Source organism: Cornus florida, unplaced genomic scaffold (assembly GCF_030987335.1).
Source record: "Cornus florida cultivar Cherokee Brave unplaced genomic scaffold, ASM3098733v1 CherokeeBrave_3.0.0_Hap2_Chr11, whole genome shotgun sequence".
NCBI classification, from domain to species: domain Eukaryota; kingdom Viridiplantae; phylum Streptophyta; class Magnoliopsida; order Cornales; family Cornaceae; genus Cornus; species Cornus florida.
The window spans coordinates 1,495,351-1,567,439 of NW_026775581.1; the positions used below are offsets into that span (position 1 = coordinate 1,495,351).

General features: G+C 35.9%; 2 protein-coding genes across 2 annotated transcripts; one reads left to right on the forward strand and one right to left on the reverse strand.

Annotated features, from left to right (window-relative positions):
* The first annotated feature begins 26,707 nt into the window (after positions 1–26,707).
* LOC132283838 (NAC domain-containing protein 43-like) lies at positions 26,708–28,728 on the forward strand. The gene is made up of 3 exons (XM_059785865.1): positions 26,708–27,056; positions 27,202–27,479; positions 27,597–28,728. The coding sequence occupies exons 1-3, from the start codon at positions 26,885–26,887 to the stop codon at positions 28,431–28,433; spliced, it is 1,287 nt and encodes a 428-aa protein (XP_059641848.1). The 5' UTR covers positions 26,708–26,884; the 3' UTR covers positions 28,434–28,728.
* Positions 28,729–30,707: 1,979 nt separating this feature from the next.
* On the reverse strand, positions 30,708–40,135 carry LOC132285226 (uncharacterized protein At3g28850-like). The gene is made up of 2 exons (XM_059787394.1): positions 38,841–40,135; positions 30,708–31,024 (listed from the first exon to the last, which is right to left on the reverse strand). Exon 1 carries the CDS (start codon positions 39,922–39,924, stop codon positions 38,884–38,886), a length of 1,041 nt encoding a protein of 346 aa, XP_059643377.1. The 5' UTR covers positions 39,925–40,135; the 3' UTR covers positions 30,708–31,024; positions 38,841–38,883.
* Positions 40,136–72,089: the final 31,954 nt, after the last annotated feature.

The following is a 72,089-nucleotide window of genomic DNA, read 5'->3' on the forward strand; positions in this document are numbered from 1 at the left end:
TATGCGTCGAATGGTCCAAAAAGTTATTTTTACCATTTTTAGCCCTAAAGCGGATGACTTCAATCCAAATTGTTTCCCTTCAATTTTAAGTGTTTCCAAATGACCATTTATGACTTAGAAAGCAGTTATAAGGCTTCCGATGCGTTGCATGGTCCAAAATGACCAAAATACCCATGTGACCATAATTGGACTGGTTTATGGATTTAGTTGATTCTTTCAACTATAAGTAAACCGAATTGATTAGTAAGGAGTGTTAAGACATTATTATGGTCTTTAGTACGCGGTATTAGTCAATTATGTTGAGTGTGCGCAGTGGAATGGTTGTGGAATATAATATACATAGATAACCTAAAGGATGGTAAATATATTTAACTTACTCTTTTGTCCAATTTTTACTTATTTTAATTTTACCGAAATAAAACTAAAATTAAACCACAAAGCAAAAATAAAGTGCAAATAAAGTAAATAGAGTTTGAGAGATGACACCAGGATTTTATCAAGGAAACCCCAATTGGTAGAATAGACCAATTGTAATAGGAAAAACTTCATTGGACTCTCCGATCCTAAGATAAACGTCCACTATGTTTGAAGCAAAGTATACCAAACTTTGACTCAGTCTCACACCCTATCGTTCTACCAAAAACCAATTGCTGACAATCCCTGGCTTTGCGACTCCCCCGTCCAACAGCTCTCGACCTTAGGCTTACTCTTGATCTCTGTAGAAGGGTTGCAAGCAGATCAAACAACACTCCACGAATGCTCTGATCCCTTCAAAGTGTGATCGCTTCACCCATTTTCTTCTAGATCTGAATTTGATGAAGAATGAATGAATTCTGCTTTTCTGGAATTTTTGAATCTTCGATTATGCTTCAATTCCGATGAGATAGAGAACAACACTCCTAAATCACTCTTGTGTTTATGTGTGTGCTCTCAAAAATAAAATCAGAAAAATCAGATTGATTTTCTGAATAAAAATATCTCTCAAAGATGGCTCTCAATTGAATCTGAATTTTCTATACAAAAGTCGTGTATCAACCTGTGTGTATAACAAGGTTTATATAGAGTTTATAATGTCCTAATCCCACTAAAAATATAGAAAATTTCGTGCATAGGATTTGGTACAGTTCTAAACCAAATAGGAAAGAAATCAAAAACAAGAAACTATAATTGTAACCTGAACAGGACTTCTTGAACAGGTTCAAGGGTGTTGAACCCATTCAAGATTGGCAGAAAGAATTCAAAGCCAATCTTGAAGGCCTTGAACCGGTTCAATGGGGCTAAACTGGTTCAAGTCTAGCAGACTTGAATTTTCAGTTCTAAAAGGCTAAAAACACTATTTTAGTAAGTTTCTAAAAATATGGAATATGTCCTAACCTTTTTAGATTCCTTTCTAAAATGTTGTTCTTACCTTTTTCTCAAATGATCTCAATCGTGGTAACTTTAAACAACTTTCCAATTCCATAGTCATTGTCGATCCTGATATAGTAACTTCAATTACAACTCGACTAGGACTTATTTTGACACCGAAAGTTACCAATTACAGAATATGTATTTTTCACAATCTTCCCAAAATATATATATCTCACATTCTCCCCCTTTGGTAATTTCGTGACAAAACCCTAAAAGTAACATGTAATCTACCTAAGCAGAAAAAACAAATTACAATGAATTGTCAAAGAAATACATCGGAACTCTTCTTGAACATCAGGAAGCTTTAACACGTGTAGCAACCTGTAATCTGCACATTAGCTCAACAAAACTACCCGTGAAGCTTAATCAGGAAACATAAACAATCAACAAATATCAATATGTGTGAATTTCAATATATATATATATATCCCCCTCAATTCTAGAAACTCTCCCCCTCAAATACGCACACTTCTCCCCCTTTTTGTTACAAATTGACAAATATGCACACTTTTCCACATTCACCGCACCAAAGAAGGAAAAGACAAAAATGTGGGAGAATTAACAAGAAGAGAGATCAAAACTATCATCCATACATAAGAAATTGTTATAAGCACAAAAACATAATGATATATAGTAGCAATGGAACTAAAGACAACTATTCAAGATAACACATGTTCCATCCACTAGATAAATAGAACTAATCAAGTTCAAAATCACACACATAATATCTCCATCTAATCAAAAATAAAAATTCCTAATAAAAACTAAAAGGAAAATTTTTTTAGATTTTTTTTATTTTTCAATTTTTTTCATTTTTCTGTTATTCGAACAAAAATAAGAGATAGTATATGTGAGATCTAAAAATTTCTGAAGAATTCAAGAGAATTTTAAAACACAATTTCTAGACCCCACAAATTATTCAATGAGATCAATTCTCAAGCATGCAATCACAACATGAAATTCAACTTGCAATTTTTATAAAAATTTAGAAATTTGTCTAGTAAGTTCACATGTGTGTGTGTGCAATCCAATCTCATCAAATTTTAATCAAATCACATTGACCAACTGTCTAAATCATATTGATCAAAAAGTATCAAGATAAGATTGTTTTGAGCAAACTTTTCTAAGAAAGGCGGTTTTCACTCTAAAGAGTAGACAGCAATTCCCTATTTCAACTTGTCTCCTTCTTTCTTTTTGCTCAAATAGCTTCTCTTCAAAGTCTAATAGGAGCTTTCGAACTAGTCTCAATAGGTAGCCTTTTCCTTAGCAAAGAGTTTCAGCATTCTTTTTATTTTTCTTTTCTTTTTATGTTGAAATTTTTCATTTTTTTTTTCTCAAACACATGCTCTATATTTTTTTAGAAAAAACAAAAACCTTTATAACTTTTATGAGCAATATGACCTAGTCAACTTCACAATGATTTCCAATTAAATTTCTCAGAGTTGGACTAGTGTACATGAAAAATATAGACTCATCTCTAAAAAGAAATAAACAAAGCAAATTGTCTTTCAACATATAGATTACACATCAAGAACCCTTTCAACAAATAATCATGTGTCCCCAATTTGCATTGAAAAATAATTAATTCAAGAGAGATAATCATCACTCATACATTGACAAGAAAAACATGATCATCACTTTCTCATGAAAGAAAAAATAACCTAAATCCTAAACTACAAGATATGGTCCAATGGAAACAAGATATTCATCAAAGTATAGTCCATGACCATAAAAACTCTTTAGGACTTAGTTAGGGGGGTTTGCACCCATAGACCTAATAGGAATAAGTCCCATAGCATCAACAGACACATAATTAACCAAGTCTTCCTTTTTGATCCATACAGTCTTTACATTCAACTTTTGAAAAGACTTTTCAATTTCAACTTTTTTCTTGTTTGAGTAATTCTTAGTATGAGAACTTTTGGGTTGATTCACAAAATTTTAGCATGAACCCTATTCTTAGCATAAGAACCAAAAGCATGAAATTCAGAAAAAGATTCTCTTCGCTTCCCAAAGCAATAATATTGGTTGTGTCCATTCCTACCACAATAAGTGCAACACAAAATAGTAAACACATAAGACATATTAGCATGTGATGAATCAACAACCTTAGATTTATTTTTAGGCACATTCAAGTTATTGGGTTTCACAAAAACAGTTTTACCCTCTTTACTATATGAAGCCTCGTTAAAACCTAAGCTAGTTTTGTCATTCACATTCTTATCAACATTAATCATCTCATCAAATTTAATCTGCCCATAAATAAATCTAATCAATTTTTCTTGTGACTTTTTCAATTCAATTGCAAGAAATTCCAATTTAAAAACAAGAGATTCAGTTACAGAATTAACTTGACTTAGCTCACCTTCGAGGAATCTCCTTCTTTTTATGTTCACTTTCCTTCTTCAAAGCATCTCTTTGCTTCTCAACTTCTTTCAATTCTGTAGCTTACTTATTGAAGCCTTTCTTCATTTGAACATATGTAACATACAATTCATTGAAGGCTTTATCATAATTCTCCTTTGTTGCTTCCTTGTAACAATCTTCATTATTAGATTTTGCTATGTCCTCAAAATCTGAGTCATCTGTGTCAGACAAAGACAATCTTTTAGAAGCATCATTATTCACAAAAGCAACAAAAGCAAGAGGATTATCATCATCATTAGAAGAATCATCAGAAAAAGAAGCATTTTTATCTTTAGAAACTGAAACATTCATTGCTTTATCCTTTTATTTTTTTTTATCTTTGGACTCTTTTCTAGCAACAAAGCTATTTTTGGACTTGGACACACTGTTGATGTATAACCTATACCACCACATGTCCAAAATTTAATCCCAGTTCCTTTAGACTCCTCTTCTCTCTTTTTATCTTGTCTCTCACTTCCCCTAGATGAAAACTCTCTATTCCTAAACCTTGACTCTCCCCCTTTCTTAAATGTATTCATCTTTTCAGACTTGATCAAATTTCTAAACTTCCTAGTGATAAGAGCAATTTCTTCATCAAACTCACTATCATACCTAACCTCAGACTTGGAAGAATAAGACTTTAAAGCTTTTAGGGCTAAGTCTTTAGGTTTTAGGGAATTTCCATAGTTCATCATCTCATAGTTCTTAATATGACCTACAACCTCATCAACTTGCATGGTAGTGATGTTTTGAGTTGCTAGTAGTGTTTCAACTTTGATTCTGAACCTTTCAGGTAAAAACCTAAGAATTTTCTTGTTAATCTTCTTATCTGTCACTTTCTTTCCTAGGTTTCTAAGGCCAGACACAATATGGTTGAGTTTCATGTAAAACTCAGAAAAAGTTTCATCTTCTTCCATCTTAAGATTTTCAAATTAAAACACAAGCATCTCAATCTTTGAAGATTTGACTTCATCTGTACCCTCATGGGTAAGTTGAAGTATATCTCATGCCTCCTTTGCAATTTTACAATGAGCAATACGAGCTAGCCTGGCCAACCATGGCCATACCACATCCTATAAGCACAACAGAATGTTCCACATGTGAACATTTAGCCAGCTGTACCTGTTCCAGCAAGGCCACCCATAGTCATTCCTATGGCGGTTGGGGGGGCAACCTTTTCCAAGGGGGCCACTTCTTGACTAAGGAGGAAGGAACCGTATAACTCAGATTGGACAACAGATTTGAATAAAGAAAATAAAGCTTTGGTGTTTCCTTCTTGAGCATTATTCTCAGCTTGAGTCCACTCAAACTCTTCCTTTTCAATTGTAACACCATCCTTTGTGACTGTAGGTTATTTATAACCTTTTTCAATTGTAGCCTAAACATATTTTCCTTGAGTCTCATGTTAGGTTTCCAAAAAGCGTAGTTATCACCATCAAACAAAGGTGTACAATGAATAGATCCACCTTCCTTAAGAACGCTATCCATATCAAATTTTGAAAACAAAAACAGAGATTTTTTTTTTTATTCCAAAAAAAAAAAAACAATACCACAAGAAACAACTCAATGTATAGAGGATGGCTTTGATACCACTTGTTGAGTGTGCACAGCGGAATGGTTGTGTAATATAATATGGATAGATAACCTAGAGGATGGTAAATATATTTAACTTGCTCTTTTGTCCAATTTTTTCTTATTTTAATTTTACCGAAATAAAACTAAAATCAAACCATAAAGCAAAAATAAAGTGCAAGTAAAGTAAATAGAGTTTAAGAGATGACACCAAAATTTTATCGAGGAAACCTCAATTGGTAGAATAGACCAATTGCAACAGGAAAAACCTCGTTCGACTCTCCAGTCCTGAGATAAACGATCCACTATATTTGAAGCAAAGTATACCAAACTTTGACTCAGTCTCACACCCTATCGTTCTACCAAAAACTAATTGCTGACAATCCCTGGCTTTGCGACTCCCCCGTCCAACAGCTCTCGACCTCAGGCTTACTCTCGATCTCTATAGAAGGGTTGCAGGTAAATCAGATAACACTCTACGAATGCTTTGATCCATTCAAAGTGTGATCGCTTCACCCATTTTCTTCTGGATCTGAATTTGATGAAGAATGAATGAATTTTGCTTTTCCAAAATTTCTGAATCTTCGATTATGCTTCAATTCCGATGAGATAGAGAACAACACTCCTAAATCACTCTTGTGTTTATGAATGTGCTCTCAAAAATAAAATCAGAAAAATCAGATTGATTTTTTGAATAAAAATATCTCTCAAAGATGGCTCTCAATTGAATCTGAATTTTCTATGCAAAAGTCATGTATCAACCTATGTGTATGACAAGGTTTATATAGAGTTTAGAATGTCCTAATCCCTCTGAAAATATAAAAAATTTCGTGCATAGGATTTGGTACAGTTCTAAACCAAATAGGAAAGAAATCAGAAACAGGAAACTAAAATTGTAAGCTGAACAGGACTTCTTGAACCGATTCAAGGATGCTAAACTGGTTCAAGATTGGCAGAAGGAATTCAAAGCCAATCTTGAAGGCCTTGAACCGGTTCAATGGGGCTGAACCGGTTCAAGTCTAACAGACTTGAATTTTCAGTTCTAAAAGGCTGAAAACACTGTTTTGGTAAGTTTCTGAAAATATGGAATGTGTCCTAACCTTTTTAAACTCATTCCTAAATGTTATTCTTACCTTTTTCTCGAATGATCTCAGTCATGGTAACTTTGAACAACTTTCCAATTCCGCAGTCACTGTCGATCCCGATATAGTAACATGAATTACAACTCGACTAGGACTTATTTTGACACCAAAAGTTGCCAATTACAGAATATATTTTTTTCACAATCTTCCAAAAATATATATATCTCACAAAATAGACCATTTTACCCTTGGATGGTTCTGGGACTGGTCATGACCCGGTTAAGGTTTGGACCTATAATATTGCATTAACTAGGCCCTAAATTTGAAACCAGGGATGGTTAAGCAATCTCGCCTCGGTAAAATCAATTAGCGATTTTCGGTGTGAGTTATGTCGATTTAAGACTGGAATTGGGGATGGGAGTGCGTTTTGTTACATTGCTCATGCTTTTAAATCATTACATTGTGGAATAGATGCTAGTATTTCTAAGTATATGGTTGTATCCCTAAGCATGATCTTGGTTATCCTTAAATCCTATTCTTTAGTTGTTAACTCAAGAGAGTCCAAAGTAGATGCCTTAAGCATCTCCTACTGAGCCTCCGTGCTCACCCCTTCCCTTATCATTTTTCAGGTCATGGCAAGGAAGTAATGGATGATGTACCTCAATAAACGTAGACGTAGATGAGGACTTCATCTTTTGTAGTTTAATAACAATGCTTACCTTTAAGATGAATATTTTGTAAAGTGACAATGATTCATTATTTTTGTAAAAAAGCATTGTAGTTATGACCCTAAAGGGGCTCATATATATACCTCTATTCTTTTGGACAACTATGTAAATTTTGGGCAATGATGTATCTATTGATTTTAACTATGATTGTATATAGATGTAATAGGTACCTTGATTATCTTATATTACATGTTTAAAACAGGTTGGAGAGCACTATAATAACCTTCCGCGGAACCAAAATGGTAACCATAGCCATTAGTACTCAAAATAGGCTTTTCTGGGCCATTTCATGCATTCTGGCCATATTAAACCGGTTCAACCCTCTCTGAACCAGTTCAAGGGTGAATTTAGGTCCAAAAGTGAGCTACTTCCCTAGTTGAATCGGTTCAAGTGTCCCAGAACCGGTTCAAGTACTCCAGAATTGGTTGACCTTAGACACATTTTAGTTTTGGACCTCCAACTTCGAGTAGTCATAACTTCCTCATTTTAAATCTAAATTGTGTCATTCTTGAGTCTAACCTGACCAGCTCGAACTAAGATTTCCAATGATATTTATTCCATCCTCAAATTCCAACTATATGGATATTTATAGCTATTTTAGTGAGGTAGTGTCGGGAAATCTTTCAAACTGATAAAGGGGTATTTATGGAAAACCATGACTAACTCCCTTAGAATCTCTTAGAATGTCATGGAAGGACTAGAATGGATTATATACACCTCATTTGACTTATTTAGGATTGAAATTATTTTCTTTTGATGTAAAATGATCATTTTACCCTTGTGTGGCTTCAGGTCTAAGTAAGGACCTGGTTAGTGTTTCAGATCCACGGTTTTGGGTTGTTATACTTCAAGGTCAGCAATCTTCCCCCTAACTTGATCTAACTAGATTCTGGCATTGACAAGAGCCCTAGAGGGAGTTTCATCAACCATCTTCTTAGCTAAAGCAATATTTCTAGAATTGTTTTGCTCCATGGAGTCCTCATTCAATCTATTGGGATTAGAGGTTAGTCCATCCAGAAAGTCCATTTGAGCACCTTGGAAGGTCTCAATGGTGGGAGGAGGTTCAAAATGTTGGGGAAGTAGTGTAAGATATTTTCTTATATTTGTAGCCCACATGATTTGGATACATGATTTACTTCTATTATTTGGTGGTTAAATAAAATAGATATCAGATTAATATTATATTATTTAGTCAACTTATAAATTACCTTTTTGGTAATTAATTATTGGAGAAGTATTTTTCTATTTATTCTTTACTTTGATGGAAAGTGGAATTAAAGTTACTAAAAGGAAAACTGGTCCTCTCTCTACCTATAAAAGTCCATATATCCCATCAATTATGTATGCTAATGAAACAACATGATATAATTTTTATGTGTGTAAAAGGCCAAGATAGAGAAATCAATTTCCACGTTTTGCCTATTGTTCAAAGTTGCAACTTAGTTCGTTGATAAAGGATCTCGACATTGAACTTGATCTCAACAATGTTTGCTATCATGGATTGAGGTATTTATATCTAACTATATTTATTTATGCATTATAAGTATATGAGAATAATAAAGTTCTAAGATTTGGGATTCATGTTTATTTGTGATTAATGATTTGCACGAATAATTAAAGTTTACATGTGGTATCAGAGCTCATGGTTTAAAAACTCATTGTTTTTCATTAATGTTGCATAAATAATATTTTCAATTTAATTCGATTGCATGTCTAATCTTTCGTGTCTGAATGCATATAAATATATTCGAAAATGCTGCTATATTTGATCTGATCGAGACTAATAAACGTAGCCCACCGTTGATTAATTGATATGCCTTTTGAGTCTTTTTATGAATAATTATTCTATAATAATTTTATTTTGATCAGTTTGTGTGAACATGATTATATATTACTTGAAAGTTAATTACTAAGAGCATGTATGCATATGTATAATAATTCATCAAGACACATAATTAATGTGTACAGACAAACTGATGCAACATATGTTTCATGGATTGATTATTTTATTATAGAAATTTAAATTTCTAAAATAACATGAGTTTAGAAATTTAATTTAATCTTATTATTGGACAAGCAAATAAATTATTATTTTTTTACTTATACATACTTACATGATGGAAAATCAATTTTACATTGATTCAATTATGATATTCAAGTCCAAAAATAAAAATAATATATTTTATTATGTATATAAAATAAAAGGATATTTTTATTGTATTTTCGGACTATTAAGTTTCTGGAATCGAACTTACCTAAACTTGGATCGATCAGTATGAATATGTGTATAATATTAAATGGGTAAATTAATGATTAATTAGTTACTAACTAATTTAATATTCGTATTATGTGAGGGTTAGTAGCTACCAAAGTGGCCTAACCATAATGATAGATGAATATTAATTTTAGTAGTAAACATAATTATTGATGAATTAGTCACTAGCTAATTTAATATTTATATTATATAAAGGTTGGTAGCTACCAAAGTGGCCTAACCATAATGGTTGATGAATGTTGATTTTAATAGTAGACATAATTGCAATATTTCATGAATTATTGATGCTTATGGTTTGTTATAATATTCATGAATATTGAGTTTATTTAATTATGAGAAATAATTTCCCAAAGGGAATTGATTTTCAAGTGATTAAATAAAAATTAAGGGATTTTATGTATTTTTTAATTAGGTAGATATAGGATATCCAAAGGTAACTTATTTATTTAATTAACTAATGCATCACCAATGAAGGCATACATATAAATACATGTAAGCATCATTATTAGTATTTTATAGTTGTCACCCAAAGGGGTACTATAGTTATACATTGTATTTATATTTTTAAGTTATATATACGTGTTGTTAACTCAAAGCATTATTGTTGTCAGCATTTTATCTTATTATGTTTGTTTATTACATCTCTTAATGCGCATGCTACATCTGTTTTGATTCTCAATAAGACTAACTTCTCATAATGGAATGAGTAAGTTGAGTTCAAAATTTAGATGTGTTAAATCTTGATTTAGCATTTTAAATTGAGAAATCTACTATTATTACTGATAAAGACAATGAGGAAGAAAAGATTCTTCATAAAGCTTGAGACAGATCGAACAAATAAAGCATTATAGTTATGTGAATAATTGTTTCCCATAGTGATAGTGCTAAAGAATATTTGACTAAAAGAATGTTTTCATATTGTAGATAAATATCTAAAACGAAAATTATTAATTTATATCACTACTATGCAATTTTGTTAGTACTCTTACCATATATGGGTATGTTCTTAAGATAACTAATGTTACTACAAAATTGAGAACCTTAGGGATGATTGTGGATGAGAAATTTCTCATTAAATTTATTCTCAACTTCTTGTCCACTCAGTATGGGTCATTTCAAATTAAGACAAAATGGAAGTGAATGAATTGACCATAATGTTAATTTAGGAGGAGACAAGACTTAAGCAGCAGGTAATCATTATGTTCATCTCATAACTCAAGAAGGTAGAAAGAAATTTGGGAATAAGCCTGAAATGACATTAAGTGAGCAACCCTCAAAATTAAAAGATTTAGGTCAATCTACTAAAACAAAGGAATGTAATAATGTAAAACTGTCATTTATGTATTGAACACTTTTAGAAAAATTACATAAAATATAAAGAATGATTCGAAAAGAAAGATAAGTCTTTTAACTTTTGTATATTTCGAATCACTTATTGATATTTCTTCTAATACATGATAGGTTGACTTAAGTACTAATGTTTATGCTTCTAATAGATGCAAAGATTTCTTATGGCCTATACCACAAATTCAAATGAGAATTTCTTATTTATGAGAATTGGAAAAAAAAATTTATTGAAACCATTGAGACATTTTGTTTAGTCTTAAATAATGGATTTTATTTAAATTATTTTAAACTCTTTATATTTCTTCAATTCCTCTTAATTTGATTTTATTTCAAAACTTTATGTTAATGATTTTTCCTTTAAGTTTGATAATAATGTTTATTCAAGAAATTCTAATTTGTGAGTTATGGTATTATTGTTGATGATTTCTATAAATTCAAAATTGATAGTTTATTTATTAAAGATTTTTTGACCTTGCATCATGATGTTAGAATTAAGCGTAGCTCAATTAATGAAAATTCAATTATCTTGTAGCATAAAAGACCAGATAATATTCAATGAAAAGTTAGGAAAATTAGTAAAGGATGTGATTCTTCTGTATATAAACTTTACTGATTTTGGTGTGTGTGTAGAGATTGTATTAAGGGTAAACAAACCAAACACACACAGAAATAAGTCACAAGAAGTACAAAGTTTCTTGAAATTATCCATACAAACATTTGTAAACCTTCTGATGTTCCATTTTTTAGTGGAGAAAAGTATTTTATCACCTTTATAGTTGATTTTTTCACGTTATAGATATATCTATTTATTACATGAAAAATCTCAACCAGTGGGTACTCTTGAAGTATATATAAATAAGGTTGAAAATAACTAAATAGAAAAGTGCGACGACCCTGGATTTTTTAACCCAGCGTGTCCTGTGATGACCTGAACCGGATCCAAGATGCAGAAGCAAAAGAATTAGAATGGCCTCAAGAGATGTACGTCATCCCTAAGGCACTGAAGTAACTCCCCATAAAGCCACTAAACTCACATGAGCCAAACAAATGAAGCAAGAATGCCTAATCTGAAAAAGAATAAACCAATGGCAAAATGGTCATTTCTAAATTGAAATGGGTGCCACTGAGCACACCGTTGGAAAAACAACAAAAAATGAACAAGGTTAGACTCAAGAATCGCCTGATTCTGAGTTCGAATGGATAAGATATGAATTTAAAACAAGGTGGCCTTCGCCGTTTAAATGTTACCACGAACCTATCTTACTAAAACTGGAATAACTCTCACTATAGGTGGAGTTCTAGAGTATGGTTGGTACCAATGGAAAGCTAACTTCGAGCTCTCGAACTTAGAATCAAGAATGACCAGATTTGGATTAATAAGGAACAAGATATGACCTTCTGAAGTCAATGCAACAAGGCTGACCAAGGAAAAACTGAAATGGGGAGTTCCAGGGAGGATCGGTCGACCGAAATGCAACCATCAGCCAGCCGAAACTCAATCGTCGGTCAGCCGAACCCTAATCGGTAGCCGACCAAAACAAAGTTTTTCCTAAAAAAGCCTACTGGAATGGTCTCGAGGGAATCGTCAGCCAACCAATGAAGCGTCATCAGCCGACCGACACATCTGCTGCAGCTCAGAAAAGCTGCTGCAATGTGTGTGTGTGATGCTAAGATCAATTCTAAGGTTATGCATGCTTTCTAATTGATTCAAACAAGCTTCAAAACATCACTGGACCTTAAATGAACAACCTTTGCATGCCAAATCAAAAGAGAACTTTGAATGAAGCCCAATGCATGAATTTTTCATGAAAGTTCATAAAATCTTCCCAAAATAGTTCAAAAGTTGGAATTAATGTATTTTGTAAGATATGAACATGCACGCATGTGTAAAATGATGATTTAGACGCGCTAGGATGGCCTACGGCCTCATGGCATGTCATATGCAAAATATGACCCTTCAATGGATGAAATCCCTTAAACTCCACATACAAACTATTAAGATGAAATAATATACATGGCATAAAAGTATCTTTGGCCATTGGCCTCATTATATACATATCAAAGGAGTGGCAAAAGGTGCACTTAAGTGCACATTACATGACTTAAACAATAAGTACAAGTTTTGTCAAAATAAACAAAGGTAAACATGATACGCTAACATGTGCATATTCAATGTCATCAAAAATACTTCAAGACTTCTAGCATGTCTAAGAGTGTTGTGTATCCCACAACAAAGCTTCTTTACCTGCAAAACACCCAATAACTTCGGGGTGAATAAACAAGTCTACCAAGTTTATTCGTAGGGGATGAGCATGCATCGACTCGGTTTCTTTAGAGATTTTTAGGACTAACATGATATAGTTCAAAAGGGATCATGCCACCTAACGTCTATATCAAAGATTAGACTCAGGGATCATCCTAAGCTACCATGGAGTATAAGCAACAAGAATCATGATATATATACATATATAAAACAAGTCAAAGTTGGGATAATCCAAGAAACATAACAAGAAGATTACTTGAACATAGATTAACATGAATTGCATTATTAATACAATTAAGCAAGGCTTGGAATAATTCCATACAACACGACAAAAGGATACTAGAACATAGATTAACATGAATTGCATTATCAATACAATTAACATGATTGGAGCATTCCAATTAACACGAAAGGGTTAATACACGAAATCAAGAACATGGCATAATATCTATGCTATTAGACAAAGTTGGAACCATTCACATAACACGAAGAGAGTTACACATGACATCAAGGATAATGCATAATATCTACGCAATTAAACAAAGATGGGATAATCCATAAAACATGAAAAGGAAGATACATGGAGTCAGGAGCAAGGCATAATATCTTATGCATTTAAACATGGGTAGAATCCACCACATAACACGAAAAGAGTCTTAAATCTTCAAGGAATACAACACTTAGAATTTAAGGAGTTAAATCACAAATGAAACATAAAATCTATGCAATGAGACAAGATTAATGCATTTCACATATACGACAAGTTTAAATCTTCAAGGAATAGCAACTTGAAATTTAAAGAGTCAAATCAACCAATGTGGAAACTTGGATATCTTCCGGCTTAAAACCGTACTCTTGAGATCACTTTAGGGCTACTAACCCATGGGTACCTTTCCCCTAGTGCGTACTATAGTGTAGAAGGACATTCCCCTGTACTAAAACCAAGTCCTAATCTTGTCAATTCTTGATTGATATCCCAAGTCCCAAAATCAACAAGTTGTCCAAGTCAAGATTGTATCAAAATACAAGAAATGCATTAATCACATATCATGCACAACCAAGATTTTGGAACACACAAGTCATGCCCTAAGTTCTCAACTATGATGGCATGTGAAATGTCAAGAAATCAATGTGTGCATTTATATAGACCACAACCAAGATAAATAACACATGGAATCCATCGAAGCAAATATACCATAAGTATAAGATACATGATTCAATTGTATACTAAACAACACATGTGTGAATAAACCATTCCGAAACAAATGAACATGTTCATTAAGCACATTACTGAAACCAAGATACAAGAAGTCTAGATACATGATATTAAGGCATGATTAACTCGAGGGAGACATAAAAGGAAATTTAATCTACGTAAGGGATTAGATTATCAAGGTTACATGGCAAGTCCAAATGTTCTACGAACAAGTTATGTCAAGGATCATGTCAAGGCCAAGTTCAATGTCAAGTTTCAAGTTCATTTCATACACGACACAACCATGTGAGTTAAGTTCCATACAAAGGAAATGAATAAATATAAGTTTCAAAACTTATCCAATTATGCTCAATGTAATACACGTGAAGGAACTTATCAAGGAAATCATGAATACAAGGTTAGAAACTTAATCAAGTGCATAGAACCATTAAATGGATTTTAATTATTTCATTTAATTAAAATCTCTAGATTTTGAAAGTCCTCAAAATGACCTCAATTTAACATATGTTACACAACATGTCATAACTTGATTTAAGAACACAATACAAGTACATTTCATGCAAGTTACGACCTTAAGTATTAAACTTTAATACAAGAAAAATAATAAATGAAAGGTTTCAAAACCTAATCAAATATTCTAGATTTAATATATGTGAAACTATATGCCATGCACATCAAGAATTTCAAGTCGGAATTCTAATGGAGTGAATAGTACACTCAGATTAATCTAAGTTGAAGAGCATGCTAAGACCTATTATAATGTGCTATCACATATTGATTTAAAGCTAGATAAGGCCACATGATTTAATATTTTATTCAAGATAAATATTAAATAAAATCTTCATTACTTGTCCAAATAATCTAGATTTAATATATGTCAATCTACATATCAAGGGGTAATATTCTATCATGCCACATGATTAAACAAAGTTATGGACAATCGGAAAAATTAAATCCTTCACAAGAAAAATAAATAATAAAATCTCTAGATTTTACATTCAAGCATGTAATCAAGTAAAGCATCACAAGCATGTAATATGGCAAGAATTTAAATTATAACACCCCCTACCTCAATTTGAGATGAAAACCTCAAATCCCCACTGAAAAAAAAGTGTTCCGAATTCGCCGAAACCGAAGGGTTTTGTCGGGGACAACACAACCTACATGAATTCGAAGGAAGCCCCATGAAAATCACAACTTTACTTCAAACCCAAACTCAAGAAATGGTCAGAAATGAATTCTAATAAGGGGGAATGGTAGAACACGTCGAGGGGAACAATAAATGTAAAAGCCAAAGGATTTCTACCAAGGAAATCAAGTGGAGGAGAAGGAGAAAGGGTGGCAGCCAAGGAGCTCCCATGGCTGCCGGCCAAGAGGTGGAGAAGATGAGTGAAAAAGTGATTTTTTCACTTTAAGACTTTTTATTTATAGTAAGTCTCAAAAAGTGCCCCCAAAGGGTCCCGCCGGGTCCGGAAAAGTGGATTTTGAGTAAACAAGCTCAAACGGGAAAACTCCGTTAACGAAAAAGATTCAAAATGAGAAAAGATGAACAACAGAAGAAACGGCGTCATAAATCGAGCCTCGAACAGAAAGTTATGCCCCGAACAAGTTCTGCGACAACCGGGTCCAAAAACTCTGAAACTGAAAAAAAACGACCAGAAAGAAATTCCAAGAGTCTATGACTCGACGAAATATGAAAATGAAACCCATACGAGGATTCAGGCTCCAGACAAGACATTTTGCAATAATTTTCGTTAATTGCACAATGGCCTCTACAAAAAGGGTTAACTGCGAAACTGCCTCAGAATGAAAATATCTTCCAAAAGATATTTTCTTAGATACCACTGAAATAAAATATCTTCAAAAGATATTTATAAAAAACACCCCAAGAAATGAAAAATATTCTGAAGAATTGTGCATCTATGCCCCTGTAGACACCGGGAGCAACCAGAGTATTTTCTTGCAAAAGTAAAGATACGTATTTCGAGAAAACTACTGAAGATGAAGGTATGTGAAGTCAAAAACTAACTCCGAGCACGAAAAGTGAGGTTTTGCCAAACAAGTGACAAATGGAGATAAGACAGAATAGGGAAAAGGACGAAATAGAGCATAGTGTCCGAAAAGTGAAAATGCATAAATGATTCGGTCCTCAAAGGAAGTTGTCAATCCACGGAAAAGAGTCTCAGAAATCATTTCCAAGCACTCGAGACGACACTAAGCGATAAGAAACAGAGTTCAGAAAGGAAAATTAAAAGAAAAAAATTCATTCGTAAAATTTCAGGAAAAAGGAAAAGGAGATAAATGACCGGGTCGTTACAATCTACCCTCCTTAAAGGAATTTCGTCCCTGAAATTCAGAACACACCAGAAGAAGAACAGGACAAGGACTAAACAAAAGGTCAAACGAAAGACAGCTCATAAAGCACTAAAGAACAAGTACAGAAGTCTCAAGATCAACTGAAGGAACGCGAAACCAAGAACTAAGGCAACACCTCATACGAATCGGCACGTTAACTCAACGTCAACCACCGAGAGAATCCCAAGACAATGAAACGTCAAACGCGGTGAAAGAAAAGAGTGACAAGGCAGTACGAACAGTAACCAGAACCCACCCACACTTACTCGTCAGTAAGGTAGCATGACAATATAAGGCACTAGTTCATAACGTGCCCCAGAAGGGAACTTTTCGATACAAATGACATCAATGTCAGAAACGATCATTACCAAAAGCTCTACGGGAACCAAGCATCTGCGAGAGTTGGGGTAGCTAATCGCAAAACTCTGACAACAATGACACTGGCACCATACGCTTAAGGCCTTAAATCTAAAAGCCACAAGGGAAAAGGAAATGAAACGGTGCCTCCCTGGCCCACGTCTCACTCTACTAGACAAGAACTGCGATTCTACACTCATATGAGCCTTACTCGCATCAACCGTCAGACTAAGGTCACGAAACACCCAACCAAGAAAACAGACAAGAAGGTTCCCTACATGGGTCCTTACGGAATGAATTCCTCCTATCCAAGGAAGAAACTCATAAAACAAGAATGCACCCAAGGGATACGATAGATCTTAAGAGACAACGTTAAAACCTGACATAAAAGTAAACAGGTAGCATGCAATCATAGCATCGAACTATCTACTCACACAAGTAGTAAGATCACATAAAACATGTCAAGATCAATAAGTGTAAACTTCTAAACAAGTTGCCACATAAGTGAACAGATATGTTATCAAATTAGAACATGTTATCAAGAAACACGTAGGTACATGGTACGACAATACACACGAATGAAAAACGTAAGGTATGCCAACATACACCGTATACGGTCACGCTGACATAAGCACACAAACATGTTATCACAATAGGACATGATAGCCACCTAGATCATGTTATCAAGAAGCATATATACAAATAAAGTATGTTTAACAAATAATAGATGTCTCAAAACACCTAAGTATGTGAACATGTTATCATACAAGACATGTTATCAAATAAAGTATGCTATCAAGATACAAATGACATATCAAAGTAAAACACCGTGAGCATGATATGTATCCAAAACCCATCGTCCAAGGTATTCGAACCCGGACGCTCTAACACAACCTGTGACGACCCTGGATTTTTCAACCCAGTGTGTCCTTTGATGACCCAAACCGGATCCAAGATGCAGAAGCAAAAGAATTAGAATGGCCTCAAGAGATGTACGTCATCCCTAAGGCACTAAAGTGACTCCCCATAAAGCCACTAAACTCACATGAGCCAAACAAATGAAGCAAGAATGCCTAATCTGAAAAGAAATGAACCAAGGGTAAAATGGTTATTTCTAAATTAAAATGAGTTCCACTGAGCACACCGTTGGAAAGACAACGCAAAATGAACAAGGTTAGACTCAAGAATCACCTGATTCTGAGTTCGAATGGACAAGATATGAATTTAAAACAAGATGGCCTTCGCCATTTAAAGGTTACCACGAACCTATCTTACTAAAATTGGAATAACTCTCACTAAAGGTGGAGTTCTGGAGTATGGTTGGTACCAATGGAAATCTAACTTCGAGCTCTCGAACTTAGAATCAAGAATGACCAGATTTAGATTAACAACGAACAAGATATGACCTTCTAAAGTCAATGCAACAAGGCTGACCAAGGAAAAACTGAAATGGGAAGTTCCAGGAAGGATCGGTCGATCGAAATGCAACCATCAACCGGCCAAAACTCAACCGTAGGTCGGCCGAACCCCAATCATTAGCCGACCGAAACAAGATTTTCCTAAAAAAGCCTACTAGAATGGTCTCGAGGGAATCGTCAGCCAACCGATGAAGCCTCATCAGCCGACCGACACATCTGCTGCAGCTCAGAAAAGCTACTGCAATGTGTGTGTGTGATGCTAGGATCAAATCTAAGGTTATGCATGCTTTCTAATTGATTCAAACAAGCTTCAAAACATCATTGGACCTTAAATGAACAACCTTTGCATGCCAAATCAAAAGAGAACTTTTAATGAAGCCCAATGCATGATTTTTTCATAAAAGTTCATAAAATCCTCCAAAAATAGTTCAAAAGTTGGAATTAATGTATTTTGTAAGATATGAACATGCACGCATGTGTAAAATGATGATTTAGACGCGCTAGGATAGCCTACGGCCTCATGGTATGTCATATGCAAAATATGACCCTTCAATGGATGAAATCCCTTAAACTCCACATACAAACTATTAAGATGAAATAATATACATGGCATAAAAGTATCTTTGGCCATTGGCCTCATTACATACATATCAAAGGAGTGTCAAAAGGTGCACTTAAGTGCACATTACATGGCTTAAACAATAAGTACAAGTTTTGTCAAAATAAACAAAGGTAAACATGTACGCTAATATGTGCATATTCAATGTCATCAAAAATACTTCAAGACTTCTAACATGTTTAAGAGTGTTGTGTATCCCACAACAAAGCTTCTTTACCTGCAAAACACCCAGTAATTCGAGGTGAATAAAAAAGTCTAACAAGTTTATTCGTAGGGGATGAGCATGCATCGACTCGATTTCTTTGGAGATTTTTAGGACTAACATGATATAGTTCAAAAGGGATCATGCCACCTAACGTCTATGTCAAAGATTAGACTCAGGGATCATCCTAAGCTACCATGGAGTATAAGCAACAAGAATCATTATATATATACATATATAAAACAAGTCAAAGTTGGGATAATCCAAGAACATGACAAGAAAGTTACTTAAACATAGATTAACATGAATTGCATTATCAATACAATTAAGCAAGGCTTGGAATAATTCCATACAACACGACAAAAGGATACTAGAACATAGATTAATATGAATTGCATTATCAATACAATTAACATGATTGGAGCATTCCAATTAATACGAAAGGGTTAATACACGAAATCAAGAACATGGCATAATATCTATGCTATTAGACAAAATTGAAACCATTCACATAACACGAAAAGAGTTACACATGACATCAAGGATAATACATAATATCTACGCAATTAAACAAAGATGGGATATTCTATAAAACACAAAAAGGAAGATACATGGATTCAGGAGCAAGGCATAATATCTATGCATTTAAACATGGGTAGAATCTACCACATAACACGAAAAGAGTCTTCAATCATCAAGGAATACAACACTTAGAATTTAAGGAGTTAAATCACGAATGAAGCATAAAATCTATGCAATGAGACAAGATTGGTGCATTTCACATACACGACAAGTTTAAATCTTCAAGGAATAGCAACTTGAAATTTAAAGAGTGAAATCAACCAATGTGGAAACTTGGATATCACCCGGATTAAAATCGTACTCTTGAGATCACTTTAGGGCTACTAACCTGTGGGTACCTTTCCCCTAGTGCGCACTATAGTGTAGAGGGACATTCCCCCGTACTAGAACCGAGTCCTAGCCATGTCAATTCTTGATTGATATCCCAAGTCCCAAAATCAACAAGTTGTGCAAGTCAAGATTGTATCAAAATACAAGAAATGCATTAACCACATATCATGCACAACCAAGATTTTGGAACACACAAGTCATGCCCTAAGTTCTCAACTATGATGGCATGTGAAATGTCAAGAAATCAATGTGTGCATTTATATAGACCACAACCAAGATAAATAACACATGGAATCCATCGAAGCAAATATACCATAAGTATAAGATACATGATTCAATTGTATACTAAACAACACATGTGTGAATAAACCATACCGAAACAAATGAGCATGTTCATTAAGCACATTAATGAAACCAAGATACAAAAAGTCTAGATAAATGATATTAAGGCATGATTAACTCGAGGGAGACATAAAAGGAAATTTAATCCACTTAAGGGATTAAATTATCAAGGTTACATGGCAAGTCCAAATGTTCTACGAACAAGTTATGTCAAGGATCATGTCAAGGCCAAGATCAATATCAAGTTTCAAGTTCATTTCATACACGACACAACCATGTGAGTTAAGTTCCATACAAAGGAAATGAATAAATATAAGTTTCAAAACTTATCCGATTATTATCAATGTAATACACGTGAAGGAACTTATCAAGGAAATCATGAATACAAGGTTAGAAACTTAATCAAGTGCATAGAACCATTAAATGGATTTTAATTATTTCATTTAATTAAAATCTCTAGATTTTGAAAGTCCTCCAAATGACCTCAATTTAACATATGTTATACAACATGTCATAATTTGATTTAAGAACACAATACAAGTACATTTCATGCAAGTTAAGGCCTTGAGTATTAAAACTTTAATACAAGAAAAATAATAAATGAAAGGTTTCAAAACCTAATCAAATATTCTAAATTTAATATATGTGAAACTATATGCCATGCACATCAAGAATTTCAAGTCGGAATTCCAATGGAGTGAATAGTACACTCGGAGCAATTTAATTAATCTAATTAATTAAATATTACTAGATTTCAAAACTTCTCCGATTACTCTCAAATTAATCTATGTTGAAGAGCATGTTAAGACCTATTATAATGTACTATCACATGTTGATTTAAAGCTAGATAAGGCCACATGATTTAATATTTTATTCAAGATAAATATTAAATAAAATCTTCATTACTTGTCCAAATAATCTAGATTTAATATATGACAATCTACATATCAAGGGATAATATTCTATCATGCCACATGATTAAACAAAGTTATGGATAACCGAAAAAATTAAATCCTTCACAAGATAAATAAATAATAAAATTTCTAGATTTTACATCCAAGCGTGTAATCAAGTTGTATAAGCATCACAAGCATGTAATATAGCAAGAATTTAAATTATAACACCCTCTACCTCAATTTGAGATGAAAACCTCAAATCCCCACTGAAAAAGAAGTGTTCCGAATTCGCCGAAATCGAAGGGTTTTGTCGGGGACAACACGACCTACATGAATCCGAAGGAAGCCCCATGAAAATCACAACTTGACTTCAAACCCAAACTCAAGAAATGGTCAGAAATGAATTCTAATAAGGGGGAATGGTAGAACACGTCGAGGGGAACAATAAATGTAAAGGCCGAAGGATTTCTACCAAGGAAATCAAGTGGAGGAGAAGGAGAAAGGGTGGTAGCCAAGGAGCTCCCATGGCTGCCGGCCAAGAGGTGGAGAAGATGAGTGAAAATTGATTTTTTCACTTTAAGACTTTCTATTTATAGTAAGTCTCAAAAAGTGCCCCCAAAGCCCCGCCGGGTCCAGAAAAGTGGATTTTGAGCAAACATGCTCAAATAGGAAAACTCCGTGAACAAAAAAGATTCAAAATGAGAAAATATGAACAACGGAAGAAACGGCATTGTAAACCGAGACTCGAGCAGAAAGTTATGCCTTGAACAAGTTCGGTGGCAACCGGGTCCAAAAACTCTGAAACTGAAAAAAAAAAACACCCCAAGAATGAAAAATATTCTGAAGAATTGTGCATCTATGCCCTTGTGGACACCGGGAGCAACTAGAGTACTTTCTTGCAAAAGTAAAGATACGTATTTCGAGGAAACTACTGAAGATGAAGGTATTTGAAGTCAAAAACTAACTCCAAGCATGAAAAGTGAGGTTTTGCCAAACAAGTGACAAATGGAGATAAGATAGAATAGGGAAAAGGACAAAATAGCGCATAGTGTCCGAAAAGTGAAAATGCAGAAATGACTCGGTCCTCAAAGGAAGTTGTCAATCCACTGAAAAGAGTCTCAGAAATCATTTTCAAGCACTCGAGACGACACTAAGCGATAAGAAACAGAGTTCAGAAAGAAAAATTAAAAAAAATTCATTCGTAAAATTTCAGAAAAAAGGAAAGGGAGGTAAATGACCGAGTCGTTCAAAAAGTGAAAATCATAAGGTCATATAGAGGTGGTGAATATTATGGAAGTATGATGAAATGGGTTAATACTCTAACCGTTTACTGAACTATTTGAAATGTATGAAATTTGTGCTCAATACACTTTGCTATACATGCCACAGCAGAAGCGTATAGCTGAAAGGTATAATCGTACTCTTATGGATGTGGTTAGAAATATGTTAAGTAATTTCTTGTTACCCATAATCTAAAGGATACAAGTTTTACTATTCTAAATATAGTACGAGAATTGTTAAAACCGGAAATATCAGATTCATTGAGAATGGTGAAGTCAGTGGGAGTGATAAAAATAAGAATGTGATCATTCAAGAAGTTAGGGTATAAATTTCTTTACCTATAACTTCTAAGGAAATAATTGTTCCTTCAGTTGTTGAACCGTATAACAACGAAGAATAATTGAATGATCAACATCTCCATAATGAGATTGTCACTAATGAATAAATTGTAGAAGAATCATAAGGAATAACATTAAGACGATCTTAAAGAGAAATGAGATCTGCTATTCCGGATGACTATGTGATATATCTGCAAGAATCTGATTTTGATATATAGTGAGATATATACGGATCCGGTTATATATTCACAAGCCATTAACAGTAATGATTTTACTAAATGGATTAGCGCCATGAATGAAGAGATTATAAAGAAACCTTCTCTCCAGTATCTAAGAAGGATTCTTTTAAAATATAATGACATTAGTAGCTTATTATGATTTAGAGTTACATCAAATGGATGTGAATATAACTTTTATGAATGAGAGTTTTAAAAGAGGAAGTCTATATGGAATAATATGAAGGCTTTACATTAGAGAGTAAAGAATACATAGTCTGTAAACTTAAGATGTCAATATATTAATTTAAACAAGCTTCCTGACAATGGTATATTAAATTCAATTATACCATTATTTCTTTTGGTTTTAAGTAAAACACTGTTGATCAGTGTATAAACTATAAAGTTAGTGGGAGTAAGTTTATATTTATGATTCTATATATAATAATGATATTTTGTTTAATAGTAGTGATCTTATAAGTTTATTATATGAAACTAGAAGTTATCTCTAAGAACTTTGAAATGAAATATATGGATGAGGTATCTTACGTGATAGGAATAGAACAAGTGAATTTTTAGGATTATCTCATAAAGCATATATTGAAATAGTTCTAGAAAGATTTGGTATGGAACATTGTTCAACCAGTAGTGCTCCATACACAGAAGGAGATAAATTCAGCCTAATGCAATCCAAAAAAATGAGTTAGCTAAAGAAACGAAAAATATTCCTTATGCATATATTGTGAAGTTTGATGTATATACAAGTTGGTAGGGGATAAAAGATTATATGCTCAAACTAAAGAAGACATTTTTATGAATATGTTGATAATTATTAATTCACAATTAGTTATTTGTTCCTTTTGGCTGGAGGAACAATATTATGAAAACGTGTAAAGTAATTTATTAATTTTTAATTTGTAGCATGCTTTGAGGCTACAATTTCTGGTTACGGAATTTATTTCAGGACTTGGAGTTATGGGTACCATTTTTAGATTGTTGAAAATTTATGCTGCAATTGTTGATCTTCTTGTATGAAAAATGATAGGTATTTTAAAGTTAAAATACTTTATTATTAAAGAAGATGTTTAGAAACAACAAATGTCTATTAAACATATAAGTACACAACTTATGATTGCAATCCATTAACGAATGGACTATCACCAAGACATTTATGGAATATGTTGAAAGAATGGATCTTGAATGTAGTCAATGATGATTATTTTTTAATTATGAATTGTTTAATAATGCTTATATATATTTGACATTTTGGGCTGATTAAATGTGTTTCTGATATTTCCTATTAATTAATGTACATGTACGTATTGTTATAATAAATGATAATAGGAATAGTCTTGGAAAAGACATTATTGATACTTCTCATTTATAAACTATGTTGAATAGGTTACTAGTGTTGTGCTATATAGAAGAGACTGCGTCATTTAGGGACATATAACCGCCATAACTCACATTGATAGTTTATTTACCATGGTATTTATGATAACCAACTTAAATAAGTCAATCTGATTTATAGTGCACACTAATGACTATTTTACTAAACCATTACAGAAGTTATTATATGGGCCGAGTGGGAGAGTATAAGATATTTTCTTATATTTGTGGCCCACATGATTTGGACACGTAATTTACTTCTATTATTTAGTGGTTAAATAAAATAGATATCAGATTAATATTATATTATTTGGTCAACTTATAAATTACCTTTTTGATAATTAATTATTGGAGAAGTGTTTTTCTATTTATTCTTTATTTTGATGGAAAGTAGAATTAAAGTTACTAAAAGGAAAATTGGTTCTCTCTCTGCCTATAAAAGTGCATATATCCCAATAATTATGTATGCTAATGAAACAACACGATATAATTTTTATATGTGCAAAATGCCAAGAGAGATAAATCAGTTTCCACGTTTTGCCTATTGTTCAGAGTTACGACTTAGTTCGTTAATAAAAGATCTCGACATTGAACTTGATCTCAACAAGGTTTACTATCATAGATCGAGGTATTTATATCTAACTATATTTATTTATGCATTATAGGTATGTGAGAATAATGAAGTCTTAAGATTTGGGATTCATGTTTATTTGTGATTAATTATTTGACCGAATAATTAAAGTTTACAAGTAGAACACTGGAACAGGGTAAAAAGTTAGGGCCACACAGAGTTGTGAAAGGTGGTGAGTTAGCCATGGAATGAATGCTAACAGGAATCATGGTGAAAGGTAGGAAGGGATGAGGTGAAGGGGAAAGAAGGACGGTAGAGGGGAGAGCCATTGTACAAGTATTTTTCAAGATTTTTATATAGTAAGATTGGTAAAATTTATTAGATGCAATCGATTTAGGTCGTTATGGATACGAGTATTTTTGTTGTTATATAAAATGAAAATGATATTGAAGCCAACAAAACTAACCTATTTTCTTGAGCTAAGGCTTTGAAGCGCTAGATTTAGGTGAATATGGGACCCACACACGCTTGGTCCTTGTCCCATTTGAATGCATCCCATGGGTGGAATGCATCCCATGTGAGATGCATCTGTTGATATTCTTAATAGCACCTTGCCGTCGTGTAGAGAAGTGTTGATAGGTTAAGAGTTTTGTTAAAAATTTAAATTTGAGAAAATAAAATTTAGTTTTTAGTTTGGCGGATCCTATTTTTATTTTTATCTTTTATGTATTTATTTCCTGGAGATTACAGCATGCTAAGTAGTGTTGCCATCTGATGTTGTACATAGACTCATGGTAATATTTGCAGTTGCATAAAGCATGCAGTCCATTTGGTTGGGTATAGACAATTCGTTTGTAGTAGGCAACCAATCATAGTGCACCAATTCGTTTGTACTAACTAGTATTTTTTTTTTGGTGGTCATTCTTTATTTAGCTCAGAAAAATCATATGAAAAATAGGTTTTGGTACTGTGTCATGATGTGGTGCTCTAAAGTTGGTGACTGCAATGATGATCAGAAAAATGACATTATTTAGGAGATTGGATGCACAAATTATGTGTCTTCCCATGAAAGCGCAATGCCTCCGACCCCATCATATCTTTGTCTCTCTGTATTACCACCACTTGTCGTTGTGGTTTGTTGCACAAAGTTAATTAAGAGAGAGATCTTTGGAGATGGTGGTGGTTTCATAGGTGCTTTTCCAAGAGATTTTAAGGTCGAGGGTCATGGCTTAGACTGGGGCGTGCCCCGCTCACACACAGTGGGGGGTTTTCCTCTAACGTCTTTGGTGGGTGGGTCCTACTATATACTACCTTATTGTGGGACCCACAACGCTACCATTTCTCTCTCTCGCTCTGTTAATTAGGTGGTTGCCTTGGCTCTTCTCCAAACTTGGACCCCACTCCAAAAGAAAGCCAATGACTATCGTACCAAAACTTTTCATGCCCTTTGGAACCCCCTTAAATCTCAATATAAATTACAATCTACGCTTTACCCTTTAAACGCACACCATCTCTCATTTAACTTCATTTGCTAGTCTTCACTACTTCCTCTCTATTTCCTATTCAATTCTTCTGTTATCATTAATTGTTAGTTTCTACCTATTCATAACATATATATATATATACACACACACACACACTATGCATGGAACTAGATAGTAACTAGCAGGATCTTTATATATATATAAACATGAATCTATCGGTAAATGGTCAATCTCAGGTCCCTCCAGGTTTCCGATTCCATCCCACGGAAGAAGAGCTTCTGCACTATTACTTGAGGAAGAAAGTGGCCTACGAGAAGATTGATCTTGATGTCATTGGCGACATTGATCTTAATAAGCTTGAACCATGGGACATTCAAGGTAAATTAATTAACTCTATATATAAACTTGTTGTATATACATATATATGTTGAACTTATCATTGAACAATGATATATATATATATATATATATATATCGCTTAGTTGTGTTTTCTTTTGGGTTTTTTTTTTTTGTATGTACTTAGAGAAATGCAAAATAGGATCCACCCCACAAAACGATTGGTACTTCTTCAGTCACAAAGACAAGAAATACCCGACAGGGACGAGAACGAATCGTGCGACGGTGGCCGGATTCTGGAAGGCCACAGGCCGGGATAAGGTGATCTACAGCAGTTGTAGAAGAATTGGAATGAGAAAGACTCTAGTGTTCTACAAAGGACGAGCCCCACATGGACACAAATCAGATTGGATCATGCACGAATATAGGCTGCTGGAAGACAATACCACTAATATCGACTCCAGTGTACGTCTGTGTGTATGTATATATAAGCCATCTTTATATATACGGTGAAGTTATTTGTTTCTTTTATATACACTAGTCTCATAATACTGATAATTAATAAGTGTGAATCATATACAGACTTCCAACTTTGTAGTAGGTGCAGCAGATCAGTCGTTGGGAGAAGAGGGGTGGGTGGTTTGCCGTGTTTTCAGAAAGAAAAATTATCACAAGGTGCTAGAGAGTCCTCAAAGCTCATCAACCTCTACAGATTTGAGGTCCCAAATACGCAATTTAAGTAATAAAGATGGTGTACTAGATCAAATACTTGAGTACATGGGAAGTACGTCGTCGTCGAGTAGTTGCAAGCAAGAGAATGAAACTAGCATTATCAACAACAGTGACATGGATATGCAGTTTCTGAACCCAATGATGAAGACACCGACACTAGTAGTGGACGATGGATTTATGCATCTGCCAAGGTTAGATCAGAGCAGTACTCCTACCATAACCAGGTTTGATCATCATCAAGACTCTAGTTTTAGTTCTGCTTGCGGAGCCCAATCAATATCAATGTCAATGGATGAGATTGTGAGAACTGAAAGTGATCAACGAGGCAGTGGTTACACAGATGATGACCAAAGAGATAGGCTCAGTGACTGGGTTGCACTCGACAGACTTGTGGCTTCCCAACTCAATGGTCAGGCTGCTGCTGTTATAGACCCATCCAAGCAATTGGAATTGTCTTGCTGCAGCTGCTACCATGAACCCAACCAACATCATGAATTCTGCTTTTCCATGGATGATCATCATCATCATCATCTACATTCATCCCATAATTCCCACCTAAGTTCAAGTTCGAGTAGACCAAATCTATCTTCTCAAGTCTATAGCAGCGAGATTGATCTTTGGAGCTTCACACGAACAAGAACAACATCATCGTCGTCATCTGACCCACTATGCCATTTGTCGGTATGACATACAGTAGAAGTAACAAAACTATCAGATTCCATTATACATGCAGCATCCCTCAACTCAAATAATACGTGATTGATATCTGAGATGAGGCGGCATATATTGTCAACCGTTATTATGTTTACTCAATAACGATGTCTTTGATAATACATCTCATCATTATTGTCATATATATATATATATATATATCATTCTTAAATATACAATATTTCCAACACCACACAATGAAGTATTGGCAACAATCATGGTAAGGGAATTGTATTTCTTTGTTTTTTACAGGGCAAAAGGGAATTGTAATCATGACTCAACTAGAATTTAAAAGGTTAAACACTAAATTATTCATAACTTTATCTGATCAGTGCTGTCTATTTCAGTTCAGTGTGTCATTATTCATCTACTGCAGCGCTGATAACCATGTAGATTCCTCAAATGAAGAGCAATAAACAAAAGATTTGTTTATGATTGTGGGGGCTAAATCAGGCATAATTTTTTCATTACACAGTTTTACAAAGTACGCCACTGATTCAAAATCAGTGTGGGTCCTACTCACTCTACTTTTATCATAATCAGAGATGCCGGTTACATAATCTTCCTCGCTGACTTTCTTAGGTAGGTAAAGGTGTAATGGTATTAGGAAGGATGAAGACATTGAACCAGAAAAAAGATAAGGATGGTTTTCCTTTTATCAAATGCCATCATTTCTTATGCTGAAAATAAAATCAATCACCAATAGGCCTACTACTACCTGCCAACTAAATAATCTAGAAACTACCAAATCAAAATACATACAAGTTAAACAGGCTAGGTTATTAATCATCCTTTTCATTGTTAAGTGTTCCATTACTATTATTCACTTTCTTTTAGAAAAATAAGTTTAAGCCAATCAAACACAATGCCCTAATGTTTCCAATATCCCATGTAACTGAACTAGTTGTAAGAGTTGGGGTTTTCTGGTTCGTTTCGAGAAGGCATATTCATACTGTCGGCTTCACTTGATGGGTAGACCTGTCAATGGATCGGATTCGGATCGGATCGATCAAATCCATATCCTATTTGTTAAGCAAACGGATTATCGGATTCGGATCACTAACGGGTTCTCGGACTGAATGTCCCAATCCATATCCTATTTAGCTCGGACTCGGATCGAATCAGATTCGAAATCGGATTAAATTAATATTTACTAATATATATAATTATAAAGAGTACGATTTTATTAGTATGTGTAGTAAGAGATTTGTTAACATGTGGATAAGAACACCACAATATTTATATATAACATTATTATTATTTTGAATTTTTGGGTTACCTCTAATATAATTCTAATAAGAGTATTGATATATATGTGTGTAAAATTATTGATAAATAATTAAATATATATAATTTCAATCGGATCGGATCGGATTTTTATCGGATTGGATCAGCATAATCCATATCCGATTTGTTAAGCTAACCGATTATCATATTCGGATCGTAACCGGGTTATCGGATTTTTTGTTCAATCCATATCCGACTAATCGGATCAGGATCCGCTCCATTGACAGATCTGTTGATGGGATCCTAGCATTATAAATATGCGATGTTCTGTTTCTGTGATGAATCTTCCACACTAAATATTAATGAAATTTAATCCTTCCAGTCATTTGACCATAAAATGATGGAAAGTAAGGTTATATGAATGCATATTCCAAGATAATGAAAACAAAACTACAATAGCAAGTTTTTCACACCAAGCAGGCAAAATCGGAACTACTTAAGTAGGAATCATCCCCCTTACTCCAGGAGAAAGCGGATGCATCATTCTGCTGTTAAGAGAAACAATGGGGATTGAACCTCACCACCCTCATTTCTCCATTCGAGTACCACGCATTATGCATATATAGAGCCTATTGCTTAAGGAAATCACTAAGGAATTAAACATTGGAGGATAAACTAGGAAAAATGGCATCTAATGATATAAATTTATGACCATAATACTATTTTTGTAGATTCTACGCTATAGTTATTTTACTACCAACATGCTGGCAGAAAAGCAACATTAGCCCGAATGGGATTTAAGTAAAAAAAATAAAAAATAAAAAAACACCAAAACAATCTAATCTTGACTTTCACATTCTATAGAATTAAGATATTTCTCAAATCTAATTATACAAAATATTGTGTATTTGTCATGTTTCTCTGTCGGCCATCAAAATGCCCTAACGAAACACAATTTTGGTAAGCATTGTCAAACTTTATGCAAGTGGAATGACAGTTTTGTAATTTTAAAAGAATCAAATGCATTTTCATAAAACTCAGATTAAGATTTCCTGTATTATTAGACAAACATCATTTAATACACACACATATAAACAGAGGTCGTAATCAATCCGTTGGTGAAGTGATTGCATGAACCACATCCTTAAGCCTCAAGACACAAGACCCAGTTACAACATGAAATGATAATGGTTAGACGAACCACAAATGAGGGCTTTACCGATGGACCCTACATAGAAGGAATTGATTGGCTACTCTTGCACCGGAGAGGTTATCATCTCACTCCAACTTGTAGGCCCAAATGTTGTTGACTATTACTTTGGACACTGAGTAACCAATTCCTACATATAAACAAAAAATTTTAAGCAGTTAATCATGTTTTGACGGACTATTAGCCATATCTATTCTACCTATATCTATGCCTTTTGAAAAATAGAAAATGACACTCTATTATCATGACAGCAACTACTCACCCCAATTCTTGAACTAACAAAAATCTCTGTTTCCATTATTACAAAATTCTTGAACTCACACTTCCTTCATGTGCCACCCGCTGTTAATCAGGAAAAAAAAAAGAAAAAGGAGTAGATATCCCAATAATATTCTGTTACAAGTGTATATAAACTATGTACATATCTACATATTCCCATCTATAACGGAAAAGATGTCTCTAAGTCTCCTAACTGAACACACTACACTTTCGTATCCCTGGCATAAGCTTGTTCACTACATTTAAGCCTACACGGTATATGGCATGCTCTCTACAATTTGTTCTCACCAGGGGTGGGGCTAGCACAAAGAAATGGAGGCACCATACAAAAATTATGAAAAGTTGCAGATCAATAAGAGATCAAAGGGGCATAGGCCATAGAGAAAGCTAAATTCTCATCTGAAAAAACATGGTGAAGGAATCAAATATTCCAATGGATACTGATAAAATCAAATAGACCCTTTCTATTCATATTTTGAGCTTAGAGCATTTATAGTCTCCAACCTAATACTCAACAAATTGAAAGCTGAACTTCAATCAAGGATGAAGAAAGAGTCCAGCATATATATCAGAGATGATTCCTATATTCTGTTTGATGAAGCAACTCTCTAAATACCATAGAGTAGAAAACAGTTCACCCAAACAACAGATACTTCTTTGGGCAAAGTTTTACTTCTTCAAATCCAAGCACAAGTGGCCTCAAATCCTTGCTATCACATGTTAGAAATATACCCAACTTTAAAGTATATATAAATAAAAAATAAAAAATAAAAAAATTCACTATTCTAGACAGTGCATCTCAGGTAAAGCTTGGACTGCCAAAACAGTGCCTTCAACACAAGAAACTCCTCAGACAAGAATAAAATGTAAGCATGGCATCCACATCATTTTTCCAACACATTCCCTTTGTTTGCAAGGCACCAATGGAAAAAGGATTAAAATCAGGATCCTGCATGTCAGGTTGCACTGGCAACAAATGTTCAAAATTTGAGCTTAAGATATCGTTATTATTCATTCCATATTTAAAAAACCACCTAAAATTTTTCTTACAATTATGATTCATTCATGTTTTTGAGTTTAAGCCATCACAACATGAAACCCAGAAGATCAGAAAATTCCTCAAATTTCTTACAAAATTTTGAGTACTTTTAAAAAACAACTAAGGCTTTTAAACACCTTCAAGATATATGTAGCAGTTAGAAATGTTCTGACTTTATTTTTCATAAAACACTCAAACACTATATATTTCTCTTTGTTTCCTGTGTTTTTGTATTATATGAAATGTCATACAATGTGAGTTTGTGCTATGCTGCATGGGCTCTTCAAAATGCATGAAGTACCGGAGTCAGGAACATAACACTTGGGTACGAGTATAGAAGTGCAACAAGTTTGGTTGGACTTGGACATGCACCTAGCAAGTAGTGAAGTATGTTCAGTCATTCCAGTTTAACTACACAAAAATCACTGTTATCATGTTCATCATGTAATATAATTGTTTCAAAACAAGTGAGGTGACCAGATTGAATAATCTATGTTACATAAAGACATCATTTTACCCTATAATATAAAAGGAAAATATTAAATATGAATATATACGATGTCTGTCTTTGAGTTAGAGGATTTTACAAATCCAACCCTTAGACACACATCACCCTTGACAGATGTATCAAATAAATGTAACGTACGTTTTTGTGAAGGCAATTCACTAAAAAGTTGCTTCAGTCTTAGAAAGTGAAATGATACCTATACTTGTCATTTAATGAACATAGCATAGTATATATGCCTAATCACAATTTACAACAATGCCCTAGAACATACCATAACGCCCCAGTCGGTTGCTTGGCTTCAGAACCAAGCAACAAAAAATTGTTACAGGACTGTCCTTGAATAAAATCTTTAGACTTTAGCATAACTAAAACCTACAATGCTACAAATGAAACTAAAAGGACATGATCAATACAAAGAGAGAGGAACACATTTGAAGGAAGGATAAAGGAAAGATTCATTTTTCTGGTGATGAGAAGAACTCAAAATGCCTATCAAAGTGAACAAGATTTCACAAATTGTATGAGTGCATAATTGTTGGAATAGGACAACAACTATTATAAGCATCACAACTAGAGTGTTATCTTTGTCGTATATTAGCTATGTGAAGGGAGGAACGTAATGTGAGGCTCTAATATGTCAAACTATGCTAAGATCCTGCTAAACCTAGAAAGATATGAACAGATATTACAGGAACCCCAACTAATAACAGCTGAAACTAAATTTTGATAAATCTATAGCAATGAGTAGAGTAGAAATTAAAATTAAAACAATCATACAAGACATCAAGATTTACTTGAAAACTCCACAGTGGAAAAATCATTGGACCCTAGACCAGATAAATCAAGCTTTAATAATAATAATATAAAAGAAGTACTCAAATCCTAGGTAATAGATTCTAAATCACATAAATATAACTAAGTAACCTCGGAAACAGACTTACACCAATTGTCCTACCCCAAACTTTGTTGTTGTCAATCTACGAACCCATTACTGTCTCTTACTATGATTAGATATTTAGATCTACTCTACAGACAGTCGGCCATCTTTTTTTCCTTTTATTTGGATGTGATTTTTGGTGTTAAACTAGTGTTGCTCTTCAAATATATTGATTAAGCACTTAAAATTATAAATGGTCATATAATGCAATATACCTCTTTGTATCTCTATGTGCACATTTGTTTGGGACAAAATAATTAGGGTTTTTGAGTTGGAACCAAAATAAAAATAAAAAACTAAATGCCTATTTGGCTACCATTTCCGTTTTGCGATTCTACTTTCATCCAAAACAAAAACGTCATTTCTATTGTGGAGTGTGTTCAATAGTGATCGGAAGCATATTTGGTAACGAAAAATTTGTTGCAAGATTTTTGAAAGCAAAAACATGAAAACATGTTTGGTAACAAAGTGTCGCAAGATTGAGAAACAAAATGGCTAGTTCAAAAAGGTAACCTAGATTTTTTTTCTTTGTGGGTACCATTCACCACTAAAGTGTTTTTGCTACAGTGCGAAAACATTAGAAAACATCAATTTGGTGTTTCTGATTTGGGCCTCTTTTCGACAATAAATGTGGTGCTATTTAAATCACAACAAAAGTTACCAAATGCGTTTCGGTGTTTTGCTTCGCTACAGTACATCACCCGCAATATAAAACACGGAAAAAAAATAAATAAATAACGGTTGCTAAACAGGCCCTGAATACCACAATGTTCAATTGATCCACCTCAAATTCGATTGATCAAACTTAAGCAATGGGGGTCGATTGAATACACCGCTTTTGAAAGCCTATGATATGGTACCTAAAGATCTAATATGGAGGGTCTTAGAAAAGAAAGGAATCAAAAAAGGATACATTGACACAATAAAGGACATGTATGTTAGTCTAGGAAGCACGGACACGCCTAAAATGGCGAAGAATCCGTGTCCAACACACGTTGGACACGCCAAAATCTATGTCTGAAATTTTTTTTTTTTTTAAATAAAAAAAATTCAGACACGCCATTGCAGTGTGTCCGACAAACGTGTCCTATTTTGGGGGTCCGACACGTGTCTCTTTTTTTTTTTTTTTTCATTTTCATATTTTTTTGATGAATTTATTTTCCTCTTCTTCATTCTTGATATAATTTCAGTTGTTACATGTGACTTGTGATGAAATATGAATTAATTCCTTGATTTAATTTCAACTACTGTGAGTCTGTGACTTACCGACTTGTAAACACATGAATTTATTTCATTCTTTCTTTGATGAGTTGCTGTTCTTCTTTTGCTAACTGTTGTGCTTATTGCTTTCTTTACTAACTGTTGTAACTATGGTTAAACAATCACAAATGTTAAACAGGCCCTGAATACCACAATGTTCAATTGGAGTAAAGTTGCAATGATGATTACATGATACAAGTTATCATACTAATGTCTTGTTTTTTATTTGGCTTATGATTTAGTGACATTGTTCTCTTATAGTTCATTAGTTATGACTTGTGTATGTTTTTAAAGTACTGCATCACATATATATATATATATATATATATATATGCACACACATATATTATTTGTTGTGTCCCCGCCATATCTGAGTCCTAATTTTTTAGGATTTGCCGTGTCGCCGTGTCCGTGTCATGTCATGTCGTATCCGCGTCCGTGCTTCTTAGATGTTAGTTGTGTGACTATATTGAGAACGCCTATAGGGAAAACCAGTGTATTCCCAATTACTGTAGGCTTACATCAAGGTTCAGCGTTAAGCCCATGCCTTTTTTGCCTTGGTTGTGGATGAGCTGACAAGACACATCTGAGATTCCATGGTGTGTGTTATTCGCCAATTATATTGTTTTAGTCGATGAGACTAAAGAATGAGCTAATGCCAAATTGGAGATTTGGAGAGAAGCTTTAGAACTAAAAAGGTTTAAGATAAGTAGAAATAAAACTGAATATAATCATATATGGAGTATAACTTTAGTAAATCTAAAAATACAAATGAGGATGTAGAGAGAATTGAGAATCAAGTGACAAGAGGTACAAAAAAAGTGAACATTTTCGTTATTTAGGCTCAATTATTCATAATGAAAGAAATTGGAGATGACGTTAATCATAGAATCAAGGCGGAATGGGTTAATTGGAGGAGTTGTGTTTAGCATATAGTGTGATAGGCGTATCCCCTTACAATTGAAAGGGAAGTTCTATCGAGCAACTATTAGACTAGCTATATACTGTTAGGACACACGCAACAAGCCAAGAACAAATCACAAATCAACACAGAAAAGTAAACACGCCACATACAAAGAACATAAAGATTTAGTGTGGTTCGACACAAATTGTGCCTACTTCCACTGTGAAGATCTAACGAAAGTTTTTACTACACAAAAAATAAGAGATTACGTTTCAGCCCCCAAACCCTAGCTCTTGCTCTCACTCTCTTTTCTGCAATTTTCAATATCTCTCTTATTACTAATCCAAACCCTAAATGCCCTTATATATAAGGCTACAAGAGAGTACTAAACAAGGTCCACAACCGTAAGCAAAGAAGGGGTCATAATTTTGGTGGCCTTGGACCACACAAAGCTCAATCATCGGGTCACCGGTCAAAAAAACAGGTAGCAACTCGACCCGAAACCAAATTCGGACCACAACATCACACATACTTTATGGCAAAAATTGTTGGATAGTTAGGAAACAACATATGCATAAAGTGAGTGTGATAGAAATGCGAATGTTGAGATAGATGTGCAATAAGGCTAGAAAGGATAGAATTAAAAATAATCACATTCGGAAAATGGTTGGAGTAGCACAAATTGGGGGGGAAATGAGAGAAAATATGTTAAAACTTAAGATGGTTTGGATACATGAAAAGAAGACCTTCAAGTGTGCAGGAAAAGTGACATAGTCCACATTGAGGGTAATACTAGGGGAAGAAGAAGATCAAAGATAATGTGGGTAGAGTTAGTAAGGAAGGATATGAAAGCATGCGGATTGACTTAAACTATAGCCTTAAATAGTGCGGAATGAAAACAAAGGATTCATGTAGCCAACCCCAAGTAGTTGGGAAAAAGGCTTGGTTGTTGTTGTTATATATATTCTACAATGCAACCTTACCATGACTTCTAATATGAATGAATAAAATAAAACCCCCAACTGGTGAAATATGTATTCTGGAGTTTGATTTACTTTTTACCTTTCATGATTTAATTTTCATCTTCAAAGTCCATGGATCATAAGGCATGTTAAACTTTAACTAAATTAAACTAATATTCAAATAAACTAAAAAAAAAAAATACAAATTCTAGCTTTTGTGATGAAATTTGCCAATTCAAAGCCCTAATGACCTAAAACTATGCTCCTATCAGAGAGATTGAGGGATCAATTCTTGTTAGAGGTTGTTTCATCTGGCAGACTTTAGTTGCCTCTAGGCAACATTTGAGTGGGTGCGTACGAGGAATTTTCAAAGAGTTATGAAGACGTTAACAACCGAACATACTATGGGCTAGAAATAGAGTGTAGGGATTTCAAAAGTAAAAATACTCACATGGATTACTTTTGGATTTGAAGTTGTTTTAACATCCTCAACTCTGTAAATGAAACAATTATTTTTCTTGAAGAAATAATATTTCATTTGTACTAGATCTCTACAAGTATTAGGAAATTTATGTAAATAAGATCAGAACCTAAATCAATTAAGGTACAATGTTTTCTCAATCGATCAGAAAGCTATTGTTGTTTCTCTAAACACGCAACATTCACTACTTTCTCAGTTGTCACCTATTGCACTGTCCTTGTGCATAGCAGTTCTACAAAGGTTGGGTCACTGGGTTACTAAGTTTAGCCTTATCATGAATATATCAGCACATAGTGTGCATTGGATTCGAAATACCATTTAGATGCAGCATCACTTTTTATTGTGAAACTGTTTCTCAAATGAAGTGGTCTGCACAACAATATGTTTTATTCGCATGAAACAGACTATAGTCAATTGACTCAATTGGATATTTTGGATGGCCAAATAATCTGTAGGAGTGTCCCATTAAAAAATTTTACTCATTGCTATAAAGCTTTCAGTTGTTACTCCAACAGTTGTGCTTCCTTGCATTGAATTGTTGTTGATTTCAGCACCGGGCCTCTAGCCCGCATGGTATGATCTCTCCTCCCCAAAGGGGAGATCCAGAGTTTGAGCCCCACTAGGGGCGTATTGTGGGTATGGGTGTGTGTTTGCTTTAACTTCCAAAAAAAAAATTGTTGATTTGTAATCAACTTCTATATAGTAACCATATTTTCCATAATTTCTTATCCTTCTAAAAGAAGCTACTAAACTGAGAGTAGAGGGCTATAAAAACAGACCACTACCATAATCATCACACGATCCAATTCGGTGTTTACCAAGGAGGCCCAGTAGTTCTCTTCACATAATGTAGTATTCACAAACAGCACATTTCACACTGAGAAAAGGAATAGAAAATGCACATTGGTTGAGTACCAGGCACTACAGCACTGAAGTAACTCAAGCCACTCTCCCTTGGAAAGCTGAACCTAAGATTTGCATGATTTAGACAAGATTATTAACTGTAGAAGTGGGGTCAGTTCAGGCTCCACCTTTTCAGAATCTAAAACTAACATCAAAAGGGCTCGCTCTCTACTTGAGTAATCAATCTAAGCATCTTCTCCTCAACTTTTACACAAATGATATGCACAACTGACCTACAGTTAAGTAGATAGAACATAATTTACACACCTTAAATAGCAAGTCATCATCTACAAAACCTAGTAACTGAAGTTCTCATTGTCATGTAACATTTGCAAATACTAAGATGAAGCCCAATCCAGCAGATATAATTTATCCATTGTGTTCCATAATGTCTTCCTTTCTCTAATTCTATTTCTTCTTTTCTTTCTCTTTTTCTTTTTCTTTTTTCCCTCTCAGCTTCAATATGGTATATAATAGAACCAGAGAAAAAATAAATAAATAAATAATTGAAGAAAATTAAAAATAAAAATAAAAAACAAAGGGCAATCACTACATTACCTAACAGAGAGAACTTTATAGATAGATCAAAAGGGAAATTAATATTTCATAATGAGCTGGGAAATTGAGGTATCTTATCTTAATATGAAAAAAGCACAGGACATAGAATACCAACCAAAAGAAGATGAGATGAACATAGTTGATTGACATTGAGTGGATCAGCTACAGATGGGGCAGAGCACCAACCCATTTTCATTACAGTCAGGGCACCTTACCACAACAGTCTTCCTCTTTTCTTTCTGTTGGCCCATCTCTTCCTTCACCGCCAACATCATCATCATCTTGCAGCTTCCGCTACAGGCAAAACAGGGCAAGAACTTCAAACCCCCACAACCCTCGCACACAAAACCAGCTCTCAATCTAGGCAACCCTTGAAGCAACTCTCCAAAACAGCCCTGTTCAACAATCCTCATAACCTCTTCAGCTCCACCCATATACCTTCCCTTCACAAACACTCTGGGAGGGACCAATTGGGTGCTTTCTTTACCCTTCATCAGCTCCCTAAGCTCCTCCTTAAATCCTCTATCCATGGAAATGTCTCTCTCGCACGCAAGCACACCAAGACCTTCGATGGTCGTTCTCACAGCATTGCAGTCCTCGAACGTCTTCCGTATCCCTCTCAACGTTGTCGTATAGATCACAACCCTGTTTTCTCCGTTGGGAGGGCATAGGTTTTCAAAGGCATCTAGCGAGGACCTGAGTACAGACGATGGTCTCGGAAGGATGGTGATGTTGTTTAATGGCCTTAAAAAAACGCTTGATTTATCATCGGAAGTAGTGGTACGGAGGGGCATCATGTTAGGGTTTGAATTTTCTTTGTTGTTGTTGTGTTTGATCGGAAGTGGTTTGGAAGGTTGGGATGGTGGAGAGAAGCGGAAGCTGGTGGCGGTGGTGGTGTCAAGGCCGGCCATGAGTTCCCAAGAGTTGATGACCTCGGATGGCTGTGGTTGTGGTTGTGGTTGTGAGCTGGAATCGTCGTCGTCGTCGTCAGAGAGTGGGCTCGGGAAGACCGAGCCGAGGGTGAAGCGGGTTGGAGGGACTCGGGTGGTGTCGGAATTACTATTACAAGGTGGAGGGTCTAGGGTTAAGAGGCCGTAAGTGGTGGAGGTGAGGGAGACAATGTGGTGACCTAATCCAGAGCCACCGATTTGGCTGAAATCGTCGTCGTGGTTAAGCAGATTGGACGAAACACAGCCCATACTAGTAATTCCAAAACCAAAATGGAAATATGGAAGCGATTCAGGTGCGATGCGATGCAGTTGAAGAGATCAAAGAGAATTTAGCATTCAAATTTGAAATGTGGTGTCACTGTTCGCACCTAGTGGTTTTAGCGCTCAAATTCACCCTTTACTAGTAATTTATTTTGAAAACACTATAAAGTGTGATGATGCTCCCTCCATCTCAAAGAGAATATAATAAAGGGGAGCGGCGTCTTTATTTATTCGGATACAAGTTACTTGCGTGTTTTTAAATATTAAATGTTAGACCAAAAATTTTAATTTACCCATTTTTATAAATACAATTTTATAACATTTTTAATACATAATGAGTGCTGAAAAGTACGTATTTAAATCTCTTAAGTTTAGGTATTCTAGTACCTTTATCTATCTTACTTTAGTGTTTTAGATTGATTTTGTATTATTTCTATTTTCAGACACTTATCCCGAAAATAAGCTAACTCAGCCAAATAAGAGCAGAAAAGAAGCAATTCTGGGATGAATCAAAAAAAGGAGCTAAGTGGAAGCAAAAGGTGGAATTCAACATCTTCAGATAAAAGTTCGATCGATCCAACATGATTGATCTCAGCACTTCAAGATGGAACTGAGCCATGATGACATTTTCAGAGATCTCAAAAGTTCGATCGATAGAACTATTTTGTCTTTATCCAAATAATTGATCTTATCCAGTTGTACCACCCCACTAACCACTTTTGTCCATTTCCCAAAAATATCTTTGAAATATCTTAGATTTGTTTTTATCTAAAAAGGCACCGCCATTGAGGATCGATCCAACTTCAGTTCGGTAGATCTCAGCCAATTTCGATCGATCCAAATCCAAGATTCGATCGATCGAACTTCTCTTAGTGCAGAAAAAGTTAAAATTCCAGCTCACTAAAGTTGTCCTTCATCCAATCATTGGGGAATATTTTGTGCACAACCCCGGCTCATTTTGTGTGTCACTTGACCTACCTATATATAGAAAATGATACATTTTTTGAGGGGTTTCCATCTATCATCATAGGAATACAAGAGAGGCTATTCTTAGGGAGGAAGAAATGAGGAGAAGGCTAGATACACAAACTTGGGAGCTCTTAAACAACCAAGGAGTAGATTTCTTCCATGAAGTTTGCCCTTGAGGGTTGGATAAGCATTACCATGAGTGGTTAGACATCCTCTTGGGGCTAGAGTTAGCCCCAAGCATGTTTTCTACATCTTGATTTTGTGTATTATTGAGGGATTAGTGTTGTAATACATGTTTTAGCACTTTTACATATATAGATCTTGTTCATTCAATGATTTATGTGGTTTAATACTTCCAATTGATCATTTCATTCTATCCATATGTCTATGTATGCTAGAATAGATGTTCATGTGTTTGTCTCTATTTCTTGTGTTATTGATGCATGTCTATGTGTATTGATGCTATAGATCTAGAGATTGTCAAAACATAGTGCTTAATGGAATGCTCTTGTAATTTTCTTAATGGTTCATACTCATTTCTTGATGGATTGTGCCTCTCCCTTAGTTTAATTAGTTTAATTTCATATCATTAGCTTAATTGTAGTGTAGTGGTAGTATAGTTGTTAGATAGGAGGACAATCCATGCTTGTTGTTTGATGTTCCATTCTTTTGAATGCAAGTACCATATGTCTCTAACCTTGTGGTGTATTTGGCTTGTGAGCTTAATGAAATGATTAATGACTTGCTAGATATATTGTGTTTTTCACATACTATTTAGACAATATATACTTAATTGTTAGATATATTGTGTTTTTCACATGTTGCTTAGACAATATTTACTTAATTGGTTATCCTTACTAATTGAATCAACCAAACACACACACACATTAATATCGCAACACACATTTCCCTCATTAGTCACTTGTTAAGGGTGTAGAAAAGTATTGTTTGGTGGTGACCTCTAAACCCCAAGATCTCTCTCTCTCTTACTTATTCTTTATTGGATTCTATTGTTTTACTTAATTTTCATTGCTCTCTAGTTTAATTAACCAACCAACTATTTGTTTGATCACTCGACCTACTAACCCTAATAGTGATTCCACAACCAAATTCGACTCCAATCCCTTGGGACGATCCCTACTTGCCCTAGCTATATTTTTAGTGAAGGTAGTAGTGGCTTTTATAAATGTAAAATTTGGCCCTCGCCTTAATGCACACTCTTATGCTTATGGTGTAGCGACCGTAGACACACCATCAACGCAAAATGCTATATTTTCATACCAAAGTTATATTTTGAGAAAAGTTACGGTGTCAAAATGCTATATTTTAACAATTCTGCTCCAATAGTGCATTTCATCCAAAATGCTATTTGAAGTGTATTATTTTCATCTACCTGCTATATTTTGAGAAACGACACCGTATAAGAAAAAAGAGACCTCTCAAAAAATCTTGAGAATTGATAAATATAGCAATACTTTTGACAATCTCAAAATATGAAAAGGTCTTTTGAGAGCCCCTTTGAGTTTATTATTTTTATTCACGTGTTATATTTTGACTTTGAAAGGGCATTGGAGATACTCTTATGTTACGTTTGGTGTGCAGGAATAGAATAAAATGGAATACCCATTCCAACTATTTATTTGTTTGGTGTGCAGAAATGGAATAGAATGAAAATCCATTTTAGGGAATGAAAATCTATTTCATTACTAAACCTATAGAATGGCTATTCCATTTCATAGTAAGATTAAATATTTTTTGTAATATTCCCAATAAGCCCTTCTCACATTCCAATAAGGCAAAAATCTTTTGCATAGACAAAAAAATCGTTCGCATTGCATTTTTCACGTTTCTCAAACTTCTTTATTAGACGTAGTAAAGGTTTTCACAGGACCTTCAACCAAATTGGGTATTAATCTCTTTATCTTCTGAGTATATCACTTTTTTTCTTTTCTTTTTTTATATCTTTTTGTTGAAACGTTTGTGTGATTTCTCCATCTTTCTCTTTTCGAACACTTATATATGGAGCAATGATAACATAAAATAAAAATTAACAATCATCTAGAGCCCAAAGTGGACTTGTTTGACTTTTTGATGGAAAGAAAGTGGACAATGTTTACAGTAAAAGGCTAAGGTGTAACCATGGATGAAGATTCCAGTCCAAGGAAACTGAATAGTGGAAAAACTACTTAACGCCCTTCACTTGACCACAACAGCTCTTATTTTAAGGTTTTTCTTTATTTTTTTCAATGGCAGTATTGCACATCTTATAACATTCTATAATTCATCGTCATAATATTAATCATATTGATTTTATTAAAAAGTAATGTAAGTCAATGAAAAGGGTATTTTTGAGAAAAATCATTCCATTCTAAATTTAATGATAGTCAACCAAATAATAGAATGGTAATAATCATTCCATTCTATAACAATTTACCGTGTCACACCAAACAATAGAATGAAAATACTCATTCCATTCCATTCTCATTTTCATTCCATTCCAAGTTGCATTCTATTCCATTCTTGCACACCAAACGTAGCCTTTATATGTTATAAAGTCTCGTCTTATAATAAGTGTCCGCAATTTTATTTTTATCCCTCCCAATTAAGTATTTCATTTTAAAAGTTAAAGTATTATTTTTTGTAATCTTACCAATTTAACTTTATTTTATTGAATCTATGAAAAGTAAATCATTAGTGACCCACTAAGGGTAAATCTGGTAATTCATTCATTACTAATACAACAAAAAATAATAAAAATCATTTTCTAAAAAAATTAGATTCTCAAAAAGGGACACTTATTTTGGGATGGAAGGAGTATTAACAAAGAAAAAATGTAAAATGCCTAATATGCTCTTGCATCATAATTGATGCAAACTTATTAAGCTTTATTCTATTTTTTTACTCGCATGTCAATATGTTATTTGTGAGTTATTGTAGACACTAAAATTTTAATGGGCTTTGGTTTTGATAAATGGACCCATTAAATATGAGCCTAATGTTTAATTAAGTTATTTAATTGGCCCAAGTTTGGTCCACTTAAATTATTTAATTAACCCGGCCCAGATGATTAAATGGAAAGATAATTATTCCTAATAAAATATATTTCGAAAAATTATTTTTAAGGATAATTATTATAATATAACCGGCCCGGCCTAGTTATGATTTTATCCTTATCAAAAGATGACATGTGTCATCATCTTATTAATCCAAGAAGCCTATAAATAGAGGCCTGGAGGAAGAAGGAAGGGCACACAAATTCAAAATTCAGAAGTCTAGAAACTAGAGACTGAGAAATCCAGAGACTCAGAAGTTAGAGACACAAATTCAGAATTCAAACCCAAAAGCGAAGAACATCAAGCACATCAAATCGTGCCATACTTCATCAAATTCCACGGTGATCAACAACAAGCACATCCAAAGACGTGCCGTTCTTCATCCAAATTCCATGGTGATTCAAGATCAAGCTTGTGCAACCCTTGGATCCAACCAACCAAACAGGAGATCGAATCAAAGGACCTTATTTTATTCTTTGGAAAATTATTATAGAGGATTGTACCCCATTTATCTAAATTAATCAAATATTATAGTATTTGCTCCATATTTTGTTTCTATTGCAGACTTACAAAATTTGTGTGTATAAATTTGTGCACGCCCGGTGGGACATCCTTTGCCTCTCATCTTTTTCTCCTATCATCAAGTTTCTTCTCTATCAGATTTTACGGCTCATCCTAAGACTCATATAGACAAGAAAGCCCAAAAGAACATCGTTACTGCAAAGGTTGACGCCAAAGCCACCATGAAAAGTGGCACGAAGGCCAAATCAAGTGATGGAAGTACCTTGGCGGGCCTGTGACACGTAACAAGTCCCAGGCAATCGAGTCATCCAAACATCAACAAGACTTGGTGAAAACCAATCCTGCAAAGCCGGCGAACGTGAAAACTCAACATGTCAAGAACCCTGACGTTGTTTCAGAGGAGATGCTGCCACCAGATTTACCTCATTTCGTCTATGATGTAGATCACAAATCTCGAAATATATGGAAATTCAAAATTGGTGATTAACCAACTTCTTAAAGAATATGAGGTTAAGAAAGATGATCTAGTGCCGTACCATCGTTATGCCTCTCATTTGTTGGAACGGTTTGATAGCGTCATACTAGAGCACATTCCAAGGAAGGAAAATCGGATAGCTGATGCTTTGGCAAATTTAGCTACAACATTGGCATTAACTGATGAGGACCTGGTTGATGTTCTGTATGTTAACGATGGGTCTTGCCATAAGTTTTGGAGAATAAATTTGAAGAAAGTAATTTAGTTTCTTGTTGGACACAAGAGGAAGAAGACTGGAGACTCCCTATCATTGATTATTTGGAACATGGAAAGCTTCCCAAAGACCTACGTCACAAGACTAAAATACGAAGACGAGCACCTCGTTTCATCTATTACAATGATACGTTGTATAGGCGTTCATATGAGGATTTTTTTCTTCGCTGTCTTGGAAATGACGAAACAACCCATGCAATGAAGGAGGCATATTCTGGGATTTGTGAAGCCCATCAATCTGGTCCAAAACTTCACTTTCACGTCAAAAGAATGGGTTATTATTGGCCAACCATGGTTAAAGATTGCTTGGAGTATGCGAAAAGGTGTCAAGCTTGTCAATTCTATGCTAACTTCATACACCAACCACCGGAGCCGTTACACCTTACTGTGACGTCGTAGCCATTCGATGCATGGGGATTAGATGTAGTTGGTCCTCTAGAAAAGTCTTCAAAGGGCCACTTGTATATCTTGGCTGCCACTGATTATTTTTCTAAATGGGCGGAAGCTGCACCCTATAAACATGTGAAAAAGAAAATAGTGGTTGATTTCATCAAGTCTAACCTTATTTATAGATATGGTGTCCCTCGATATATCATCACTGATAATGGAACGGATATAAAAAACAGTTGGGTAACTGACCTTTGTGAGAAGTTTGGCTTCAAACAACGTAAATCCTCCATGTACAATGCCCCTGCAAATGGTCTCGCGGAAGCATTCAATAAAACTCTTTGTGAGTTATTGAAGAAAGCAATCAACCAGACAAAAAGAGATTGACATGAGCGAATGGAAGAAGCATTGTGGGCATACCGGACTACGCATCGTACACCTACTCAAGCAACTCCGTATTCTCTTGTCTATGGCGTAGAAGAGGTTCTTCTATTGGAACAACAGATCCCTTCGTTAAGGATAGTCATATAAGAAGGTCTTACAAGTGAAGAAAATGCCATCTTACGTCTTCAAGAACTGGAAGCATTGGATGGGAAGAGATTAGAAGCTTAACAACAGTTAGAGTGTTATCAAGCTTGACTTTCTAAAGCATTCAATAAGAAAGTTCGACCTCGGTCATTTCAAGTTCGAGACTTAGTATTAGCTGTTCGTAGACCAATTATCATGAATCGCAAGGGAAATAAATTTGTATCCAAATAGGATGGACCATATGTTGTTCTCGAAGTTTATAGTAATGGCGCATATCTCATTATTGATGAAGGCGGAGTAAGAGTGTGGCCCATTAATGGCAAATTCCTGAAGCGCTACTACTCATAAAAGCTATGTTCCTGATCGTATGAGTTTAAACTGCACTATGCTCCTGGCCCGCATGAGCTAAAATTGTGTACGACCCCCCCCCAAAAAAAAAAATCATGTCTCTATTGAACTACATAATGACTTGATCCCTCTTTTGAGGGTACGTAGGAAGCTTAGGATTTTATTCTGAATTTAGTATGATGATAAAAAATAAAAAAAATAAAAAAAATCATCACTCCTGACCCGCAAGAGTATAAACTGTGAATGGCAAAATAAATAAATCAGATTCATTACTTGGTCGTAATAAAATGATATTTTCATTGCCAAGTATGTGAAAATATATATATATATATTAAGGCAACAAAGGGAGATCCTCAATTTCATTTTGAGAACTTTGTAACAATTTCTCCAGTAAATTCAGGGCTCCTATATCATCACCACTGATGATGGGGGTTTCTTCAATTGAATTTCATTCCTCCTTAAATTTTGAAATGCTAGTTTTCCTTTGGAGTTTCTGGTAATTGGCCTTTTCAATGGCGGCTTTATGTTGTTCAATACGAGCATGCAAAAGTTTGATTTCTTTTGTGTCTATATCATCTAAAATGAGAACTTCATTGAGGCGAGAATCAACATCGGTTAACCATTGAGTGCGTACTTCTTCAGGTAAGTGTCTGTGGAAGGCCAAAAATAGGTGTTGACAAGGGGAGAAAATTTTTGTTGTTACCAGTTCTCGAAAGTTTGTCTGCGCAAGGAATAACTTCATCATAAATTTTTCCTTGATGAGGGAGACCGCCTAACATATATAAATCTCGAAGGGAAATTGATAGCTCGCCAATAGAACAATGAAGAGTATTTGTGGCTAGGCACTAACATTCAAGAAATGCTTTGAATACATTTTCATGGCGATCGTATGAAAATAGGGAGGCGAATAGAGCACCATATAGTTGTTGTTTTGATAGAGGAATAACTTCATCATAAATTTTTCCTTGATGAGGGAGACCGCTTGGCATATGTAAATCTCGAAGGGAAATTAATAGCTCGCCAATAGAACAATGAAGAGTATTAGTGGTTGGGCACCAACATTCAAGGAATGCTTTGAATACATCTTCATGTCGATCGTATAAAAATAGGGAGGCGAATAGAACACCATATAATTGTTGTTTTGATAGAGGAATAACTACATCATAAATTTTTCCTTGATGAGGGAGACTGCCTAGCATTTATAAATCTCGAAGGGAAATTGATAACTCGCCGATAGAACCATGAAGAATATTAGTTGGGGCACCAACATTCGAGGAATGCTTTGAATACATCTCCATGGTAATCATATGAAGACAACTCGCCGATAGAACCATGAAGAATATTAGTGGCTAGACACTAACATTCGATGAATGCTTTCAATACATCTTATGGCGATCATATGAAAACAGTTGAGAGAAGGACTCAATTTTATGCTTCAATTGACAAAATTCTCGTTGATGTTAATAGGAAAGGTCCTTTCGAATCCTGAAAAAAAAAAAAAAAAAAAAAAAAAAAAAAGTGAGAAAAACATGGAAAAAAAAAAAGAAAAAAAAAACAAGTGAGAAAAGATGTGAAAAAAAATTGGAAAAAAAAAGAAAGAAAAAAAAAGGAAAGGAAAAAAAAAGAAGAGGAAAAAAAAAGAGAAAAAAAAGGGAAAAAATTCGTGAAACGAAAATGAGAAAAAACGTTGAAACAAAAAAAAAAACAGGAAAAAAGGAAAGAAAAAAAAAAATGAGGAAAAAAAAAGGAAAGAAAAAAAAAGGAAAAAAAAAAAAGTTGAAAAAAAAAGAGGAAGAAAAAAAAAAAGTGAAGAAAAAAAGAAAGAGAGAAATCATACCGATTATTTGTTCAAGCAGAAGCCGCAATCCAACACAGTCTTCAGAGGTTGTAATCTGACAAATTTTCAGAGAATATTGGGATTGATGTCAAACTCTATAATATTGGGGGGGTATATAGGCAACAAAATACCTCCTATTTGTATTAGGATTTGTATAATTCAGTTCAAATAGGAAAGTAAAATTCCAATCCAAAGTTGGATAGAAAAGCAAAAGAGGAAATCTTACCTTCCAAAATTGGATAGGAAAGCGAAAAACAAAAGAAAAAAAAAAAAAAAAAGTTGGATACTTCAAGTCCCACTTGAAAAAAGAAACAAGTCGTGTCAAACTTGGGACTCGAAGTGGAGGCAATTTGTAGACACTAAAATTTTAATGGGTTTTGGTTTTGACAAATGGACCCATTAAATATGGGCCTAATGCTTAATTAAGTTATTTAATTGGCCCAAACTTGGTCTACTTAAATTATTTAATTAGCCCAGCCTAGATAATTAAATGGAAAGATAATTATTCTTAATAAAATATATTTGGAATAATTATTTTTAAGGATAATTATTATAATATAACCGGTCGGGCCAAGTTATGATTTTATCCTTATCAGGAGATGACATGTGTCATCATCCTATTAATCCAAGAAGCCTATAAATAGAGGCCTGGCGGAAGAAGGAAGGGTACACAAATTCAGAATTCAAAAGTCCAGAAATCTAGAGACTCAGAAGTCAGAGACACAAATTCAGAATTCAAACCCAAAAGCGAAGAACATCAAGCACATTAAATCGTGTCGTACTTCATCAAATTCCACGGTGATCAACAACAAGCACATCCAAAGACGTGCCGTTCTTCATCCAAATTCCACGGTAATTTAAGATCAAGCTCGTGCAGCCCTTGGATCCAACCAACCAAACAGGAGATCGAATCAGAGGACCTTATTTTATTCTTTGGAATATTATTATAGAGGATTGTACCCCATTTATCTAAATTAATCAAATATTATAGTATTTGCTCCATATTTTGTTTCTATTGCAGACTTACAAAATTTGTGTGTACAAATTTGTGGCACACCTGGTGGGACATCCTTTGCCTCTCATCTCTTTCTCCTACCATCAAGTTTCTTCTCTGTTAGATTCCATGGCTCCCCCTAAGACTCATACAGACAAGAAAGCCCAATAGAATATCGCTACTACAAAGGTTGATGCCAAAGTCACCATGAAAGTGGCACGAAGGCCAAATCAAGTGATGGAAGTACCTTGGCAGGCCCTATGACACGTAGCAAGTCCCAGGCAATCGAGTCATCCAAACATCAACAAGACTTGGTGAAAACCAATCTTGCAAAGCCGGCGAACGTGAAAACTTAACATGTCAAGAACCCTGACGTTGTTCCAGAGGAGATTCTGCCACCAGAGTTTTACCTCATTCCGTCTATGATGTTCACTCTAGTGTCCTCACTAAAATAGACAAAACTCTTTATGTGTTCGGAATTTTTGAATGCGGTTTGAACCATTGGAAAGATAATTTCAACGTAATCGATTGAGCATAGGTACGAACTGTAACGACCCAAACCCAGGGGTTCAAATCATTATTCAGGTCCTTACCCGAACACTAGGACACACAAGGTGAAAGGGTCATCCAGGGTTTAGAAGACTCTCGAAATAGTCCTCACTCAAGCCGTCATAACTTCATCTACAATTGGGTTCTACAGGTAAGACTAGTCCCATTGGAAAGTCAACTTGAAATTCTTGAAAGTGAACTTAAGTTTGACCCAATTTACTGTTAAAAGGAAAGAAGTAAGGTTAAATGAAGATGGGTCTTAAAAACTGGTGATTGGGCTGTTTCGGTTGGCTTATGTCAGCTGGCCGAAATTGGATGGTAGGTCGGCTGATAGCGAGGGCAGCCCGTTGAAATGACAATCTTAAAATCCCAACTCTAAAAAATGCACTGTTGGTCAGCTGGCTTATATCACCAGCAGACCGACAGGCCCTGGGAACATGAAAAATGTCAGCTTTTGGTTTCTCAAGGCCTTGAACACACCTGGGCTCATTTGTGAGCTTAAAAATGAAGTGAACGTACCCCAAACATCCAATGAACAATGGAAAATAACCACGATATAACATTATTTTATTCATACAATCATCATGGTAAACTTGATACATCAATTGTAAATAAAATAAGTCCGATTACATCATAAAATGACCATATGAATACATGTTTAAAATAAATATGTATAGCTATCCAAAATACATGGTCCCAAGGATATAATTTACAATTATTACATTTTAAACAAAATAGTTAGTAGCTATCCGAAACAAATCCCCATTCTCACTCCGTTCAATTCTAAGTTCGCGGTACCTAAAAAATAGTTGTAATAAAGGGGTGAGCACCACTGCTCAGTAGAGTATACCTAAGAAATGACTCTTAAAGCTCCATGAATAAACACAAATAGAAAGGGAGATCAAGATAGGAGGATCATACTATTCTGGGAAAAATAATGAAATCAACTATACATGGCATTAGCAACAATATAAATGTATAAACTTAATCACATTCACACACACACAAGTCCATCACGAGAATAACAATGCAATCAATGCTTATGCTATGAATCTTCCTGAACCAATCCCACGATCTTATATCTTACAAACAATTGCACTTTCCCAACTAACACATCGCATTACCCAAGATCTCATATCCTACACACAATTGCACTTTCCCAACCAACACATCGCACTACCCAAATCCATACTAGAGGCCTCTAACTCCAAATAGCACAAGTCTACCACTTGTCCACCATTTATAACACTGGCTAACTATCCCTGGCATGAGACCACCATTCATCCAACTATTTGGTGCCTAACTACCGAAAATCTCGAAAACAATACTACCGCTTGTTTTCCATTCATCACAAATCCACTAACTTGAATCCCCATCCTTTCCACATTCCCCTTTTTACTCACATACTCTCTACCCAATGCATGAGCTAAAATACCTCCATGAATGTACCTACCTAGCATTATAAAATAAATAATATGTCATTCAACAACATTAAATCACATTATACAAGCATGCTTCTACCACAAAACTTAACAAGTTACTTTATGTAATCAATTTATCAAATATCAAACATGCTTATAAAACATTTACGCAATCATCTTTACATGCAAGATTGTCATATTTTCATTATATAAGGCATGCTAACTATTTTTTCACAAAATCAATTTAGCATACAATTGGCACAAATTTAACATACAATCATGCTTGTCACTTTTCCATAATGATGGCATAAATTATACACAACTAAACCTTATATAAAGAATGGCAATGACTTATACTTCCATATAATCAATTTAATTACTACAAAAAGGTAACCATAGCATGTTATAACATAAAATCAACACATAAAGGCTCACAAAAACCCAAGACTTCATCAGTTAAACACCCTTACCTCAAATTAGGATGAAAACCTTAATCGCACCGAAACCAAAGTGCTCTTTTTGTGAAATAGGCTCCGTAGGATGAAAGAGGAGACGAATGAGAGTAAATAATCCTTCTACGGTGCCTCCAAAATCTGAACTTTGCCCTCACCCAGAATCTCCAAAATGCTCCAAATCAAAATCCGGAACCATAGGTGCGTAGCTCTCGACACGCTCATCAAACTTCCCTTCTACGGCATCGCCAAAATCTCACCCAAGCTAAATGAAATCCATTCCTGAAGCAATTAAAAATGAAAAGAAAAATGAAGGGATAATTTCATTTACCTCCCCTGAGGTTAGGCATAATTACAGGCCATACCCCTTATGTTTCAAAATTTACATTGACCTTCCTTCAGCCTGACTAACTTTAAGTTTCGATAGAAATCAATGTGAAAATACTAATATACCCTCTATTATAATATTAAGAACATTTTTTTTTGCCAAAAGACACTTTTATCCTTTACCTTTCACATTCAATCCTATTTTCACTCCATCTCATATTTTTCATCTTATTTTCTTCCTTTTGTGAACCATAATTACCGGACGGTCAGATTTCCAAAACCTTCTACATCTTATATATAGACATATATATATATATGTATATATATATATATACATATATATATGTATGTGTATGCATGCATGTGTGTATATTTCCTTCATTTTCTTGCATTTTCTTGGCAACCAAACATAAATTCTTTCACTTTCATCAGTGCCATTGAGTTGAAGATCTGAAAATCATCAGTAAAACTCCAAGTAACAAAAAAAATTAAAGCAAAACGAAATATTTAACGCAACAGATTGTATTTATGATTTTTCTTTTAATTTTTATAGTAATTTCGTGATATGTGTATATATACACATATACACGCTATATGTGTGTATATATTTTGTGTTTCTCTTCTCTAGTCCTTCTTTTTCGCTTCAAGGTGGATGATCGATCTCCACTGAAATGCAGCCATCGCCCAGTGAACTCCAATCGCTAATATTTTGGACTGTTTTTATTATAGGCAAAAACTAAGGTTTAGCTTCACGATTTAGGCATTTGGGGCTTTCGCGTAGCAGAATACAGATAGTAGAGGTGGCGTATGAGTGCACGATGGAGGGGTCCGGTAGCGTTGTGAGCTTCTTTTTTGGCTAGGGGGAAGATGCCAGAGCCGATGACGGAGAAGAAGCCAAGCTAGATCAGGTTCCACCAAGTAAGGTGTCGTTTCATCTTGGTTTCACTTTTTTCGGAGATTAAAGAGCTCGGTGGAGTCGTCGGAGTGGCCGGAAAGGCGGTTCTTGAGGCGATGAATAGATCGGTTTGATGATTTGTAGTGGATGTATATATAGATCTAAACAGGGACCTATATATATTTATATATTGTATATAGGATATATATGAATATAGAGTGTCGTGCAAAAAAAATAAAGGTTACATGAGTAATTTTCAGTTCAAAAGTAAGGGTGGAAATGTCTTTACAACTACAGTGAGGGCAAATATGGTATTTTAGACTAAAAAATGGCTGATATCATTGTTGACCGGCGTTGACTGTCACCGAAAAGGGTAAAGTGTTACGACAGAGCTAACCTTGAGGGAGGTTGGTGTGATTTTTGAAACGTAAGGAGTACCGCCTGTAATTACGCTTAAGCTCAGGGGAGGTAAGTGAAATTATCCCAAAAATGAAAGAAAGGAAAATGGTGGGAGAGAGGGATATCTCAGCTGAGAGAGAGGAAGATGGAATGATTTTTGTGGCCAAAAATAATTTAAGGCCTTTTTATATAGTGCTAGTCAGCACGCGAGTCCCACTTCCCACTTAAATGCTTAAAATATCATGTTTAAGTCCCGAACACTCACAAATGACACAACGCAGTGCAAAACGGATAATACCAACGTAAACGAAGAATATAATAATGTCGAGAAGTTTCTCGAACACGAAAATCTACCGCGGAGCCCACCCGGCACCTCCTGGGCATGAAAATCGAAACTGCCCAAAATAAACCCCAAATGAGTTTCTAAGGGTTATAAACCTGAAGAAACATCCCATATAACTCCTGAAACACTGTAGCACACATCCCCATGCATAAATAAAATAAAACAAAAAATGGCCGAAAAATACCAAAAAATCAAAAGGATTTCTTCCCCGAAATTTACCTTCCTTAAAGAGAAAAACATAGCGGCCTTCATCCTTACACCATTCTTCCATTCTCCCAATCAAACCATTGTCCCATCACCCATTTCCTTGTCGCCACTATGACGACCCTGGTTTTTAGGCCAGTTTGTCCTGTAATGAACCATAAGGATGATTCGATAACGGATCCGAATACGGAAGCGAAAACAGAAAACAAGACTCTAAGAAGTTAAAGTGACCTTCCCTGAGGTTGTGGAACTCAACAAGAACTGATGCGGAAGCAAAAGATCAAAAAATGACAAATAAGCCCCCAGGGGCAAAATAGTCATTTTTAAAAAATGTGGATTCGGGTGCCACTGGGCACACCGCTGGAAAGACAACAAAAAAATAATTAGGATGGACTTAAGAATCGCATGATTCGGAGTCCGGACAGAGGAGAAACGGCCTGACGAAGAAAAATGAGCACTTAAGGCTAAAAGGGTAAACTGGTAATTATCTAGGAAGATATGGGTGCAACCGAGCACATCGTTGGAAAGACAGCGAAAAATTAGTTAAGTTCAAAAAAAGTTCACTCGATTTGGAGTCCGGACGAGGGAGAAATGAGGGTTTGAAGTTGAGACGTCGCGGCGGCCCGACGAAGGCCATGGCGCACACGGTGCCCATGCGCGAGCCCACCAGCGTGCATGCCAGCGCCCAAAGACATGGCTGGTGGCAGCCCTTGGCTACTGCTACATTTTTTTTTGATCTGCCCAGAACTGAGGCTTGAAACGGAGCTCAAGACGAGTTTTTCTGGAAAAACACGAAGAAGAAACCCCCCCTAAAATCGAGTTTTCTACCCGACATCGAGAACTTAATCGGAAAAAACTCAATGTGAAATCCCCAAAATGACCCTAGATCAAAACTGAACAACAAGGTTAAAAGTTGCTACAGTTACTGTCTGCAACTGAGAGCAAAAATGGGCTAGAAGATGAATTTTTCTGAAAAAACACAAAGAAGAAACCCCCCTCAAAATTGAATTTTCTACATGATTTGTGAGAGAATTAAAAAAAAACGTAATGTAGAAAACCTGAAATGCCCCTCTATGAAATTTGGTCATGGAGGTCCAAAAAGCTGCTAAATTGAAAAACTGAGAGCTGAACTTCTTAAGCGATTTATGATATCAAGACGACATTTTCTGGAAAAATACGGAAAAGAAACCCCCCCTAAAATCATATTTTCTATTCAACCATATTGAAAGAAGAAAATAAAACCACCATGAAAAGTCAACAATGCCCCTAGATTAGAATATGCAAAAAAAATGCGAAATGAATTCACAAGAGGCTCCAAACACAAACGATAAGGTTTTGCCCGGAAATGACCATGTACGCAAACGTAACTTACCTATTTGGATGTGCTACAATGGTCCACGGCTTAAAAATACCACCGATACAAAATCCGACCCTCCAACGGGTAAAAAGGCAAAAATGGAACTTGGAATGAAAACTCGGAATCCAAAAATACAAAACGGGATCAAATGACCGTTTGGCCCTTGGCCACACTTCAAACATGATTTATAAGACCCTATGAAAGAATGAAAACGGAATTCCCACACCCGATGCAACCATGGTGAAGCAATGACTTGCGATTTTTCAAGATTTTCTCAATATTTCATGAAGTTGAAAAGTACATAGAATACAATATAATAGTCATTGGCCTCGGGCCTTATCTCATACATATCAAATACATTGAAAGGAGTGTACTTGAGTACACATTACATACATGGAATCAAATATACATATTTTGACATATAAGTCTACAAAATGACATTTCATGCTAACATTTGCATGAAATGGAAACTTGAAAGCTACACGACATCCAAGGAATGCTAGGCGTCACGAACTAAGTCTTCGTACCTGAAATATGCCCCAGTATCATAGGGGTGAGTAACATAAAGCTACTTGTAGGAGATGAGCATGCATCGACCCAGCATTTTACAAATTTATCACCTTAAGGTGAAACATGTTAAAGGGGCTCATGCCACCTAACGTCTATGTCCAAATGAGACTCGGGGAGCATCCTAAGCTACCTTAGAGTCTAAGCAACAAGAATCATGATATACATACGTGTATGAAACGAATCATGGTTGGGATAATCTAAGAACACGACAAGAAGAATGCTTGAGCATAGATTAACATGAATTGCATTTTCAATACAATTGAACTAGGTCTAGAGTAATCCATATAACATGACAAAAGCATATTTGAATACAAGTTAACAAGAATCACATTATCCATGCAATTCAACAACAAAAGAGCATGTTATACAATACAATAAGGTATAAATTCTCAAAGCCATAAACTTAAAATCTAAAGCACAAAATAACAGTGGTGGTTCATGTAATACCCCTAATTTTCAAAAGGATAGTCTCGGTATTTTGTTTAATTGCTTTCTGTTAATTAATTATTTTTGGTTCATTAATTGTTTTGAATTCTGTTTTAATATGTTTTAATTGGTTTTTTTAATTATTTGATTTCCTTGCCTTATTTGTGTTATTTGAATTAATTCGTTGGTTTATTTGTTTTCTTTGGGTTTAATTAATTTATTTGATTTATTTACATTAATTATGTGTTTAATTGTAAATGGTGTTATATTTAATTCTTTATTTTAAATTTAAATGGGTAAGTGTCTTGATTTAATAAGTAGGGTTTTACTTTTAATCAGTTTGTAAGCCGTCGTAGGTTTCTCAGCATGTTGGATGGGCCGGTTAGGATTTCAGTTGGGGCTTGAATTAATTTAGGGTTTAGAAAATCTTATAAATATATGTTAGATGTTTGGTTAGGGTTTGAGAAACATAACAAAACTAAGTATACGACTGTGGAGACAAAGGAAGAACAGAGAGGGTTCACGTTGGTTTTCGTCGGACCTTTAGAGACGGCGTAGAGATTTTTGGACAAAGATCTCAAAGGCAAGTTCTAACCTTACTCTCTCCCTTATACTCGTGTTCTTTGCATACTCAATGGTTCCAGGATGAATTACATGTTTAAAAATAAAAACGCTATATGTTTCATGTTTAGAGTGTAACTGAAACTGAAATTGTTTAAAATTGTAAACTGATTAAACTTTGAACTTTCTTGTTTAATTCTTGGTTTAATCCATATTAGTAGCATAATAAGGACTGAATTAAGGGTTGGAATCTTCTGGGATTAAGTTAAACTCTCTGAAAACCTGTACTGTGAAGTATTGGAGGCGTAAACGGCGACCGGAGAGGAGAACACGAAGAAGAGGAGGGAGAGAGCCGGCTCCTATTGGATTGGAGCCGGCTCTCCTTGGACTGGAGGCGGCTCCAATGGTCTAGGAGCCGGCTCCAGGGCCATTGGAGGCGGCTCCAATATTCTGGAGCCGGCTCCAGGTTGTTTGTTCGTGGATTCTTTGGTTCTGTTGGTTGTTTTTCCAATTTTCCGTGATTAGGCTTCCTAGTGATTGTTTTAATGTGTTTTAGTGGAGAATAAATACTGTAATGGATGGTTTAGGAGTGGTCTAGAGTAAACATAAATATGCAAAGACCAGATTAACATAGAATTGGACACAAAGCTTTAATCATTAGGATTACATGGAGTTAATTACGAATGTCTTGTAGACTGTGTGGATTTGGAGTTTCTAATTTCTTAATTATATTAGAAATTTTCTGTGAGAGCTTGTCCACTCGAATTATATGTTCATGGAAATAGAAGTTATGCTAAAAACTTATATTTCACTGAAAATTAGTTGATGATTAAATTTAACGGTTAGTGCGGCAAGTTGTTGGACAGGAAACTATAAGTATAATAGATTACTTATATTTATTCTGCATGCTATAGATTTGAGTGGGAAACTATCTATTTAGGCTCTGTTAATTCTATGGAAACTGGGAATAGGTCATCATTATAAATACAGCCCTGTATGATCAAATTATGGATTCTGAATTGGCTTACTTAAGCATGTTTGTTAATCTGTTCTAACATGTTTAGTTTAGAACTGTTGGTATTGACATTTATATGGTCATTATTTTGTCAACTGTGAATGTAAATAAGCATGTTGATTATCTATTTCAATATGCATAGTAAGGAGTAGTTGACATGGATATTTATATTTTCAATGTGAATCAATTATTGGTATTTTTAAGAACGGTTGCTAATGCATTCTATTATGTTTAGTATGGAATTGTTGATATTGTTGTTATAATTATCGATGCTTTATCAACTATTGGACGGATTGGATTGTATGTACCGGTATGGGACGGTGACATACTGGGTTTGGATTAGCTCAAATTGCTAAGTCCTACCTATTTTGGAGTAAGGGCACGGGTTATAAAATACAATCCTCCTTATATATATAAGTCGGTACGGTTGAATACGCCGAGTGACTTACTGGATTTCTTGTGGATGGATAGAAACGGAGTTTAGATATATTTTTATGTTACCGTGTCATGAGCTTGAGTCTCAGTGTCGACGGTTAGGGTGCGTATATGCAGTTGGATGTGTAGCTGACTGTGAAGGTTGAGGTATACCCTGTTTAGGTTTAGGTACTCATACCCACTCAGGTGCGTATTGTGTGATGCCTTCTATCCAGGTTGAGACCCCCTTCATGGCCTAGTGAGAGTCCAGTAGTGTGGATATATTTATGTACGGATTACTAGTTATTGTTGAACTATTTAGTATGTACATGCGTATCGAGTCTCTGCTTGGATTGTAGTAGGTTAGAACTTGTTCATGGGCCTGACTCACTCCTATTTTTCAGGTGTACGTCAGTTCCAGGCTTGAGCTTGTTCGTGCTGAGCAGAGACGATCTTCCATTCTACCGACGATGTAGGATTTCTTTCCAGATCTTGGATTTGGGTTTTATCTTTTATTTTACTTTCATTTAGTGTGAGATTTTTATTAGGGGTCCACTAGAGATGGATTCCCGAGTTGTTCAAATTATGGATATTTGGTTTATCAAATTCAAGTATTTAATTATTTAAAGATTATCTTTTAGTTTCTTTTCAGCTTTAAACTTTCATTTCTTAATTCATTTTGTATTCCGTGTTCGCTATAAAATATTAATTATGTGATATTCCCTCGGGTTTGGGCCTGGGCCTGATCAACCTGTGTCTCGGATCCGAGGGGTATCACAGTTGGTATCAGAGCACTCCAGGTTCAAGTGTCTCTAGGATGTTTTCATATTAAGTCTTCCGCGTAGCGTTCTCTTGAATAGAGCTTAAGTTAGGATTCATTGTATTCCTTATGGTTCGTATAGAAATGGTACTGATGTCTGTCTTTTTGTGTTAACAGATGGTTAACGCTAGAAATGGACAGAACATGCAAGGAACTAGGAAGGAAAGGAGAGCGGCACGTAGGCAACAATATCTCCTACAGCGTCAGCAAATGGAGGAAGAGCAACAAAAGCTTGGGTTTTGAGATGACATGGATCAGTTTCGGGAGGAACAGGAGAATGTCCAACAGACTCTGGACCAGGTCAGAGATCCAGAGATTCCTCCTCACCTCAATGACCTCGTTGCTCGGGTTATAGAGGCTGGGGTAACAGCTGCACTCCGGAACCAACCACAGGTTCAGCAGGCACCTGTACCAGCACCAGTGGTTCAGACGGATTCTTGGGGAAAGGCTAGGAGCGCTTTCACAAAGGGGAGTCCACCTGTGTTCTCAGGCTCAACCGATGCGAGAGCAGCTTACCAGCGGAAACAGGACATTGAGCGTCATCTTCGTTTGGTTCAGTGCACGGAGGTTCAGAAGCAGATGCTTGCTACTTTTAAGTTAGTTGGGGATGCACTACAGTGGTGGGAGTCAGTTACCACCTCAGAGGAGAGGATGACATTGTCTTATGCTGAGTTCAGTGCTCGCTTTGATGAGAAATATTTTCCCTATGCAGTCAGGGCAGCTATGAAGACCGAGTTTCTAAGTCTGCAGCAGGGAAACATGACAGTGGCGGAGTATGAGCAGCAGTTCACACGCTTGTCTCTCTTTGCACCGGAGGAGGTGGATACAGAGGAGAAGAAACGCAACAGTTTTGTCAAGGGACTGATGTGGTATATCAAGAGAGCTATTACAGGTAGTCCATCCTATACTACCTATGCTCAGGTGGTAGACGCCGCTCTACAACAGTATCAGTTGACTGTGGACATCAGACAGGCTCGTGGTGAGAAGCGGGGAGATAAAGACTCTACTAATCAGTCAGCTGAAAAGGGGAATGGCAATGGTCACCGGTAGAATGACAGAGGCAAGTTCCAAGGGCAACAGCCTTGGAAGAAGCACAAGGGTGGTTCAGATGCTCATCAGAATGGGGCACCTATTCAGAGGCAACAGAATGGGGGACCACAGGCAGGACAGGGTCAGCCACAGGCTAACCGACAGAGGAGGCCATTTGGTACTTTCCAGGGTAGTTGTTACACTTGTGGAGAGTATGGTCATACCACCAGGCAGTGTCCTAAAGCAGGACAGGGACAGGGACATGGACAGTATGTGCAGCAGGGACAGAGGGTGCCAGTGCCTCTACCAGCTCCACAGGTTCCACGGATTCAGGGACAGACACATCTGGCTTTACCGGCACCGCCGCAGACTCAGGGACAGGCACCACAGCAGTTGCATTATGGCAGGGTATATAACCCCAAGCCACAGGATGTTCAGGCACCTCAGACTATTGAGGGTAAGTTTCCTATTCATGGTTTATATGGACGTGTTTTATTTGATACGGGTGCTACACACTCATTTGTAGCTAGGACTTTTGTTGCTTTATCTGGGATGAGGACGAGGGTATGCACTAGACCTCAGGGTATTTCTACACCATTGGGTGATACAGCTATTATACATGAGAGTGATGGGCCTGTGACATTAGATATTGGCAGACTCAGATTTCTAGCCAATCTACTGGTCCTAGACATGCACACTTATGATGTGATACTTGGAATGGATTGGTTGTCTCACTACCATGCCCAAGTTGATTGTTTTGATAGATCTATTATTTTTACCATACCTGGTCAAGATATGTATGTAGTAGCTATTCCACGTTCTAAAGGGGGCGGTAGCACCTATTTGTTCCATGTGGAAGAGGAAAATAAGGAGGGGATTACTGTGTCATTTGTTAACATACCAATTGTACAGGATTTCCCGGATGTATTTCAGGAGATTCAAGGGTTGCCACCTAGTCGCGAGATCGATTTTGTGATAGACTTAGCTCTAGGCACTGCGCCTATTGCTAGGGCACCCTATAGGATGGCATCGGTGGAGATGAGAGAGCTGAGGGATCAGATTCAGTAGTTACTCAGCCAGGGTTTTATTCATAGGAGTATATCACCTTGGGGAGCACCGGTTCTGTTTGTGAAGAAGAAGGATGGTTCGCTTCGTTTGTGTATAGATTACAGGGAGTTGAACAAGGTTACGATTCGTAACAAGTATCCTTTGCCTAGGATTGATGACTTGTTTGATCAGTTAAGGGGAGCCACATACTTCTCCAAGATTGATCTGCGTTCTGGGTATCATCAGCTGAGGGTTAGGGAGCAGGATGTTCCTAAGACAGCGTTTCTCACGAGATATGGTTCTTATGAGTTTCGTGTTATGCCGTTTGGGACGACTAATGCACCTGCAGTGTTCATGGACTTAATGAATAGAGTCTTCCGGGCTTATTTGGATCAATTTGTTATTGTCTTTATTGATGACATCTTGATCTATTCTCGGTTGGAGGACGATCATGCTAGACATCTTCGCATAGTCTTGCAGACGCTTCGTGAACACCAGTTATATGCCAAGTTCGAGAAGTGTGAATTTTGGCAGCGGGAGGTGAAATTTCTGGGTCACGTGGTGTCAGAAAAGGGGATAGCAGTGGATCCGGCCAAGGTTTCGGCGGTGGTTAAGTGGGGACAGCCTACATCACCTACAGAGATTCGGAGTTTTCTCGGTCTGGCAGGATATTACAGGAGATTCATCCAGGGGTTCTCCAAGATAGCAGGACCACTCACTCATCTGACTAAGAAGGGTGTACAGTTCGTGTGGGATGAACACTGTCAGCGAGCTTTTGATGAGCTGAAAAGGAAGCTGACTTCTGCACCAGTTCTGGCTACTCCGCAGAGCGGGATAGAGTATCTTGTTTACACGGATGCATCGTTGCAGGGTCTTGGGTGTGTATTGATGCAGGAGGAGCGACCGATTTCTTATGGATCTCGGAAACTTAAGCCTCATGAGCTTAATTATCCAACACATGATTTGGAATTGGCAGCAGTGGTCTTTGCCTTGCGTATTTGGAGGCATTATCTGTTAGGTGAGTCCTTCAGATTATTCAGTGATCACAAGAGTCTGCAGTACTTGTTCACTCAGCGGGAGTTGAACATGAGACAGCGCAGATGGTTGGAGTTTGTAAAGGACTATCATTTTTCTATACAGTACCATCCGGGGAAAGCGAATGTGGTGGCGGATGCACTCAGTCGCCGACCTGTTGGTAGTCTTTCTGCTCTATTCACTACTGAGTGGAATGCTTTGAAGAATGTAGATGAGTTGTCAGATGCTTTTATGGCTTGCATGGTGGTTACACCTTCCATCATTCGCAAGGTTTTACAAGCACAACTCACTGATCAGCAATGTGTCGACAAGGTCACAGAGATAGCTTCCGGAGAGGTTCCATTCTACTATGTTGGGGCTGATGGAGGTTTAAGGTACAAAGGACGGCTAGTGGTACCTTCTGCTGATAATTTGAGGAAGGATGTGATGACTGAGACTCATCACTCTGAGTTCTCTGTTCATCCAGGAGGCGATAAGATGTATCAAGATATGAAACGGCAATTTTGGTGGGCAGGTATGAAGAGGGACATTGCTCTTTTTGTTTCTCAGTGTAGTACTTGTCAGATGGTTAAGATTGATCATCAAAGGCCGCCAGGAGCTTTACAGTCACTACCAGTTCCGGAGTGGAAATGGGAGAGCATATCTATGGATTTTGTGGAAGGGTTGCCAAATTCTTTCAAGGGGCATAATTCCATATGGGTCATTGTGGATAGGTTGACCAAGTCAGCTCATTTCTTGTCTATTTGCACTGACTACACTTCGGAGCAGTTGGCGAGGCTTTACATTTCAGAGATTGTGAAGCTACATGGCATTCCATTGTCTATTACATCGGACAGGGATTCGAGCTTTGTATCTGGATTTTGGAAGAGTTTTCAGCAGGCTTTAGGTACGGAGTTACACCTTAGTACTGCTTATCATCCTCAGACTGACGGACAGACTGAGAGGGTGAATCAGATTATGGAAGATATGCTTCGGTCGTGTGTTCTGGATTTCAAGGGCCACTGGGAGGAATATTTGCCACTTGTGGAGTTTGCTTATAACAATAGTTTCCAGAAGACTATTGGGATGGCACCTTTTGAGGCGTTATACGGTCGACCGTGTCGATCACCTGTTTGTTGGATGGAGGTTGGAGAGAATCGATTCTTAGGTCCTGAGTTCATCAAGGATACCTCTGAAAAGATTGCTCTTATTCGAGATCGCATGCGTACTGCCCAAAGTAGGCAGAAGAGCTATGCTGATCGTCGCACTCCTGCTTTGGAGTTTCAGGTTGGGGATCAAGTTCTTCTTAAAGTATCTCCTATGAAGGGTGTTATGCGTTTTGGGAAGAAAGGGAAGTTGTCTCCGCGGTTTGTCGGTCCATTCATGATTACGGATCGAGTTGGAGCTGTCGCTTATCGGTTGGCACTTCCGGATACTTTGGATCGCGTTCACAACGTGTTTCATGTTTCCATGTTGCGGAAATTTCTGCGAGATGAGGATCGGTATCAGCATATCGATGTTGGGGAGATTGAGTTGCAACCGGATGCAACTTATTTAGAGCCACCGTGTCGTATTGTCGACCGACGAGATCAGATTCTTCGTAATAAGGTTATTCCTTTGGTTCGTGTTCAGTGGAGTCATCATAATGAGGCTGAGTCTACTTGGGAATGGGAAGATGTCATTCGCTCGCAATTTCCGGGAATTTTGGAAGAAGGTAAGAGCGAATTCCGAGGACGGAATTCCTTTTGTTAGGGGGGAAGAATGTAATACCCCTAATTTTCAAAAGGATAGTCTCGGTATTTTGTTTAATTGCTTTCTGTTAATTAATTGTTTTTGGTTCATTAATTGTTTTGAATTCTGTTTTAATATGTTTTAATTGGTTTTTTTAATTATTTGATTTCCTTGCCTTATTTGTGTTATTTGAATTAATTCGTTGGTTTATTTGTTTTCTTTGGGTTTAATTAATTTATTTGATTTATTTACATTAATTATGTGTTTAATTGTAAATGGTGTTATATTTAATTCTTTATTGTAAATTTAAATGGGTAAGTGTCTTGATTTAATAAGTAGGGTTTTACTTTTAATCAGTTTGTAAGCCGTCGTAGGTTTCTCAGCATGTTGGATGGGTCGGTTAGGATTTCAGTTGGGGCTTGAATTAATTTAGGGTTTAGAAAATCCTATAAATATATGTTAGATGTTTGGTTAGGGTTTGAGAAACATAACAAAACTAAGTATACGACTGTGGAGACAAAGGAAGAACAGAGAGGGTTCACGTTGGTTTTCGTCGGACCTTTAGAGACGGCATAGAGATTTTTGGACAAAGATCTCAAAGGCAAGTTCTAACCTTACTCTCTCCCTTATACTCGTGTTCTTTGCATACTCAATGGTTCCAGGATGAATTACATGTTTAAAAATAAAAACGCTATCAGTTTCATGTTTAGAGTGTAACTGAAACTGAAATTGTTTAAAATTGTAAACTGATTAAACTTTGAACTTTCTTGTTTAATTCTTGGTTTAATCCATATTAGTAGCATAATAAGGACTGAATTAAGGGTTAGAATCTTCTAGGATTAAGTTAAACTCTCTGAAAACCTGTACTGTGAAGTATTGGAGGCGTAAATGGCGACCGGAGAGGAGAACACGAAGAAGAGGAGGGAGACAGCCGGCTCCTATTGGATTGGAGCCGGCTCTCCTTGGACTGGAGGCGGCTCCAATGGTCTAGGAGCCGGCTCCAGGGCCATTGGAGGCGGCTCCAATATTCTGGAGCCGGCTCCAGGTTGTTTGTTCGTGGATTCTTTGGTTCTGTTAGTTGTTTTTCCAATTTTCCGTGATTAGGCTTCCTAGTGATTGTTTTAATGTGTTTTAGTGGAGAATAAATACTGTAATGGATGGTTTAGGAGTGGTCTAGAGTAAACATAAATATGCAAAGACCAGATTAACATAGAATTGGACACAAAGCTTTAATCATTAGGATTACATGGAGTTAATTACGAATGTCTTGTAGACTGTGTGGATTTGGAGTTTCTAATTTCTTAATTATATTAGAAATTTTCTGTGAGAGCTTGTCCACTCGAATTATATGTTCATGGAAATAGAAGTTATGCTAAAAACTTATATTTCACTGAAAATTAGTTGATGATTAAATTTAACGGTTAGTGCGGCAAGTTGTTGGACAGGAAACTATAAGTATAATAGATTACTTATATTTATTCTGCATGCTATAGATTTGAGTGGGAAACTATCTATTTAGGCTCTGTTAATTCTATGGAAACTGGGAATAGGTCATCATTATAAATACAGCCCTGTATGATCAAATTATGGATTCTGAATTGGCTTACTTAAGCATGTTTGTTAATCTGTTCTAACATGTTTAGTTTGGAACTGTTGGTATTGACATTTATATGGTCATTATTTTGTCAACTGTGAATGTAAATAAGCATGTTGATTATCTATTTCAATATGCATAGTAAGGAGTAGTTGACATTGATATTTATATTTTCAATGTGAATCAATTATTGGTATTTTTTAGAACGGTTGCTAATGCATTCTATTATGTTTAGTATGGAATTGTTGATATTGTTGTTATAATTATCGATGCTTTATCAACTATTGGACGGATTAGATTGTATGTACCGGTATGGGACGGTGACATACTGGGTTTGGATTAGCTCAAATTGCTAAGTCCTACCTATTTTGGAGTAAGGGCACGGATTATAAAATACAATCCTCCTTATATATATAAGTCGGTACGGTTGAATACGCAGAGTGACTTACTGGATTTCTTGTGGATGGATAGAAACGGAGTTTAGAGATATTTTTATGTTACCGTGTCATGAGCTTGAGTCTCAGTGTCGACGGTTAGGGTGCGTATATGCAGTTGGATGTGTAGCTGACTGTGAAGGTTGAGGTATACCCTGTTTAGGTTTAGGTACTCATACCCACTCAGGTGCGTATTGTGTGATGCCTTCTATCCAGGTTGAGACCCCCTTCATGGCCTAGCGAGAGTCCAGTAGTGTGGATATATTTATGTACGGATTACTAGTTATTGTTGAACTATTTAGTATGTACATGCGTATCGAGTCTCTGCTTGGATTGTAGTAGGTTAGAACTTGTTCATGGGCCTGACCCACTCATATTTTTCAGGTGTACGTCAGTTCCAGGCTTGAGCTTGTTCGTGCTGAGCAGAGACGATCTTCCATTCTACCGACGATGTAGGATTTCTTTCCAGATCTTGGATTTGGGTTTTATCTTTTATTTTACTTTCATTTAGTGTGAGATTTTTATTAGGGGTCCACTAGAGATGGATTCCCGAGTTGTTCAAATTATGGATATTTGGTTTATCAAATTCAAGTATTTAATTATTTAAAGATTATCTTTTAGTTTCTTTTCAGCTTTAAACTTTCATTTCTTAATTCATTTTGTATTCCGTGTTCGCTATAAAATATTAATTGTTTGATATTCCCTCGGGTTTGGGCCTGGGCCTGATCAACCCGTGTCTCGGATCCGAGGGGTATCACAGTTCATGCCACCTAACGTCTAAGTTCTAAATGAATCAATAGGATCAATCCTAAGCTATGTTAGAACGTCAAAACACAATTTTCAATATCGATGTAATTTAACCAACATTGGGACTTCCAATACAACACATAAAGCATAATTTCGCAAAGTTAACATTATGTAACTTAAAATGGAACGACAAATAAGGAACAACAAGTTACAACATCATCTAGTTATCAACTTGAAAATGAAATGCGAAGTCAAACAAAGTGGATACTCGGACGTCACGTCGGATCAGACCGACAACATAGTTACTTTAGGGTTACTAGCCCATGGGTAACCTCCCTATGTGTGCACTAGACTATATAGAGGGACTATCCCCCGTACTAGAACCACGTCCTAGCCATAGCCAAACAACGACATCCCCCAAGTTTCCAAAATGAACAAGTTGTGCAATAACGCATATATCAACAGGAATATGCAAGATAATCAACTATCTACCAAGCACAACCAAATTTGGAAACCTATACAATACATGCTCTAAGTCCACAACTAATATGATGTGATGAATGTCGAATCTTCAGTGTGCGATTCGTTACACGCTATGCATGAATGATGTTAAATACGAAATGTGCAAATCATTACACAAGGCAACAATATATTCAATAAGGAAAACATATTCTCATGAGTATAAACATAGCAACTATGTTATCCAATGCTCAAAACATAACCAAATGAATATACAACAAGTCCATGTCCAGGATTTTGATATAGAAACGACTTTCAAACACAATTAAATCCATGGCTCAATTCGACAGAATTTAGTTAAATAAAAATAATTAAATTCCCTAGATTCTAATTCAATTCCAAATAACCTCAAATTAATACATATTAAAGAACATAGCATGGTCATCATCTATATCCATTCTAAAACTCAATTAGGTTATTGGAATAACAAAGTAGATCTCTAATTAAATCATGCTAATTTAATTACCAAGGTTCTAAAGCAACTTCAAATGGTCCACAATTAATATATACTAGTAAACAAGTCATGGCCAATACAAATATCAAGTTAAAATCTTAATTAAGCTAATGGGACCATAAAATAGATTTTAATTAATTCTTTTAATTAAAATCTCTAGATTTTCAAACTTAACAAAATGCTCTCAATTTAACATATCTTAGAGAACATGCCAAGGACTAATGTAATATCACATTACAAGCTTATTTCATGCAAGTTACACCTATGTAAATTAAACTTTCACTAAAGTTAAATATAAAATAAAGGTTGCAATTCTCATGCAATTAATTCCAATTTAATATATGTGAACAATCACACAAAAACTTAATTTTCTAGCATACCACAATTCAATTCCAAGTTGTATATCACCATAAGGATTAAATCTTAAACAAGGAAATTAATAAAATGAAAGGTTTCAAAACCTCACCGAATATTCTAAATCAAATATATGTGAAGCTATATGGCATGTAGATCAAGAATATCAAGTCAGAATTCAAAGGGAGTGAATAGTGCACTCGGGGCAAATTAATTAATCAAATTAATTAATAATTACTAATTTTCAAAACACCTCCAATTACTTTCAAATTCAACTATGTTGAAGAGCATGCTAAGGCCTAATATAATATGCTAACACATATTAATTTCAAGCTAGTTAAGGCCATGTGAATTAATCTTTCACCTAAGATAAATATTAAATAAAATCTTTAATACTTATTCAAATGTTCCAATTTTAATACACGACAATGAGTATATCAAGGGGCAATATAAAATCATGCTACATGTTTAAACCAAGTCATGAGCAACCGGGAAAATTAGATCCCGTACAAGAAAAATAAATAATAAAATCTCTAAATTTTATATTTAATCATGCAAACAAGTAGTATAAGCATCACAAGCATGCTATATAACAAGAATTTAAACCTAGAACATCTCCTACCTTAATTTGAGATGAAAATCCCAAAGGCCCACTAAAATAAAAGTGCTCCAAATTTGACGATACCAAGAGGTTTTGTCGGGGACAACACCGTGAACAAGAATCCGCAAGAAGCCCCATGAAAATCTCAACTTGACTCCAAACCCAAACTCAAAAAATCGTCGGAAATGGATTTTAATAAGGGCAAAAGGTAGAGCACGTCGAGGGAAGCAATAAATGCTAAGGCCGAAGGATTTCTACCAAGGAAAAGTGGACCAAAGGAGGAGAGAGAAAGTGGCAGCCATGGCTGCTAGGAAATCCGGTCAAGAGAGGTGGGGAAGATGACCAAAATCTGATTTTTCACTTTAGGGCATCCTATTTATAGTAAGTCTCAAAAACTGCCCCGAAAGGGCCCTGCCGGGTCTGGAAGAGTGGATTTTGAGCAGACGCACTCAAACGGAAAAACTCCATGAATGAAAAAGATTCAAAATGAGAAAATATAAGTAACGGAAGAAACGGCATCAAAAACTGAGTCCCGAGTAGAAAGTTATGCCCCGAACAAGTTCGGCGGCAACCGGGTCCAGAAACCCTGAAACTGGAGGAAAATGACCAGAAGGAAATTATAAGAGTCCACGACTCGATGAAATGTGAAAATGAATCCCGTACAAGGATCCAGGCCTTAGACGAGACATTTTGCAATAACTTTCGTTAATTGCACAATGGCCCCTACAAAAAGGGTTAACTACGAAACTGCCCCAGAATGAAAATATCTTCCAAAAGATATTTTCTTAGATACCCCTGAAATAAAATATCTTCAAAATATATTTACGAAAAACACCCCAAGAAATGAAAAAGATTCTAAAGAATTGTGCATCCATGCCCCTGTGGGCACCGGGAGCAACTAGAGTACTTTCTTGCTAAAGTAAAGATACGTATTTCGAGGAAATCACTCAAGATGAAGGCACGTGAAGTCAAAAACCAACTCCGAGCATGAAAAGTGAGGTTGTGCCAAAAACTGACAAATGAAGATAAGACGAAATAGGGAAAATGACAGAATAGGGAAAAGACGAAATAGCGCATAGTGTCTAAAAACGAAAAATGCGAAAATGACTCGGTACTCGGAGGAAGTTGTCAATTCACGTGAAAGAGTCTCAGAAACCAATTCTGAGCACTCGAGATGACACTAAGCGACACGAAACAAAGCTCAGAAAGGAAAATTAAACAAAAAAAAATTAATTCGTAAAATTTTAGGAAAAAGGAAAGGAAGGCAAATGACTGGGTCGTTACAGCCACATTACAAAAGGGAAACCTCTCCCAAAAATCTCTAGCCAACTGTCAACCTTGAATTAGGCTCAAAAGAAATAAACGACCATCAACAAACCATCCCCCCATGTCAAGATTAACCTCAAACTCTAATTGGCTATTGTCGGTAAAAACTACACTTAAACCGATAACCCAAGTCAACCTATTGGTCAAGTCCAAGAACATCACCACATCAACTCCATCACTTTTACTATTTAACCCAGCATTCAAACCAAGTACTTATAACCCAACTACTCGGCAACCTCGAGAAACTTGTAACACCAACTCCATCCCAAATACCATTGATACTACCTATCAATCCAATACCGTTCAAAAGAAACACTTCCAAACCTTAATTATACCAATCAGTAAATACCACACACTCTCTTTGATATGCTAGTTTGACTAGCGACAAGTGTCTGGCAACACATACTCACAAGAACGGTAGCCTCGTCGGCGTCTAGGACCCGCCCACGCATACTCGTCAGCATAGTAGCACCGTTGGTACCTAGCACCTGCCCACAACGTCCTCATATGTAAGGTGACATCACCAGTATCTAGTACCAAATAATAATATATCCTTGCCCCGGCTACTAAGGAAGCCTTTTGAAGCTACAAGTGTCTCTAATGACACAAACAATCGTTACCCTAAGCTTAATGGTGTCCTGACATTTTGTTTCGAGCTGGGGTATAGTCCACAAATGTCCGGCCAGTCCATTTTGGCCAATCTCATACTTAAACAGCAATGACATCGTCATCGACATGTTTAAGGCCTAAATCCTCAAATGCTCAATTAAATTCACCCCATCCAAGTAACAAGGTCTCTAAGGCTTAACCTCTATAACAACGAAATCAAAGTTTCCTTAAGACTCAAGGAGCACAGGCTCAAAACTCCACTCTAACACTTCACTTATCTCCTAAAGGAATTAATACTCACGATGTTCTCGAATCATAATGAGTCTAGCCTATTGAGCAAAGCCCTAACAAAACCAATCATTTCTATAAAACGTGACTCAGCCACTCATAAAATGGTCACTAACTCGTGCCACAATAACTCAGTCCCGATGCTAGCCCGTAGCTACAAAACTTAAAGCCCATACATATACATGTCCTCTCGCTATCTCGGCTGCTAAGGCTATAACCCTGATGCAATAACACATAAAATACATGATGTAATAAACTCAACACAAAACGCTCTACCTTTGGTTTATAAATCCGTTGGTAACAACCCACAATGCAAAGCCTGTCGTGTCCTATGGGGACATCTGACAACAATCACAGTCACTACCCAGCTTAATCCATACCATAACTGTCAATACCACTAGCACAAGACAATCGCTTGTCGCTAGGGAAAAAATGTCAATTAGCTATCCCTGGCGTAAGCCAATCGCACACCGCCTCCCTAGGTCTAACTAAAGGACACAGAAAATAGGACCACCGCTTATCTTCCGTAAACCCACAAATCTATCTCATAACCATGAACCAGGACTCACAGAACAATGTTGACCTCTGAAAGGTCACTATCCGCACTCCCATGCCACCAATGCAATGTATAAACGACAACTCTACCACACTTATGCATACCTTCCCACAACTGTGGTCCCACACCACACTCTACATGCACACCCCATGTTTATGCAACTTATATATGAAGAAGTCATATAAGACATCTGACCATACTAACACACTAATCCCAATAGATGACGATATAAGCGTCAGTCCTACTACCCATCTCATTAATAATCCATCCCATAACTCATGGAAGTTAAGTACATATGCAACATAAAGATAATGAAAAATTGCGAGGTTTGTGATAACCAACCAAAACACGAATTCAAAAAAATATACTACGACTAGCGGTCCTGGCTCCTTGGCCTCACTGATCACCACCACGGAAACTTGACTGATGAAAAGACACAATATGGGTAACTCCCCCAGCAGGTGGTGAAATTTGAAAACCTTGATGGAAACCCACACTGTCAATCACACTACTACCTCTCAACGAAGAATCCTTCTTTCTATGGTATGACTTACCACACTTGAAACAGACATTGGAACTAGGTCGACCTTATGGCCACTCAGCCCTAAAGTGACCTGGCTATCTACAACGATAACACACTGCCTCGATCATATGAGATCCTGTCGATGCTGAAACAATGGGTGCAGATTGTACCATCTGTTAACCCCGTGA

Bases quoted from the DNA above. Each gene is read 5' to 3' on its own strand.
- LOC132283838 (XM_059785865.1), top strand. From the start codon at position 26,885: ATGAATCTATCGGTAAATGGTCAATCTCAGGTCCCTCCAGGTTTCCGA. The intron at 27,057-27,201 runs GTAAATTAATTA...GTATGTACTTAG, and splicing joins TGAACCATGGGACATTCAAG to AGAAATGCAAAATAGGATCC. The intron at 27,480-27,596 runs GTACGTCTGTGT...AATCATATACAG, and splicing joins CCACTAATATCGACTCCAGT to ACTTCCAACTTTGTAGTAGG.
- LOC132285226 (XM_059787394.1), bottom strand. From the start codon at position 39,924: ATGGGCTGTGTTTCGTCCAATCTGCTTAACCACGACGACGATTTCAGC.